The following is a 72,089-nucleotide window of genomic DNA, read 5'->3' as shown; positions in this document are numbered from 1 at the left end:
AAGAAAAGGTTTTATAAAAGATGATTGCGCTAAGCGGCAAATTAATACTTGCGAGGATTGATCTTCCGATTATAATCAGCTATAAGCTGCATAAGACGCTTATAATAAAATCTATAAAAAAAGACTTTTGTGTCTTTGTTTTTACGTAAATAGTATTTAGTCGAGCAAACGCAATAGATTTGCATTCGATTAATTAACGCAGTGAATTGATCGACCGTATTCTTAATTATATTAAAAAGTAAAGAGGTCGAGTTTTATAGATCGAGCAAACGAGTCGCATCAAAGTTATAAGCGGTAATATAATCTTCTTAAAAGCTAACGAAGTCTAAAATACGAAAGTAATCGTCTTTTTTAAAGTTTATATTAAGTTTAAGCTCACTTGCATCGTTCGGTCTATTTTTTAATCAAAATATACCGTAGATATAACTCGAACTACGATCTTGCTATTCTTATCGCGCTTAAAAATCAGTATACAGCAAATAATAACTTAAAATGTCTTATAAAAAAGCTTGCTAGCGGATATAAATGTAATAAGCAATGATAACCGAGTTCTTTTAAACATTTTCTTAAATTATCTTAACTCGCTCAACTTGATTAGCGGCTTTATATTCATTATACCGAAGAAGATAACGCTAAAAGTCCTTTTATTGCATGTCCGCAACACTTTAAGTAAGAAAAGCTGCTATAACATTTAGCTAAGACTTAGCTAACGCTTTTAACTAATAGCTTTGCTTCTTTTAAAAAGAACGAGTGCTATTAATAGCTTGCTTATAGCGCACGATCTGATTAAAAAGAATTAGCTGCTCTTTTAATTGATCTCGCAAACTATTAATACTTAAGTCTTTGATATCTTTCCGAAACTTAATAAAGTAAAAGGATACTTTTGCGACTTTAAAGCGCATTAAAATATTAAAAAAGTAGAACCGGAAACGAGAGTAAGTCGTAAAACGCTTATCGCGGTACTTTATTAAGTGTTTAACATAATCTTTTATATTAACTTTTCGGAGTCGTTAAGTATAAAAATCGCTTGCGCTAGTAAAAAAGAGTATAAGAAAGGCTAAACTAAAGAGCTTTTGATTAAGTTTTAGCTTAAAGATTAGCGTAGATCGCTAGTTTAAAGCAAAAGCAAAAACATGCTGCTTCGATGCGAGTTTATTAACTTAAGCAAAAAGCTGATTAAATTCCGTAGTATCTAGATTCAAATCGAGAATTATAGTTTTTAAAAGAAAACGCTTTTAATTATTAGATAAATCATCGTTAGCATTTAAGTGATCTTTTATATTAAGTAAAGCATCTTCATTAGCTGCAAGAGCTTTATCTTCGCTCGAATCTTCTTTAAGATTACCGCGGGCTTCTCGACGCAAGCGGCGGCGTTTTTATGCCGATAACTTTATACTTAGAGCCGCTATCCTTAATAAAAGCTGTTCAAGTGTTTCGTTTTTAATAGTTGTGACTCGTCTTTTTATATCTTTATCTACGAGTAAAGAATCTATTAAGTCTTAGTTTATATTAATATTAATATACTTAAGATTATTTGCTTTTAAAAAAGTAAGCTAGATATAAATCGCAAAGCGCCGAACTCGGTATTCTTTTTTAAACTGCTTGCTAATCCGAAGATCTTTATTAAAACCTTTAAGCTTAAAAATAATTACGTTAACCTTTTTAAAAAGCAAAAAAAGATTTTCAAAGAACTTAACGTTATTAAAAGCAAAGGTTATTACGTAGCTCGAGTACTTATATTAATAGCCGCGGTAGCGCTAAAGCGATATATTAATATATAACGGTAAGATCAACGCTTTTTTTAATGCCGAAAGCTTTAGCAAGTAATTTAGCACTTTACTTAAGTTTATATTATTACTAGCTGTCATAAGATAAAGCTGTCTAAAGAAATCCGGCTTTTTAATAAATTTATTACGGCGGTCACACTCGTAACAAATGATATCGCCGCGGACTTTTTTAAATCGCATTTCGAATTATCTTTCGTTATAGCAAGAGCAAAAGTCTATTTAAATAGCTTTTATAATCGAGTGAAAATCTTAAATCATTTGCTATTCTTTTCTACTTACCGCTGGCTTATACTCGGCTAAAGTAGCATACGGTTGTGATAAGTCTGAAAGAAAGATAGACCTTTAGAATTAAAAGTTGCGGCAGCGTTCTTCTTCGGCTTAAGCAGCATCTTTTGCAGCTTTACGAGCCTTTTTGCGTTGCATCCGGAAGTCTTTTTTAATATTAGCTTTAATCTTACGACTTTCTCGAGTCTCGCGGTCTTGCTTTAAGTTAAGCAAGAGAAAGCCGATAACTTTTAATTCGGATCCGAAATTAAAAAAGAACATTTGATAGTTAAAAAAGGCTTTCGAAACGCTAGACGATCGAAATAAAAAAAAACTTAATACTTGATTCTTAAGTCGCTTACAAGTCGGCGGCGATTCTTTTGATAAAAGTTGTCTAGCTTTCTTTTAGTTAAAAGAGTAACGAAAACGCTTTCTTTTTATTCGGATAAGTGATAAAGATGCGAAACCCGGTTCTTTATAACTTTCTTTTTTATCGTTGTTTTGTTCTAGCTAATAAGACGGTAGCAAAAAACTAGAAACCTTTTAAAAAGATAATGTGTTACTCGTATTAAGTATATTAAGTAGTAAAAAAGTATATAGAATTAAAATAACGGGCTTTAATCGCATATTATTATAATCAACCTTTTATAAAGTCCTATCAATAAAACTACTAATACACTGATTGATAAGGCTTCTTTAAAATGCTTTAGACTTTATAACAAATCTAATACGTCGATTTATAAAAAGTGAGCTTTAGCAGATTAATAACCTTAGTAATTCTAGTAACTTGACTAGAAGCACTTATTTATACCGCTTAAAGCAGCTTGCTTACGCATACCTTTATTGTATCTAAAAGTGTTTTTATTAAAAGTATTTCTATCGAAACCGGAATCTTAAAAGCGTTAGACCGTAAAATGAAAACTTTAATAACTTTAATAACTTTAATAACTTTAATAACTTTGATAACCTTAATAACCTTAGAAACTCTAATAACTTTAATAACTCTAGTAACTTGATTAAAAGCACTTACTTATACTACTTAAAGCAACCTGCTTACGCATACCTTTATTATATTTAAAAGTGTTTTTATTAAAAGTATTTTCATCGAAACCGGAATCTTAAAAGCGTTAGACCGTAAAATAAAGACCTTAATAACTTTAATAATTCTAGTAACTTTAATAACTCTAATAACTTAACTAAAAGCACTTACTTATGCTACTTAAAGCAGCTTGCTTACGCATACCTTTATTGTATTTAAAGGTATTTCTATTAAAAGTATTTTCATCGAAACCGGAATCTTAAAAGCGTTAAACCGTAGAATAAAAACCTTAGTAACTTTAATAACTCTAATAACTTTAATAACTTTAGTAACTTTAGCAATTCTAATAACCTTAGTAACTTTAATAACTTAACTAAAAGCATTTACTTATGCTATTTAAAGCCGCTTGCTCGCGTGTATTTTCATTATATCTAAAAGTATCTTTACTACTACTAGCACCTTATAAAAACCGTTTTATATAGCGTTATAACGAAAGTAATAAAAAGATATTAAAACGATCAGATCTTCGTAATAAAAAAAGCCGTAACGAAAAAGAAGATGCGAATTAAAGATATTTGCGTAAAGTAAATAAGTCAAGATATAGATAGCTAAGTTTCGACGAAGAATATCGAAGTAAAAGTAGTAGCTTTCGAAGAGAAGCGCGTAATAGCGAAGCTATAATAAAAGCACGGCGAAGTCGACTTCGAAGTCTTTTTGCTAGCTAATTATCGCTAAACGAAAGCAAATTGTGCTTTGCTTTAGTCGTAGACTTCTGCAACTTAGTCTTTAATCTATAAGTATTACAAGTAGCGAAAACTTTACTTTAATCTTCATTTTAAAAAAACGTAATAAGTTGATAGATATTTTTAAATATACACCGAGCTTAAGAGCAGATTCGAGTCTTTATGATACAAGTTAAGTGTTATTGCAACGATAGTTATAGCAATAATAATTATAGCAATAAAAGTAGTTGCAAAAATAATTATAAGTAACGAACGTAAAGTAAGTATTAATATAAAGCATTGATATAGCAGAATCGATAGCGGTAGCTAAATTAAGCTTAGCTATAAGACATATTTAATTCGAGCCGACCCTTTCCGAAATCTAAAATTATCTGCCGATATTTCTTTTAGCATTGCTTAGAAATCTTGCTAAATCGATATAAAATAGTCTCACGTGATTAGATGACTCATCATTACTACAACTACTAGATGACTCATTACTACTACGACGATTAAATGACTCATCACTATCACGACGATTAGATGACTTATCACTACCACAACTACTAGATAACTTATCATTACCACAACTACTAGATGACTCATCACTACTACAACTACTAGAATTTATCTTGGGTCACCGTTAATAACAATAAAAGAGCGAAACGTATAAGTTTCGCTTGCTCTCGAGAATAACAGACGGTACTTAAGAACGAGAGTTTTCGTTCTAATAAAGGTTATAACAAGAAAAAGCTTTAAAGATCTTTGCGTAGCCGTATTCTTTAATCCGTTTTATAATAATTTGTTTTTGCTTAATCAAGTCGCTAATTATAATATATATTATATTATACGTTTGCAAGTGATCCTCTTTAAGTTTAACGTTTTTTTAAGTCCGATTCTGCATCGATGATAATAAGCAACCGAAGAACTTCTACTTTAACTGCTTATCGGTAATATTTCTATTAGCGAAGCAAGCAAAGCTCGTAAAGTTGAACTAACGGGTGAATTATAAAAGCTCTGCTTTAAAAGCTTTTTCTTTTGCTATCTACTTATTGCTCAAGTCGTTTAAAAAGCTAATATTATCTTTCTACTTAACTAAGTCGAAAGCTTTGTACTCTTCTTTGACTACCGATTTAAAGTCGTTTTAAGTCACTTTCGGATCCGAAAAGCCGCCGAGGCTCTCGATATTATAACGTATATTATAACCGAGAAAGCTAAAAATATTATATTTAGCAAAGCATTGCTTCTTTTCCGAATCAATAACGATACTGTAATCTTTAAACGCTCGTTCGAGCTAGCGAATATAATCCGTAATGTTAGCTTTATCGAAAGCAAGCATTTTAAAAGCTTTAAGTCTAAAGAAAAGTCTACGGATACTTACGTAATTCGAAGCATTTACGAAAAGTAAAAAGGCTTAAATCTTTTTTACTTCGTTTTCGGTTATTTTGCGAGTAGTATCTTCGTTAAGTCCGAAATCTTTTTAAGTCGAAAAAGTCATAGCTCTTTTTGATTTCCGAAAGCTTTAACGTAAGCTCGTTAAGTTAAGTTAATAGATATCGATTAAAATATAAAAGTGTCTCGAAACGGATGCGAAGAAAGAACGAGAATGATATAAATGTAAATGAATAACAAAAATGAAATAAGTACAATTTGTAATAAATATTAAATACATAAAGAAATGTTATAAAGATATAAGATCTCGATGCGTCGAAAGTGATTTATTAAAAAGTCGAGTATCGATCGCTTCGAGCTAGATAATCGAAACCAAATCGATATAATAAATAATATTAGCGATACGTTTAACTCTTAAACGTAAGATCCGAATAAACGAAAGAGTAATTGCCGAAATTAAATGTATCGAAATAAAAACGAAGTCGAGTAATAGTCGAGCTTTCGTGCAAGCATATAGCCTGCTTTTAATATAATACGACACCGAAACGGTTCCGAATTGCAAACACTTATTTCCGCTCGTCGTATCTTTCACTTGCTAAAGCGAAAGATAATCGAAAGCAATTCGAAGTCTTTATGCGTAATCTCCGTTACGAAGTAAGTGTTGAATTTTTAACTTTTTAAGCTTAGCGTAGTATTTCCGGTACTTAGCTACTGCTTACTTTTCTAAAGAAAGAAAAGCAATAAACTCGTATTAGAATCGATATTAAATCGAAAGAGTAAAGTATACCAAACGAATAATACTTCGAGCGTATCGCCGTACAAAGTGGTCTAAGTGAATAATACTTTATAAATACCGAATTGAACTTTAGCTAACTCGATCCTCGAACTAAAGTAACGACTTCTTAAGTAGTACTTATCGAGTATACCGAATAGTATGCTCGACGGACATAAATCGAAAGAAGATCGCTTTTAAAGCAATAGCCTCGAAGCTTATATACAAAAGCACTTGACTATTGACTTAGCGTGTGTCGAATACTCCTCGAAGGAGTACCGCAAAAGCACATAATCAATAGCTTAGCGTATAACGTGAACTCCGAATATATAGCTTTTCGCAAAAGAAACAAGTCTAAAAAAAGTATAAAGACCAACCTTTAGTTCGATTCTTTGCGTAAGTCATTAAATATATATAAAAAGGAAGAGCTCCGATATATACTTAACGTTAAATCAAAAGATATATATGAATATAGCTATAATAGAATCGTAAATAAATAAGAAAGGAAAAAGAGGACGATCGAAAGACACTCGAATGTGTGCTATGAATACGTGTATTGTATTGTGTAGTGATGTAATGCTAGTTTAAAGAAGAACCAACTACTCGTTTATATAAGAGCTTACACGTGATCTAACCACGTGACCTAACCACGTGCCTAGCAAGGCCAAAGCATGCAGCGCACCTACGTGACAAAGGTGCTTAGCATCAGTACTATATATATGGACAAAACAAATACAAAGCCCCAACTCCACCACAATATTAAAATCTAAAACGTCGAAAGCGAGTTAAAAAGTCTTATTAGCGCAGCTACGAATCGATAGCATAAAAAAAATAACGGAAAGAGTTTTTTCGAAAGAGTCGGTATTTTTAATCGTTTTTAATTTAGCTTGCTTAATAGCTTTATCTTTACGCTTCTTTTCGATTTGTTTATCGAAAGCAGCTTTCAAATAAAAGTAAGCTATTACGCATTTCGGCTTAAAATAGTAAAGCTTTTTATAATGACTATAAACTATAATAGACTTATTTCTTTTTATAAGTTTGCCGAGTTTTTCGTATACGAAAAATGCTTTGCTCGAAAAGTATTATATTAATTGCTTTTCTTTGCGAGTAAAAGTTATAAAGTCGGCGAGAGTAGTTTTAGATTTATCGCCGTTAATATAATCGTTATTCGAGACTTAATTAGATTTGAAGTTTTCGTACGAAGATAGTAATTAATTAAAATAAACTTTAATTATTTATAAAGCGGAAAATTAAGTATTATTATCGAGAAGCTTAAGTTATCCGTTTAAGCGCATGAATTCGTTATTAAAAGAAGTGACGTCGTCGAACTTATTAATACGAAAAGCGAGCAACGCGGATTAAAAACGATAAAACGTCGCGACGCTTTTAAATCGAAATCGTTTTTTTAAATCTATTAATAATAGCTTCTTAAGATCGTGCTCTTTAAAGTCTTTAACGATTATAAGGCTTATTCTTTTTCTTTTAACAAAGTCTGCGGCGGTTAGCTCGAGTTTGTTATAGATAAAAAAATAGCTTTAAGTCTAGAGTTCGTTTTACGCGTCGAGTCTTTTCTTAAACGTAGACTCCGTTTCGCTTAAAGAACGAGTTGGTCGGACTTTTGTACTTTTAAAGATTTTTTCGTAAAAATAGTTTTTATTAACGAAAGCGAAATCGATACGTCGGAAGAATTCGATTTAGTTTTTTTCGTCGAAAAACGGAACGGCGAAAAGAGCGGAAAAAGAAGTGGATTAAGTGTTCGTAGCTATTTTTAGAAATCGAAGTCTTGATAAGCTTAATAGAATCTTTAACGTTAGCTAATAATATCAGAGTAATATTTATCGAGATATTTTTATAAATAGTAAAAAGGTTCTTTGACTCGGAAATCGAAGAGTAGAATAAGTGAAAAGAGACAAAAAGGCTCTTCGTCCGAAGCCGATAAAAAAAAAGTATTTAAGTTTAATTCGGTATTAAAAAGTTAAAAATCAAAATTAGAATCACGATCTTTAGTAAAGTCGAAAGATTAGAAAAAAGTGTTGATAAGTGTTTATATATAGTTTGTAAAGAGATTAAAGCGGTAAAAAAGAGTAAAGTTAAAAGGTTAAGAGATCTTGCGAGTTTTCGTATTCTTTAATAATACGAAAGTATTGTCCGTAAGAAAAGTTTTTTTTAAAGTTTTTCGAAGTTCTTAATTAGTTAAGCTATCTATAGCGTCTTGATCTATAATTAATTTGCGATAAAACAAATGAAGTTAAGAATAAGATAAAGAATTTATTAAAGTTATTCGAGTTCTATTTTATCGTAGAAGCTAAAGCGCGCTAACGTAATGCGGCTAAGTCGTTTGAAATATAATAGTTTCGATAAAAGAGTTTTCGATTGATGCTAGATATAAATAAAGTATATATACAAAATGGATTTATAAGAAATTAGATCTCGGAAGATTAAGGTTCATTTCGGCGTATTCCGTCGAAAAGTTTATAAATATATATATATATATATAAACTTTTAAAAAAACATTATTATTCGAGATAAGTTATTATTAAAGTGTTTTTAAAAACATAAAGTCGTATGTTTTTAAAAAGAGATATAAAAAGTTAGCGATAAACGCAAGCAATAAAAAGAAAGAGTTATATATATCGCTAGAAAATAGTTTTAAAAAAGAATATCGTGTTCCGTTCCGTTTTGATTCTGTTTTTGCGAAAGGTTCGATGCTAAAGAAGTCGCAAAGAGTATTAATTATAATATTTCGGCGCTAAAGAAGTCGCAACAAGGCTTATAACTTATTAAACGGTAACACGGGGAAGAAAATGAATAAAAAGATTCTTAATTGCTTATTTGATGAACTTAAAGAGTAGCCTTTTATTTATACATCTAAAGAAGTCTTGACACGTAATAAGTCTATCACCTGATCACATCCGACATATTTTAAAGCTCTTCTGATAGTAGTAGTAATAGTAGTATTCGTTTAACGTCTACGGGTCGCTTTCTACAGCGAGTCCTGTGACCTCCTTAAAGGTATACAGACGTATAGCTAGTCTTTATATATATAAAAGCACAAGACGCATATAGCGTAAAAGCAGATCTCGAGAGAATAGTATAAATATAGCGGTGTTTCCTTTTGTTAAAACGGTATATAAAAAATATATTAAGCAAGCATACAAGCGAGTTTTTATAAAAGACCGAAGTCAGTGTCGTTTGCTAAAGCGGGCTACGCGAGTAGCTGAGTTCTTGACGGAGCACTCAAGCTCGTTTAGTATAAAGAAAAAGAAAAAAGAAAAAAAGAAAAACCATTAAAAATAAATCAACAATTAAATAAGTATAAGCTTTCGTAATAGTGCTTCGATATGCAAGATCGACTCGCTATTAGTATCGAAAGCAGATTTTAAAGTAGAACTCCGTGACTTTTAAAAAGCTATAGAAGTCAGTTAATAAAGCTTTAAAAGAGCGTATATAAGCAGTCGCTTTTCGCGGAGTAAAAAGCGGAGTAAATAGTCGTGTCCTTTTAAGCTATCGATTATAAAAGCGTTACGCTTTTTTATAAAAGGCAATGTGTATCGAAGACTTGTCTTTTCGATAAAAGCAAGTGGTTTTCGCGTTTTCGTAACGATACTTTCGATAATATTACGCAAAGTCTCCGTATTAAGTGCGCAGCGCGAGTAGTCTATGCAAAACGTATTTAAGTAAGTGTAATTTTAACAAAGCTTTATTTACGTACTCGAGACTTTAATCGCGATATTAAATAAAAAGCTTCGCTTTGCTTACACTTTATTATTTATTTTATGCTTGATCGATTAAAGTCTTAATAATAAATTTGATCTCGGACGCCGTAAGCTTAAAAGTAAGATTTAATATAAGCTTAAGCTTTATTCTTTCGTCGGCGAGTCGATTTGCAGTTTTATTGCTCGTGATGCCGGTATATCTCGAAGCTTGTTTAACGTTAACTTTTAATTGTTTCATCACTTTTTAAATACGTAAAAACGCTTATTAAGAATAGCTGAAGCTGTGCTCCGTATATACTAGATCACGGACGTGCTATTTAAACACAATTATATACGATAATAAGTAAGGTCTAGTAAAGGCCGAATAGCGTGCTCGAATGCTTTTTAAGCTTTTATTGCTTTTGCGTTAAAGACGTGCGATAAGTTATTGATAGCTCTTTTGCTTATAGCTATTTTCTTTTATCTTTAATAGATAGCGTATCCGTACTCGACGTATTTATACCCGTTTTTATATTGCTTTAAGCCGTTTAAAAAAAAAGTGATGTCTCGGTCGATAAGTTAAGCTTATTACTTTTTGAAATCTTTAGCAGCTTGCTTTTTTTTAACGCTTTAAGTAAAGTCCGTGCGACACTTAGCTAAGAAGTAAAAGTGAGCTAGCTTTAATCGTAAGTAAAAAGAAAGTATAGTAGCTTTTAGTTTTTAAAGTTTTGTTTTAATCCGTTATCGAAAGCTTGCGGCAAGACTTTTAATAATTATAAAAAGAAAGATACGCTTTATTATCGGATAAGCTTCGTTAATTATTCGTAGCCGCAATGCTTATCGCACTTTAATCTTTTCGAATGCTATTTCTTCGGAAAAAAGTCCGGCGTCTTTAAAAAAAGTGATAGTTAAAGCCGTGCGCTAAATAAAAAAGACTTTTTTCGTTGCATAAGTAATAATCTTATTAAACGTATCGATATATCTTTTTAAGCTTGCGCTAACTTCTTTGTTTAAGTTATTTTTAGTTAAGTATCGTAAAAGCTTCGTTCGTCTTTCGTATTAAGCTTCGATGCCGTATAAGATCGATAATAATACGTAAGTAATCATTGCTTTGCGTAACGCGTAAGCGAAAAGACCGTTCGTTATGCGAGCGAAGCTTTTAATATAAAATGCTATTTGTCGTGCTTTTTTAATTCTTTCGAACAAGTAGCGTTTAAAAGTTATTTTCCGATCGAACTAAACTTTAAGCTATCGTAGCTTCGAAATAGCTTTTATCGTCGAAAGCTGCGCTTAAAAGCTTAAAGTGATATCGGTTTTATTTAGCTATAAAATAATTATATTTAAAGCAAAGTCTTCGTTCTTATAAAAGAAGTAGATCATTTTTATTTTTTTTAAAGCGAAAAAGATCTGATTTTTTGCTTCGTAAGTTAAGATGTTTTAGATATCCGTCGTTAAGAAAGTAATATTAGATATAAATAAATGTAATGCTTTATAAATGCAAATATCATTAGCGTATTTAAATTGTAGTATCGTGTTTTAATTAAGTAGTAATAGTAATAGTATTCGTTTAACGTCCACGGGTCGCTTTCTACAGCGAGTCTTGTGACTTCCTTAAAGGTATACAAACGTGCAGCTAGTCTTTATATATATAAGAGCATAAAACGCATATAGCGTAAAAGCAGATCTCGAAAGAATAATACAAATATAGCGGTGTTTCTTTTTATTAAAACGGTATGTAAAGAATATATCAAGCAAGTATACAAGCGGGTTTTTATAAAAGACCGAAGTTAATATCGTTTGCCGAAGCAAGCTACGCGGGTAGCTGAGTTTATAACGGAGCACTTAAGCTCGTCTAGTATAAAGTAAAGAAAAGAAGAAAAAAAGAAAAATTACTAATAATCTATTAAAAGCTAAATAAGTATAAGCTTTCGTAATAATGCTTCGATATACAAGATCGACTCGTTATTAATACCGAAAGCAGATTTTAAAGTAAAACTCCGTGACTTTTAAAAGACTATAAAAGTCAATTAGCGAAGCTTTAAAAAAGCGTATATAAGCTATCGCTTTTCGCGAGGTAAAAAGCGGAGTAAGTAATCGTATCTTTTTAAGCTATCGATTGAAAAAGCGTTAAGCCTTTTTATAAAAAGCAATATGTATCGAAGACTTGTCTTTCCGGCAAAAGCAAGTGGTTTTCGCGTCTTTGTAGCAATAGTTCCGGTGATACTACGTAAAGTCTTCGTATTAAATTCGCAACGGGAGTAATCTATACAACACGTATTTAAATAAGTATAATTCTAGCAAAGCTTTACTTGCGTACTTAAAACTTTAATCGCGATATTAAATAAAGAGCTTCGCTTTGCTCGCACTTTATTATTTATTTCGTGCTTGATCGATTAAAGTTTTAATAATAAACTTAATCTCGGACGCCGTAAGCTCGGAAGTGAGTCTTAATGCAAGCTTAAGCTTTGCTTTTTCGTCGGCGAGCCGATCCGCCGTTTTGTTGCTAATAATGCCGATGTGTTTTAAAGCTTATTTAACGTTAACTTTTAATTGTTTTATTACTTTTTAAATACGTAAGAACGCTTATTAAAAAGTAGCCGAAGCAATGCTTCGTATGCACTAGATTACGGACGTACTATTTATGCATAGCTATATGCGGCAATCAGTAAAGTTTAATAAAAGCCGAATCGCGTGCTCGAGCGCTTTTTAAGCTTTTATTGCTTTCGCGTTAAAAACGTGCGATAAGTTGTTAATAGTTCTTTTACTTATAATAATCTTCTTTTATTTTTAATAAATAACGTATTTGTATTCGACGTATCTATGCTCGTTTTTATATTGCTTTAAGCCGTTTAAAAAGAAAGTGATATTTCGGTCGGTGAATTGAGCTTACTACTTTTTGAAGTCTATAACGGCTTGCTCTTTCTTAACGGCGCTTTAAGTAAAGTCCGTACGGCACTTAATTAAAAAGTGAAAGTAGGCTAGCTTTAATCGTAAGCAAAAAGAAAGCATAGCTTTTAGTTTTTATAGTTTTATCTTGATCCGTTATTAAGAACTTATAATAAGACTTTTAATGATTATAAAAAGAAAGATACGCTTTATTATCGAATAAGCTTCGTTAACTATTCGTAGCCGCAATGTGTTGAACGGTAACACGGGGAAGAAGATGAGTAAAAAGATTCTTAATTATTTTCTGATGAACTTAAAGAGTAGCCCTTTACTTATATATTTAAAGAAGTCTTGATACGTGATAAGTCTATCACTTGATTATATCCGACACTTTTATTTAAGACTTATTCAAATGAAAAAGACTCTTACTGAAGTTCATAAATAAAGCTCTTATTAAAAGTAGATTCGAAAAGAAAAACAAAAGAAGATATAAGAGTATTTTATAAAGAAAAAATAATAAAGGCCGAAAAACTTGATTATAAAGAAAAATTAAAAGATTAATTTAATTGCTCGCTTGTTTTTAAGAAAAGAAGATCATCTCAATCTTTAATTCTCGTCTTTTCATTTAATTGCACTTAGAAAAGCTTTTTCTTTTTAAGTGAGCTATTTTCTTTTTTTGCTAACTGATCCGAAAAATAATTAGCAGCATTATTAATTGATAAAGAAAAGTGCTGCGTAATGCTTATCGAATTTTCGGCGTTATTTTTTATTCGAAAAATAAAAGATCTACGCGATAAAGCTTAAAAAGATCGAGTTTTGACTTTCGATAAAGATTTTTAACGTAAGATTTGTCGGATGTAATCAAGTGATAGACTTATTACGTGTCAAGACTTTTTTAGATATATAAGTAAAAGGCTACTCTTTAAGTTCATCAGACAAGAAATCAAGAATCTTTCTACTTATCTTTCTCTTCGTATTACCGTTCAACAAGTTATAAGCTTTCGTTGCGATTTTTTTAGCGCCGAAATACTATAACTAATACTCTTTGCGACTTCTTTAATATCGAACTCTTCGTAAAGATAGAATCAAAAACGAAACACGATATTCTTTTTTAAAACTATTTTCTAGCGATATACACAACTCTTTCTCTTTATTGCTTGCGTTCATCGCTAACTTTTTATATCTCTTTTTAAAAACATACGATTTTTTGTTTTTAAAAACACTTTAATAGTAACTTATCTCGAATAATAGTGTTTTTTTAAAAGTTTATATATATACATATATATTTATAAACTTTTCGACGGAATACGCCGAAATGAACTTTAATCTTTCGAGATCTAACTTTTTATAAATCTATTTTGCATATATACTTTATTTATATCTAGTATTAATCGAAAACTCTTTTACCGAGATTATTATATTTTAAACGATTCAGTTGCATTACGTTAGCGCGCTTTAGCTTTTACGATAAAATAAAATTCGAATAACTTTAATAGATTCTTTATCTTATTTTCAACTTCACTTGTCTTATCGCAAACTAATTATAAATTAAAACGTTACGGACAGCTTAATTAATTAAAAACTTCGAGAGACTTTAAAAAAGGCTTTTCTTACGGACGATACTTTCGTATTATTAAAAAATACGAAAACTCGTAAGATCTCTTAACTTTTTAACTTTACTTTTTTTTACCGCTTTAATCTTTTTATAAACTATATACAAACACTTATTAACACTTTTTTTTAATCTTTCGACTTTGCTAAAGATCGTGATTTTAATTTTGATTTCTAACTTTTTGATATCGAATCAAATTTAAACACTTCTTTTTTATCGGCTTCGAACGAAGAGCTCTTTTATCTTTTTTCACTTACTTTACTTTTCGGTTTCCGAATCAAAAAACCTTTTTATTATTTACAAGAATATTTCGATAAATATCACTCCGGTATTATTAGCTAACGTTAAAGATTCTATCAAGCTTATCAAGACTTCGATTTTTAAAAATAGTTATAAACACTTAATCTACTTTTTTTTCCGCTCTTTTTGCTGTTCTGTTTTTCGACGAAGAAAACTAAGTCGAGTTCTTTCGACGTATCGACTTCGCTTTCGTTAATAAAAACTACTTTTACGAAAAAATTTTTAAAAGTACAAGAGTCCGATCAATTCGTTTTTTAAGCGAGACGGAGTTTGCGTTTAAGAAAAGACTCGACGCGTAAAACGAACTTTAAACTTAAAGCTGCTCTTTTATCCGTAATAAACTCGGGTTAACCGCCGCAGACTTCGCTAAAAGAAAAGGAATAAGCTTTACAATCGTCGGAGACTTTAAAAAGCACGATCTTAAAAAGCTATTATTAATAAATTTAAAAGAACGATTTCGATTTAAAAGCGTTACGACGTTTTACCGTCTTTAATCCGCGTTGTTCGCTTTTCGCATTAACGAGTTCGACGACGTCATTTCTTTTAATAACGAATTTATACGCTTAAACGGACAACTTAAGCTTTTCGATAATAATACTTAACTTTTCGCTTTATAAATAATTAAGGTTTATCTTAATCAATTATCGTTCTCGTACGAAAACTTTAAATTTAATTAAGTCTCGAATAACGATTATATCGACGGCGATAAATCTAAAACTGCTCTCGCTGATTTTATAATTTTTACTCGTAAAGAAGAGCAATTGATGCAACACTCTTCGAGCAAAGCATTTCTCGCATATAAAAAACCCGGCAAACTTATAAGAAAAGATAAGTCTATTATAATTTATAATTATTGCAAAAAGCTTTATTACTTTAAGCCGGAATGCGTAATAGCTTACTTTTATTTAAAAGCTGCTTTCGATAAACGAATCGAAAAAAAGCGTAAAGACAAAGCTGCTAAGCAAGTTAAACTAAAGACGGTTAAAAATACTAACTCTTTCGAGAAGACTTTTTCCGTTGCTTTTTTTATGCTATCGATTCGTAACTGCGCTAATAAAACTTTTTAACTCGCTTTCGACGTTTAAGATTTTAATATAGATTAGCAATTAAAGTTTGCTTAAAATAGATTATCTTAATTAAAACTAGTCTAAAAGCATTGTTCTTTCTTTCGACTTGACTTTTTTCGTAATTTTCAATTAAAGCAGCGTCTTCGAAAGCTTCGGACTTTATTATCAAGTATTACTTTTACTTTTAAGTATTAAATAATTTTTATTTTTTTTATAATCTTTACTTTTTTACTTTATTTTTTACTTTTTTTTTTTACTTTTTAAAAAACACGACGGCTTACCGCCGTAGCAATGTTCTTTTATCTTTCTTCTCTTTTACTTTAGCACGCCGCACTTTTTATTAAAGCTTTCTTTAAGAATTCTTTTTTTTAATTCTTTTAAAAAACTTTATACGCTTTCGCTTTTTAATTTTTAAATACATTCGAAAACACTTTTATCTTTAATAATAATTGTATTAAGCATATGTTCTACCGTTAAGAGTTTTTCGAAAACATCTTTTCACTCGATTTAAGCGAAGCAATTACTGTTTTTAAAATAAGAAGTCATTTACTTTCATTTTAAAAGAAAAGCATAATTACTTTACTCGTTAAAACGAACGACGGCAGCTTCGGTTAAATTCGTTTATATAACGTTATTTATTATTTAAACTTTAATATTAACTTTCTTTTTTATTTAAATTTTATTCGAAGAAGTGTTAATATGACTTTAAGCGAAAAAAGCGCTTTGCTTTCTTTATTAAGCAAGAACTCTTTAGTTTTTACCGCTCGAATCGCTTAAGATTTGTTTTGCTTTAATATCGATTTGCGTTAGCTTATAGATCGAGTTTTTCGCTCGAGTTATATACATAAAGCTTTCGACTTTAGCTAACGACGCTACGCTTATTTCTTTTAATTAGCTTCGATTTTCGATGCTCTAAATCTTTTTTAATAACGATCTTAATATCGAGTTTTAGCCGCTTTTTTTATTAAAGAAGCTTAAGCTGTTTAACATAAGCGTTTTAAACATTTCGAATAAGAAAACTTATTAAAAATGCAAAAACTATCGGAAAATATAGACTTACGTATACTTTTTTTTTTATACGCTTGCGAAAGCTGCTTCGACGGTCGAATGATTAAAAGAGCATATAAAAGACATATCAATTTAAAACAGTATTTCGACGAGCTTATTTATATAAATACTATTAAACTTTTTCGTAAAAAGTACGACGGCTTTACTTATTTTATCTACTTTTATTACGATAAGATAAAAAAGGTCGAGTGCTATAGCATAAAGTATAAGTTTAAAGCATTAAATAAATTCAAACTTTTTTAAGCTTTTCGTCGAAAAAAGATCATGCGTCTTCACACCGATAATAAAAGCGAATACGTCTTTCGGCGTTTTTAAAAACACTTAACCGAGATAAGCGTTCGATTTAAACTTGCTGTTCCGTATAATCTACAAATAAATAAAGCTATCGAAAAGATTAAACGAATACTTTAAGATATTATAAAAACGCTTTTATAAAGTTTTAAGTTCGATGCGAAATAATAGCCGGAACTGCTTCGCATTGCCGTTTATTTTTACTTTCGTCGCTTTTATAGCTTTATTAACATGACTTTTTTTAAAGCTACGAACTTATGCAAACCGTTCGTTTCGCACTTACGTATTATAGGCTTTAAAGCTTAGTTTTTCGAAAGTAAAATTAAAAAGATAAAACCGTATATTAAACGAGTCTTTTACGAAAAGCTAATTAAATACGAAGATAATTACATTTATCGTATTTTAACGATCGACGGTCTTATTAAAAAGGCATATAGCGCGTATATAATTAAGCAACTTTTAGCTTTTGCCGCTATCGAACAAATAGATTTTATAAAAAGATTATTTATTCTTTCGCACTTTGACTCCGCTTTTTACTTTTTTAATTTTTACTTTTTAACGCTTTTAAAGCGCAAGATCGAAAGATCACTTAAAATAAAGCTAAAATGCTTACGCTTTTCGCTTACTATTAAAAACGAAGATTATTCGGCTCGAAAGCTTACCGCTTAAGATCTTCGACTTTTACTTTTTTAAAAGAACCTTCGTATCTTCGATACTTTTGATCGTTTTCTTTATCTTTCGACTCTTCTTTTTTTTTCTTTATCTTTCGAAAGTACGTTCGATTTTACTTTTCGAACTCTTTTTCTTTCGTTAACTTTTTTTAAGCTTTATCTTAAGCTTTACCGAGACTTTGATTTACTTGACTTAATCGCTTTTATAGCACTCTTAGCAAAGCAAACTTTAAAACCGAAAAAGAAACTTAAAGTTAAGCACGCTGAAGATAAAGACAACTTTTATATTTAAGCTTTATTCGGCTTTATAATAAAAATCACTTTCTTCGAAGCCAACTCTTTTAAACCTTTCGAACCGAAGACTTATAAACAAGTTATAGCTGATAATAATCGAACGGCTTAATTAAAAGCTATAGCCGAAAAACAAAAATCACTTTATAAGAATAATACTTAAGACTTTGTCGATTTACTTACGACTTAGCGCGTCTTTTTCGGTCGATAAGTATATAAACATAAGCGAAGACTTAACGGCTTTATAATCCGTTAAAAAACACGTTAAGTCGTTAAAAGAAATCAATAAAAAAAAAGTATTAATTATATCGAAACTTTTATTACGATCATTAAGCTTATAAGTTATAAAATGATTTTCGTTATCGCCGCTGCTTTAAATTAAAAGATCGATTAAATAAACGTTAAGACTGCGTTTTTATATAAAAAAGTTGCTAAATCCGTTTACGTAAAACAATTCATCGAGCTTAAAGACGAGATTAAAAAGGTTTGCAAACTAAACCGCGCACTTTACGAACTTAAATAAGCTTTTCGCGTTTAGTATAATATCTTATTCGAATTCTTTATCGAAATAAAATTTAAACTTTTCGGTATCGACGCAAGCGTTTTTTATAAAAAAAGAGTTATTATCGCTATTTACGTCGATAACTTATTTATCTCCGGCCGTAATCGCGCCGAAGTTAATAGACTTAAAGTTGTTTTATTTAAACGTTTTCAAATAATTAATCTCGGACTAATAGCTTATTATTTAAGCATAATAATTACTCGAGATCGCGCTAATCGAACGCTTAGTCTCGGACAACGAGCTTATATCGAAAAGATCATTTAAGACTTCGAGATAAAAGATTGCAATACTTATAATACACCGATGAAGGTTTTTTTTAAAGTTTTAATTTTACTTTTATTAAAGTATTAAGCTTTTCTCGAGCTTCGTTACGAATACTAACGATTTATCGGTTCGCTTATATACGTTATATTAAGTTTTAAGCTCGATATTGCTTTTTCAGTCTTTATAATTAATCGTTTTACTTAAAATCTAATTATAAAATATATAAAAGCAGCGAAACGCATCGTTCGCTATTTAAAAGAAACTATTCGCTACGAACTCGTTTACCGAAAAGACTTAAGCGACTTAACCGGCTTCTTCGACGCGGATTAAAATAGTTGTTAATTAATACGTAAATTTATAAAAAGCTTTGTTTTTAACGTCGAAAGCGAAGCAATCAGCTAGTCTTCGAAACGGCAACTTACCGTTGCTTTATCTTCGTGCGAATTTAAACTAATAGCCGAAACGAAAGCCGTTAAAAAAGCAATTTAGCTTTAACGCTTTTTAATCGAAATACTTTCGTAAGAAAAAACGGTTTTAGTCTTAATCTATTACGATAATTAAAAAGCGATCGCATTAGTTAAGAACACTTAATTTTATTATCGAATTAAGCATATCTACTTTCGTTATATGTTTATTTAAAAAGCCGTACGAGATAGCTTAATAAATTTAAAATAAGTCGCTATTGCAAATCAAGTCGCCGATAGTTTAATTAAGCTATTAGTTAAGCGATAGTTTAAAGAATTCAAAAAAGCGATTAAAGTGTTGAAAGTTTAATATTACGTGATTAAAGCACTTTTATTACCGACTTATTCAATTTAGTTTTTTTTAATTAAAAGTAGTTTTAAACGATAAAGATCGATTTTTTTTAATCATTTTATTCAATTATCAAAGTTTTAAAAGATTTGATCGTAGCGGCGCAAACTTAAATTAATATTCTTATAGACTTATAAAATCCTTTTTTTTTAAGATCTTTGCGATCGATAAGATATAAAAGACTAACTATATTCTACTTCTTTTCTTAATTATACACTTTATCATTTTACTTTCTTTAAATTATGCTTCGAATAAAAAAGATCGTTAAGCGAACTGTACGTTTTAGCGACTTAGATTCTTTTAAATCCGACCGCGATAATCTTTTTTTTTTCGAAATTAAGATTAATAAAGAACTTCGCACTCGTATTAAAGCTCGTACGAGAATAATTAAAGCTGATAGCTTAGCATTCGTTAAAGAAGCTCGAAAAGACGCTTGCTTTCGAAAACATAATTTATAATAAAGAAAACGAAGACTTTGGTTCTTGCTTTACGACTTTTTTTTATAAAATCTTTTTATCGGTGCCGACGAAGTCAGCAACGCTATTAAGCTAAATTAATAAATAATCTCGGACTTAAAAGAATTATAATTAAATGTTATTACCGACGAAATAGCGGGTTACTTAACTTTGCTAACGATAAATTTCGAATGTTATTAACTATATTATTTAATAAACAAAACTAGCACTTTATACTAGATTTTTTTTCTTCGATTATTTTTTTATATCGATTATAAAAAGCAAGCTAATAGCTATATTAAGATTAAAGATAATTATACTTTTTTTTAATTCGCTAAATTGCTTACGAGACGTGATAATAGACCGGCTACTTTTCGTTTCGGCTAGTTCATTATAAAAACGGAAAGATAAGTTAGTAATTAGCCGAAAAAAGAAGGCTTATAGCCGAACGATTACGCTTAAGCAGCTTAGCAATAGAAAAACGGTAAAAAATTTAATTTCGCGATTTATAATTACAATTACTTTAATACTAATTTTAACGAAGTCTATAAGTCCGCGCTTCTTTTTTTATAAAGAGAATTTATTAAAATATATTTTAGCTAATAGAAAAGCTTTAATAAAGAAGATCTTTAGATTTTCGGCTTAATTAACAGTAATCCAAACAATTAATACGTGACTTACACCGCTACTTAGCTACGTAATACGTTAAGCAATGAAAATTAAAAAAACTAGCTATTATCGGAAAACGAGCTTAAATAAAAAAGAGCAAAGAAAATCAATTGGTTTGACTTAAGACGGAAAATATAAACAAAAGCTGCTTTAATCTTACGTTAAGAATCTTTATTAGAAGTTAAGACTCGATCTTCTTAAGCTTTATCACGCAGATCTTTTATTTCTCGAATAAAAAACAACGCCGAAAATTCGACAAGTATTACGCAGCACTTTTCTTTATTAGCTAATAATGCTATTAATTACTTTTCGGATCAGTTAGCAAAAGAAAAGGATAGTTCACTTAAAGAAAGAAAGCTTTTTTAAGTGCAGTTAAGCGAAAAAACGAAAACTGAAGATAAAGATAATCTTCTTTTCTTAAAAATAAGCGAGCAATTAGATTAGTCTTTTAGTTTTTTCTTTTGTAATTAGGTTTTTCGGCTTTTGCTGTTTTTCTTTATAAAATACTTTTATATTTTCTTTTGTTTTTTTTTTTCGGATCCACTTTCAATAAAAGCTTTATTCATGAACTTTAATAAGAGTCTTTTTCATTTGAATAAGTCTTGAATAAGAATGTCGGATATGATCAAGTGATAGACTTATTACGTGTCAAGACCTTTTTAGATGTATAAGTAAAAGGCTATTCCTTAAGTTCATTAGACAAGAAATCAAGAATCTTTTTACTCATCTTTCTCCCCGTGTTACCGTTCAACAAGATTAAAGCAGCTTTTGTTTATATTTTCCGTCTTAAGTTAAACTAATTGATTTTCTTTGCTTTTTTTTGTTTAAGCTCGTTTTCCGATAATAACTAGTTTTTTTAATTCTTATTGCTTAACGTATCACGTAGTTAAATAACGGTGTAAGTTACGCATTAGTTGTTTAGATTGCCGTTAATTAAGCCGAAAATCTAAAAGTTTTCTTTATTAAAGCTTTTTTATTAGCTAAGATATATTTTAATAAATTCTTTTTATAAAAAAAGAAGCGCGAATTTATAGACTTCGTTAAGATCGGTATCAAAGTAATTGTAATTATAAATCGCGAAATTAAACTTCTTAACGTTTTTCTATTATTAAGCTGCTTAAGCGTAATCGTTCGGCTATAAGCCTTCTTTTTTCGGCTAATTATTAACTTATTTTTCTGTCTTTATAATAAACTAACCGAAACGAGAAGTAGCCGGTTTATTATTACGTTTCGTAAGCAGTTTAGCGAATTGAAAAAAAGTATAGTTATCTTTAATCTTAATATAGCTGTTAGCTTGCTTTTTGCAATCGATATAAAAAAATAATCGAGAAAAAAAAATCTAGTATAAAGTATTAGTTTTGTTTATTAAGTAATACGATTAATAACATTCGAAATTTATCGTTAGCAAAGTTAAGTAACTCGCTATCTCGTCGATAATAATATCTAATTATAATTCTTTTAAATCCGAGATCATTTATTAATCTAGCTTAATAACGTTGCCGACTTCGTCGGTACCGATAAAAAACTTACGGGCGCAACCCCTAGGTGTAGCAACCGAGTGCACTCGGTTGCAACACCTTACTTACACCTTACTTACACTTTACTTACACCTTAGCATTTTAGTGTAGCAACCGAGTGCACTCGGTTGTAAATCGAATACTTGGTGTATACTCGGTTATAGTTCGGATAACTCTAAAAACGTGTACTCGATTTACAACCGAGTGAACACCGAGTACTCGATTTACAACTGAGTGAACACCGAGTACTCGATTTACAACCGAGTGCACTCGGTTGCTACACTTTATAATTCGATTATTACACTTAATTAAATTACTATTAACTTTATTAATAATTATTATTAAAACTTTATTAACACTTTACTAACACCTTATTAGTGTTCACTTTATTATTATTTATACTACTACTAGTATTGCCTTGCTACCAGTATCGCCTCTAGCATTGCCTTGCCACCAGTATCGCCTCCAGTATCGCCTCCAGTATCGCCACCAGTATCGCCACCAGTATCGCCACCAGTATCGCCACCAGCGTTGCCACCAGTATTGCCTTGCCACCAGTATCGCCTCTAGCATTGCCTTGCCACCAGTATCGCCACCAGTATCGCCACCAGTATCGCCACCAGCGCTGCCACCAGTATTGCCTTGCCACCAGTATCGCCTCCAGCATTGCCTTGCCACCAGTATCGCCACCAGTATCGCCTCCAGCATTGCCTCCAGTATCGCCACCAGTATCGCCACCAGTATCGCCTCCAGCATTGCCTCCAGTATCGCCACCAGTATCGCCTCCAGTATCGCCTCCAACATCGCCTCCAGCATTGCCTTGCCACCAGTATCGCCTCCAGTATCGCTTCCAGTATCGCCACTAGTATCGCCACCAGCGCTGCCACCAGTATTGCCTTGCCACCAGTATCGCCTCTAGCATTGCCTTGCCACCAGTATCGCCTCCAGTATTGCCTTGCCACCAGTATCGCCTCTAGCATTGCCTTGCCACTAGTATCGCCACCAGTATCGCCACCAGTATCGCCACCAGTATCGCCTCCAGTATTGCCTTGCCACCAGTATTGCCTTGCTACTAGTATCGCCACCAGTATCGCCACTAGTATTGCCTTGCCTCTAGTATCGCTTCCAGCAAATAGTAGCGGCGGTAAGGTAGTGGCGGCGGTGAGGTAATAAAGGTAGGTGAAGTAGTGGCGCCGGTGAGGAAGTAGCGGCGTTAAGGTAGTAGCGACGGTGAGGTCGTGGCAGTAATGAGGTAGTGGCGGCGGTGAGGTCATGGCAGTAGTGAGGTAGTGGCGGCGGTGAGGTCGTGGCAGTAGTGAGGTAGTGGCGGCGGTGAGGTAATAAAGGTGGGTAAGGAAGTGGCGGCGGTAAGGTAGTAGCGACGGTGAGGTAGTGGCGGCGGTAAGGTAGTGGCGGCGGTGAGGTAGTAGCGGCGGTGAGGTAATAAGGTGGGTGAGGTAGTGGCGGCGGTGAGGTAATAAGAGAAGCAAAGAGAAATACGAGAAATATACAAGTTAAAAGTATAAGCTAGTAATAATGATGACGTAGAGTATTTTTTGCCTTTGGCACTTGCTTTTATTTATAAATTATTACGATAAAGTCGATATTAAAGTGTAAAGGTTGATATTAAAGTGTAAAGATTAATATTAGATTTTAAAGGTTGATATTAAAGTGTAAAGATCAATATTAGAGTTTAAAGGTTGATATTAAGGTGTAAAGATTAATATTAGAGTTGAAAGGTTGATTCAAATAATAATATATTAAAAAACTAGTCAACCTTAAGATCAACTTTAATATACACCGATTATAATCGGTGTATAATCGGTTGATTGGTGTTAACTCGGTGTTCACTCGGTATGCACACGGTTGCTAAACGTAGGGGGTGCGCCCGTAAGAAGCTTTATAAGAAAAAGTCGCAAAGCAAGAATTAAAGTCTTCGTTTTCTTTATTATAAATTATATTTCCGAGAGTAAGCGTCTTTTCGAGCTTCTTTAACGAGTGTTAAGCTATTAGCTTTAATGATTCTTGTACGAGCTTTAATACGAGTGCGAAGCTCTTTATCGATTTTGATTTCGGAAAAAAAGAAATTATCGCGGTCGGATTTAAAAGAGTTTAAGTCGTTAAGACGTGCAATTCGCTTAACGATCTTTTTTATTCGAAGTATAATTTAAAAAAAGTAAAGTGATAAAGTGTATAATTAAAAAGAAAAGTAAATTATAATTAATCTTTTATATCTTGTCGATCGCAAAGATCTTTAAAAGAAAAAAGATTTTATAAGTTTATAAGAATATTAATTTAAATTTGTGCTGTTACGGTTAAATCTTTTAAAACTTTAATAATTAAATAAAATGATTAAAAAGAATCGATCTTTATCGTTTAAAACCACTTTTAATTAAAAAAAGCTAAGTTGAATTAGTCGGTAATAAAAGTGCTTTGATTATGTAATATTAAACTTTTAGCACTTTAATCGCTTTTTTAAATTCTTTAAATTATCGCTTAGCTAATAGCTTAATCAAACCGTCGGCGACTTGATTTATAATAACGATTTATTTTAAATTTATTAAGCTATTTTGTACGGCTCTTTAAATAAACATATAACGAAAGTAAATATGCTTAATTCGATAATAAAATTAAGTGTTTTTAACTAATACGATCGCTTTTTAATTATTGTAATAAATCAAAATTAAAACTATCTTTTCTTACGAAAATACTTCGATTAAAAAGCGCTAAAATCAAATTGCTTTTTTAACGGCTTCCGTCTCAACTATTAGTTTAGATTCGCACGAAAATAAAGCAACGATAAGTTGCTATTTTAAAAACTAATTAATTGCTTTGCTTTCGACGTTAAAAACAAAACCTTTTATAAATTTACGTATTAATTAATAATTACTTTAATCCGCGTCGAAGAAGCCGGTTAAGTCGCTTAAATCTTTTCGGTAAACGAATTCGTAGCGAATAGTTTCTTTTAAGTAGCAAACGATGCGTTTTATTGCTTTTATATATTTTATAATTAAATTTAAAGCAAAACGATTAATTATAAAGATTGAAAAAGTAATATCGAGCTTAAAACTTAGCATAACGTATATAAGCGAACCGATAAGTCGTTAATATTCGTAACGAAGCTCGAGAAAAGCTTAATACTTTAATAAAAATAAGATTAAAACTTTAAAAGAAACTTTTATTAATATACCGTAAGTATTGCAATCTTTTATTTCGAAGTCTTAAATAATCTTTTCGACGTAAGCTCGTTATCCGAAATTAAGCGTTCGATTAACGCGATCTCGAGTAATTATTATGCTTAAGTAATAAGCTATTAATCCGAGATTAATCATTTGAAAACGTTAAGATAAAGCAGCTTTAAGTTTATTAACTTTAACGCGATTACGGTCGAAAACAAATAAATTATTAACGTAAATAGCGATAATAATTCTTTCTTTATAAAAAACGCTTGCGTCGATGCCGAAAGGTTTAAATTTTATTTCGATAAAGAATTCGAATAAAGTATTATATTAAACGCGAAAAGCTTATTTAAATCCGTAAAGTGCGCGGTTTAGTTTGCAAACCTTTTTAGTCTTGTTTTCGAGCTCGATAAGTTATTTTACGTAAACGGATTCGGCAACTTTTTTATATAAGAACGCGGTTTTAACGTTTATTTAATCGATCTTTTAATTTAAAGTAGCAACGATAACGAAAATCATTTTATAACTTATAAGCTTAACGATCGTAATAAAAGTTTCGATATAATTAATGCTTTTTTTTTATTAATCTTTTTTAACGACTTAGCGTGCTTTTTAACGGACTATAAAGCCGTTAAGTCTTCGCTTATATTTATATACTTATCGATTAAAAAAGACGCGTTAAGTCGTAAGTAAGTCGATAAAGTCTTAAGTATTATTTTCGTAAAGTAATTTTTGTTTTTTAATTATAGCTTTTAACTAAGCCGTTCGATTACTATCGGTTATAGCTTGTTTATAAGTCTTCGGTTCGAAAGGTTTAAAAAAGTTAGCTTTAAAGAAAGTGATTTTTATTATAAGACCGAGTAAAGCTTAAATATTAAAGCTGTTTTTATTCTCGGCGTGCTTGACTTTAAGTTTCTTTTTCGATTTTAAAGTCTACTTTGCTAAAAGTATTATAAAAGCGATTAAGTCAAGTGAGTTAAAATCTTAATAAAGCTTAAAGTGAAGTTTAAAAAAAGTTAGCGAAAGAAAAGGAATTCGAAAAGTAGAATCGAATATACTTTCGAAAAACGAAAAGAAAAAAAAAAGAATCGAAAGATAATAAAAGCGATTAAAAGTATCGAAGATATAAAAGTTTTTTTAAAAAAATGAAAGTCGAAGATCTTAAGCAATAAGCTTTCGAGTTAAATAGTTTTCGTTCTTAATAGTAAGCGAGAAGCGTAAGCATTTTAGCTTTATATTAAACGAACTTTCGGTCTTGCGCTTTAAAAGCGTTGAAAAGTAAAAATTAAAAAAATAAAAAGCAGAATCAAGATGCGGAAAAGTAAGTGATCTTTTTATAAAATCTATTTATTCGATAGCGGCAAAAGCTAAAAGCTATTTAATTATATACGCGCTATACGCTTTTTTAATAAGACCGTCGGTCGTTAAAATACGATAAATATAATTACTTTCGTATTTAATTAACTTTCCGTAAAAGACTCGTTTAATATATAGCTTTGTTTTTTTAATTTTACTTTCGAGAAATTAAGCTTTAAAGCCGATAATGCGTAAGTACGAAACGAATAGTTTGCATAAATTCGTAGCTTTAAAAAGAATTATGCTAATAAAGCTATAAGAATAACGAAAGTAAAGATAAACGGTAATGCAAAGCAGTTCCGGCTATTATTTCGTATCGAACTTAAAACTTTATAAAAGCGTTTTTATAATATCTTAAAATATTTGTTCGATCTTTTTAATAGCTTTATTCATTTATAAATTATACGAAATAGCAAGTTCAAATCGAACGCTTATCTCGATTAAGTGTTTTTAAAAACGCCGAAAGACGTATTCGCTTTCGTTATCGATGCGAAAACGTATAATCTTTTTTCGATGAAAAGCTTAAAAAAGTTTGAATTTATTTAATGCTTTAAACTTGTACTTTATGCTATAGCACTCGACTTTTTTTGTCTTATCGTAATAAAAGTAAATAAAATAAATAAAGCCGTCGTACTTTTTACGAAACGGTCTAATAGTATTTATATAAACAAGCTCGTCGTAATACCGTTTTAAATTAATATGTTTTTTATATGTTCTTTTAATTATTCGATCGTCGAAGCAGCTTTCGCAAGCGTACAAAAAAAAAAGTATACGTTAGTTTATATCTTTTAATAATTTTTGTATTTTTAATAAGTTTTCTTATTCGAGATATTTAAAACGCTTATGCTAAACAACTTAAGCCTTTTTAATAAAAAAAGCGGCTAGAGCTCGATATTAAGATCGTTATTAAAAAAAATTTAAAATATCGAAAATCGAAGCTAGTTAAAAGAAGTAAGCGTAGCGTCGTTAATTAAAATCGAAAGCTTTATATATATAACTTAAGCGAAGAACTCGATTTATAAGCTAATGCAAATCGATATTAAAGCAAAATAAGTCTTAATTAAGCGATTCGAGCGGTAAAAACTAAAAAGTTCTTGCTTAATAAAAAAAGCAAAGCACTTTTCTCGCTTAAAATCACACTTATACTTTTTCGAATAAGATTTAAACAAAAGAAAAAGTTAATATTAAGATTCGGATAGTAAATAACGTTATATAAACGAATTTAATTAAAGCTGCCGTCGTTCGTTTTAACGAGTAAAGCAATTATGCTTTTCTTTTAAAGTAAAAGTAAATAACCTTTTATTTTAAAGACGATAGTTGTTTCGCTTAAGTCGAATGAAAAGATGTTTTCGAAAAACTTTTAACGATAAAACATATGCTTAATACAGCTATTATTAAAGATAAAAGTGTTTTCGAATGTATTTAAAAACTAAAAAGCGAAAGCGTACAAAGTTTTTTAAAAGAATTAAAAAAAAGAGTCTTTAAAAAAAGCTTTAATAAAAGGTACGGCATGCTAAGATAAAAAAGAAAAGAAATAAAAAAACATTATTACGGCGGTAAGCCGTCGTGTTTTCTAAAAGATAAAAAAGAAAAGTAAAAAATAAAATAAAAAAGTAAAGATTATAAAAAAAAATAGAAATTATCTAGTATTTAAAAGTAAAAGTAATATTCGATAGCAAAGTCCGAAGCTTTCGAAAACGCTGCTTTAATTGAAAATTACGAGAAAGGTCAAATTAAAAAAGAAAATAATGCTTTGAAATTAATTTTAATTAAAATAATTTACTTCGAATAAATTTTAATTGCTAATTCATATTAAAATCTCGAACGTCGAAAGCGAGTTAAAAAGTCTTATTAACGCAGCTTCGAATCGATAGCATAAAGAGAGCAATAGAAAGAATCTTTTCGAAAAAGTCGGTATTTTTAACCGTCTTTAATTTAGCTTGCTTAGCAGCTTTGTCTTTACGTTTCTTTTCGATTCGTTTATCGAAAGTAGCTTTTAAATAAAGGTAAGCTATTACGCATTCTAGCTTAAAATAATAAAGTTTTTTATAATAACTATAAACTATAATAAACTTATCTTTTTTTGTAAGTTTATTAGGTTTTCCGTATGCGAAAAATGCTTTGCTCGAAAAGTGCTATATCAATTGCTTTTTTTTACGAATAGCGGCTATAAGATCGGCGAAAGCAGTTTTAGATTTATCGTTATCGATATAATCGTTATTCGAAATTTAATTAGATTTAAAGTTTTCGTACGAAAATAATAGCTAATTAAAATAAACCTTAATTATTTATAAAGCGGAAAGTTAAGTATTACTATCGAGAAGCTTAAGTTATTCGTTTAAGCGTATAAATTCGTTATTAAAAGAAGTGACGTCGTCGAATTCGTTAATATAAAAAGCGAGCAACGCAAATTAAAAACGATAAAACGTCGCGACGCTTTTAAATCGAAATCGTTCTTTTAAATCTATTAATAATAGTTTCTTAAAATCGTGCTTTTTAAAGTCTTTAACGATTATAAAGCTTATTCTTTTTCTTTTAGCGAAGTTTATAACGGTTAGCTCGAGTTTGCTACGAATAAAAAAGCAGTTTTAAGTCTAAAGTTCGTCTTACGCGTCGAGCCTTTTCTTAAACGCAAACTCCGTTTCGCTTAAAAAGCGAGTTAGTCGGACTCTTATACTTTTAAAGATTTTTTCGTAAAAGTAGTTTTTATTAATAAAAGCGAAGTCGATACGTCGAAAGAACTCGATTTAGTTTTCTTCGTCGAAGAACGGAACGGCGAAGAGAGCGGAAAAAAAAATAGATTAAGTATCCGCAGCTATTCTTAAAAATCGAAGTCTTAATAAGCTTAATAGAATACTTAACGTTAGCTAATAGTATTAAAGTAATATTTATCGAAATATTCTTATAAATAGCGAAAAGGTTTTTTAATTCGGAAACCGAAGAGTAAAGTAAATAAAAAAAGATAAAAAAGCTTTTTGTTTAAGGCCGATAAAAAGGAAGTGTTTAAGTCTAATTTAATATTAAAAAGTTAGAAATTAAAATTAAAGTCACGATCTTTAATAAAGTCGAAAGATTAAAAAAGAGTATTAATAAGTGTTTATATATAGTTTATAAAAAGATTAAAGCAGTAAAAGAGAATAAAGTTAAAAGGTTAAAAGATCTTGCGAGTTTTCGTATTTTTTAATAATACGAAAGTATCGTCCGTAAAAAAAGCTTTTTTTAAAGTCTTTCGAAGTTCTTGATTAATTAAGCTGTCCGCAGCGTCTTAATTTATAATTAGTTTGCGATAAGATAAATGAAATTAAAAATAAAATAAAGAATCTATTAAAATTGTTCGAGTTTTATTTTATCGTAAAAGCTAAAGCGCGTTAACGTAAAACGGTTAAGTCGTTTAAAACATAATAGTCTCGGTAAAAAAGTTTTCGGTTAATGCTAAATATAAATAAAGTATATATGCAAAGTAGATTTATAAGAAGTTAGATCTCGAAAGATTAAAGTTCATTTCGGCGTATTCCGTCGAAAAGTCTATAAATATATATATATATATATAAACTTTAAAAAAACAATATTATTTTAAGATAAGTTATTATTAAAGTGTTTTTAAAAACAAAAAAGGTCGTATGTTTTTAAGAAGAGATATAAAAAGTTAGCGATAAACGCAAGCAATAAAGAAAAAGAATTGTATATATCGTTAAAAAATAGTTTTAAAAAGGAATATCGTATTCTGTTCCGTTTTGATTCTGTTTTTACGAAAGGTTCGATATTAAAGAAGTCGCAAAAAGTATTAAGTGTAATATTTCGGCGCTAAAAAAGTCGCAGCGAAAGCTTATAACTTATTGAACGGTAACACGGAAAAGAAGATAAATAAAAGGATTCTTAATTATTTTCTAATAAACTTAAAGAGTAGCCCTTTACTTATACATTTAAAAAGGTCTTGACACGTAATAGGTCTATCACTTGATCATATCCGACATAATGCTTGCCGTACTTTAATCTTTTCGAGTGCTACTTTTTCGAAAAGAAGTCCGGCGTCTTTTAAAAAAATAGTAGTTAAAGCCGTGCGTTAAATAAGAAAAATACTTTTCGCTGCGTAAGCAATAATCTTATTAATCATATCGATATGTCTTTTTAAGCTCGCGTCAATTTCTTTATTTAAATTGTTTTTAATCAAATGTCGTAAAAGCTTCGTTCGTTTTTCGTATTAAGCTTCGATGCTATATAAAATCGATAATAATACGCAAGTGATTATTGCTTTGCGTAACGCGTAAGCGGAAGAACCGTTTATTATGCGAGCAAAGCTTTTAATATAAAATACTACTCGTCGTGCTTTTTTAGCTCTTTCGGATAAGTAGCGTTTAAAAGTTATCTTTCGATCGAATTATACTTTAAGCTATCGTAGCTTCGAAGTAGCTTTTATCGTCGAAAGCTGCGCTTAAAAGCTTAAAGTAATATCGGTCTCGTTTAGCTATAAAATAATTATATTTAAAGCAAAGTCTTCGTTTTTATAAAAAAAATAAATTATTTTTATCTTTTTTAAAACGAAAAAGATTTAATTTTTTACTTCGTAAGCTAAGATGTTTTAAATATCCGTCGCGAAGAAAATAATATTAAATGTAAGTGAATATAACGCTTTATAAATGCAAATGTTATTAGCGTATTTAAATCGTAATATCGTATCTTAATTAAAGAGTTCCGCGAAGTATAACATATATAAAACGAAAGATAACGATAATCTTTAAAGTATATCGCATTTTACGTCGTATCGGTTGGTAATTGCACTTTCGAAGCGCACTTAAACTTATCGGTCGTTAAGAAAAGAGTGAATGAGCTTTAAGAAAAGAAAAGGCTAGTCTTACTTATTTATACGCTTAAAAAGCCGGCGCTTAAATAAAGTGTCGAAGGCTTTTTAAACGGTTAATATTATTATTATAATAATTTTGCTTATTAAAAAAGCTGCTTTAATATCGTAAATAAAGCAAGTTACAAAGTCTATAACAAATCGCTTAAGTAGAGCTCCGCCGTATTAAAAGCTTAAAATACTTAAAGTCAAAGAAGTTTAAGCAATTCTTTTAACGATAATACGCTTTAGACTTTTAAATATATATAAAAAAAAAGGTTATTAAGCGTTACGAGCGCATCGAAGTCTTATCTTTCTTGCTTACTTTAAGCATTATAACTACTTCTGTTAGTTTTTAATAAATAAAAAAAAAACTATGCTAAAAGCAAGCGTTAAGCAAAGCGTAAATATAATATCGAATATGCTATTAAACCTTTTTTAAAAGCTTAATAATAATCCGGTCCGTACTTAACGAAGTGCTAATTACTTTTATAATGCTCCGTTTTACTTTTTTAAAAAAGACGGTCAAGTCTTATAGCAAGTGCTCCGTACCGTTATATTAAAGTTCTTTTAAAAAGTTATCTTTAGCGTTAAACCGGCCGAGTATAGTCCGTCGTAATAAGTCTGCTTTCTTTTTAATATTTTGCACGATAACCTTTTCGTATATAAAAAGAAAAGATTTAAAATTAATAATTAGCTTATGCTAATCGATTATTTTATATAAGTCTTTATCGTTTGCAATTCCGTTTAATACTTGCATTTAATAGTCTTTCTTAACCTTACGTATAGCGTTGCGGAAGTGCTTAATCTTATCCGTTAAAACACGATCGGTAAAGTTTCAACGCGCTTCGATATATTCGTAATAAGCTCGTTCAACTTTTAAGATCTATTAAAAAGCTGTTTTGCTTATGTCTCGATAAAGTATATTAACGGCTTTAATTACGTTTTTAAAGATTCTTACGAATGTTAAAGCATTTTGTTTAATTTATACGGAGTTATAAAAACTCGAAAAGTCCGAAAAAGTGTTTATATTGTTGCGTATAAAGTCTTATAACTTATTTATATCTTTGTTCGTTATTTTTTTATAAAATTAGTTTATCGGCACGCGCTTTCGTCTCGAGATCGTAATAATTAAAGTTTAATAATTTAAAGTGTTATGCAAGTCTTCTTTTATTACCGTAATAGCGTGCGGTATATTTAAGAAAGTAAAGTTTAAAACGTAGTTAAGCTAATATATAAGTTCTTTTAGTACGCCGATAAAGTCTATGCCGCTCGTTATAAACTAATTCGTAAGATCTTTTCTTTAATAAGCGGTCCGAACCTTTGATTCGAACATCTCGTATTATACGTTAAAGTCTTTTTCTATTAAGCACTTGTGATTAAAAGTTAAATATAAGACGTAGTTTATAACTTTATTAATAATCGGTTATTTATAAGCGTTAAAGATAATATATCTATTAACGTCGATCTAAAGCATCTTACGGGCGCGACCCTTAGGTGTAGCAACCGAGTGCACTCGGTTGCAACACCTTACTTACACCTTACTTACACCTTAAGGTTTTAGTATAGCAACCGAGTGTACTCGGTTGTAAATCGAATACTCGGTGTATACTCGGTTGTGGTTCGGATAACTCTAAAAACGTGTATTCGATTTACAACCGAGTGCACTTAATTATTACACCGAGTACTCGATTTACAACCGAGTGCACTTAGTTATTACACCGAGTACTCGATTTACAACCGAGTGCACTCGGTTGCTATACTTTATAATTCGATTATTACACTTAATTAAATTATTATTAACTTTATTAATTATTATTATTAAAACCTTATTCACACCTTATTAACACTTTATTAACACCTTATTAATTTTAACTTTATTATTATTTATACTACTACTAATATTGCCTTGCCACCAGTATCGCCACCAGTATCGCCACCAGTATCGCCACCAGTATCGCCACCAGTATCGCCACCGGTATCGCCACCAGTATTGCCTTGCCACCAGTATCGCTTCCAGCATTGCCTTGCCACCAGTATCGCCACCAGTATTGCCTTGCCACCAGTATTGCCTTGCCACCAGTATCGCCTCCAGCATTGCCTTGCCACCAGTATCGCCACCAGTATCGCCACCAGTATCGCCACCAGTATCGCCTCCAGTATTGCCTTGCTACCAGTATCGCCTCCAGCATTGCCTTGCCACCAGTATCGCCACCAGTATCGCCACCAGTATCGCCACCAGTATCGCCACCAGTATCGCCACCAGTATCGCCACCAGCGCTGCCACCAGTATTGCCTTGCCTCTAGTATCGCTTCTAGCAAATAATAGCGGCGGTGAGGTAATAAAGGTAAGTGAGGTAATAGCGGCGGTAAGGTAATAAAGGTGAGTGAAGAAATAGCGGCGGTAAAGTAGTAGCGACGGTGAAGTCGTGGCGGCGGTGAGATAATGGCGGCGGTAAGGTAGTAGCGGCGGTAAGGTAGTAGTAGTAGTATTCGTTTAACGTCCACGGGTCGCTTTCTACAGCGAGTCTTCTGACCTCCTTAAGGGTATACAAACGTGCAGCTAGTTCTTACGTATATAAGAGCACAAGACGCATATAGCGTAAAAGCAGATCTCGAAAGAATAATACAAGTATAGCAGTGTTTCTTTTTATTAAAACGGTATATAAAGAATATATCAAGCAAGCATATAAGCGGGTTTTTATAAAAGATCGAAGTTAATGTCGTGTGCCGGAGCAAGCTACGCGAGCAGCTAAGTTTATAACGGAGCACTTAAGCTCGTTTAATATAAAGTAAAAAAAAAAAAAAAGAAAGAAAAAAGAAAATTACTAGCAATTAATTAAAAGCTAAATAAGTATAAGCTTTCGTAATAGTGCTTCGATATGCAAGATCGACCCGCTATTAATACCGAAAGCAGATTTTAAAATAGAACTCCGTGACTTTTAAAAGATTATAAAAGTTAATTAGCGAAGCTTTAAAAGAGCGTATATAAGTTATCGCTTTTCGCGAAATAGAAAGCGGAGTGAATAGTCGTATCTTTTTAAGCTATCGGTTAAAAGAGCGTTAAGCCTTTTTATAAAAGACAATATATATCGAAGACTTGTTTTTTCGATAAAAGCAAGTGGTTTTCGCGTTTTCGTAGCGATACTTCCGGTGATACTACGCAAAATCTTTATGCTAAGTTCGTAACGCGAATAATTTATATAATACGTACTTAAGCAAGTGTAGTTCTAGCGAAGCTTTATTTGCGTACTCGAAGCTTTAATCGCGATATTAAATAAAGAGCTTCGCTTTGCTCCCTTTTTATTATTTATCTTATGCTTGATCGATTAAAGTCTTAGCGATAGACTTGATCTCGGACGTTATAAGCTCGGAAGTGAGTTTCGATACAAGTTGAAGCTTTGCTTTTTCGTCGGCGAGCCGATCTGCCGTTTCGTTGCTGATGATGCTAATATGTCTCGAAGCTTATTTAACGCTAACTTTTAATTGTTTTATTACTTTTTAAATGCGTAAAAACACTTATTAAAAAGTAATCGAAACAATGCTTTGTATATACTAAATCACGGACGTACTATTTATACATAGCTATATGCGGCAATAAATAAGGTCTAATAAAAGCCGAATCGCGTACTCGAGCGCTTTCTAAGCTTTTATTGCCTCCGCGTTAAAGACGTACGACAAGTTATTAATAGCTCTTTTACTTATAGCAATCTTTTTTTGTCTTTAATGAATAGCGTATCCGTATTCGATATACTTACGGGCGCAACCCCTAGGTGTAGCAACCGAGTGCACTCGGTTGTAAATCGAATACTCGGTGTATACTCAGTTGTAGCTCGGATAACTCTAAAAACGTTTTCTCGATTATCAACCGAGTTAACACCGAGTACTCGATTTACAACCGAGTGCACTCGGTTGTTACACCGAGTACTCGATTTACAACCGAGTGCACTCGGTTACTATACTTTATAATTCGATTATTACACTTAATTAAATTACTATTAATTTTATTCATTATTATTATTAAAACCTTATTAACACGTTATTAACACCTTATTAATTTTAATTTCATTGTTATTTATACTATTATTAATATTGCCTTGCCTTTAGTATCGCCACCAGTATCGCTACTAATATCGCCACCAGTATCGCCACTAGTATCGCCACCAGTATCGCTACCAGTATCGCCACCAGTATCGCCACCAATATCGCCACTAGTATTGCCACCAGTATTGCCTTGCCACCAGTATTGCCTTGCCACCAGTATTGCCTTGCCACCAGTATCGCCTCCAGTATTGCCTTGCTACCAGTATCGCCACCAGTATTGCCTTGCCACCAGTATTGCCTCTAGTATCGCTACCAGTATCGCCATCAGTATCGCCACTAGCGCTGCCACCAGTATTGCCTTGCTACTAGTATTGCCTTGCTACTAGTATCGCCTCTAGTATTGCCTTGCCACCAGTATCGCCTCTAGTATCGCCACCAGTATCGCCATTAGTATCGCCACCAGCGCTGCCACCAGTATTGCCTTGCCACCAGTATTGCCTTGCCACCAGTATCGCTTCCAGTATTGCCTTGCCACCAGTATCGCTACCAGTATCGCCACCAGTATCGCCACTAGTATCGCCACCAGTATCGCTACCAGTATCGCCACCAGTATCGCTACTAGCGCTGCCACCAGTATTGCCTTGCCACCAGTATTGCCTTGCCACCAGTATCGCCACCAGTATTGCCTTGCTACCAGTATTGCCTTGCCACCAGTATCGCCACCAGTATTGCCTTGCCACCAGTATTGCCTTGCCACCAGTATCGCCTCCAGTATTGCCTTGCCACCAGTATCGCCTCCAGTATCGCCACCAGTATCGCTATCAGTATCGCCACCAGTATCGCTATCAGTATCGCCACCAAGTATCGCCACCAGTATCGCCACCAGTATCGCCACCAATATCGCCACCAGTATTGCCACCAGTATTGCCTTGCCACCAGTATTGCCTTGCCACCAGTATTGCCTTGCCACCAGTATCGCCTCCAGTATTGCCTTGCCACCAGTATCGCCACCAGTATCGCCATCAGTATCGCCACCAGCGCTGCCACCAGTATTGCCTTGCCACCAGTATTGCCTTGCCACCAGTATCGCCACCAGTATTGCCTTGCCACCAGTATTGCCTTGCCACCAGTATCGCTACCAGTATTGCCTTGCCACCAGTATTGCCTTGCCACTAGTATCGCCACCAGTATCGCTACTAGTATCGCCACTAGTATCGCTACCAGTATCGCCACCAGTATCGCCACCAGCGCTGCCACTAGTATTGCCTTGCTACCAGTATCGCTATTAATATCGCCACTAATATCGCTACCACCGCTGCCTTTAGTATTGCCTTGCCTCTAGTATTGCCTTGCTACCAGTATATCTTTGCTACCAGTATCGCCTTTAGTATTGCCTTGCTACTAGTATCGCTACTAGTATCGCTACCAGTATTGCCTTGCCTTTAGTATCGCTTCCAGCAAATAGTAGCGGCGGTAAAGTAGTGCCGGCGGTGAGGTAATAAAGGTAGGTAAGGTAGTAGCGCCGGTAAGGTAGTAGCGGCGGTGAGGTAGTGGCGGCGGTGAGGTAGTGGCGGCGGTGAGGTAGTGGCGGCGGTAAGGTAGTAGCGACGGTGAAGTCGTAGCAGTAGTGAGGTAGTGGCGGCGGTGAAGTAGTGCCGACGGTGAGGTCGTAGCAATAGTAAGGTAATAGCGGCGGTAAAGTAGTGGCGGCGGTGAGGTAATAAGAGGAGTAAAAAGAAGTACGAGAAATATACAAGTTAAAAGTATAAGCTAGTAATAATGATGACGTAGAGTATTTTTTGCTTTTAATACTTGCTTTTATTTATTACGATAAAGTCGATATTAAGGTGTAAAGGTTGATATTAGAGTTTAAAGGTTGATATTAAAGTGTAAAGAGCAATATTAGAGTTTAAAGGTTGATATTAAGTTGTAAAGATTAATATTAGAGTTGAAAGGTTGATTTAAATAATAATATATTAAAAAACTCATTAACCTTAAGATCAACCTTAATAAACCGATTATAATCGGTGTATAATCGGTTGATTAGTGTTGACTCGGTGTTCACTCGGTGTGCACACGGTTGCTAAACGTAGGGGGTGCGCCCGTAAGTATTTATACTTATTTTTATATTGTTTTAAGCCGTTTAAGAAAAAAGTAATATCTCGGTCGATAAGTTAAGCTTATTATTCTTTGAAATTTTTAACGGCTTGCTTTTTCTTAACGCTTTAAGTAAGGTCCGTGCGACATTTAATTAAGAAGTAAAGATGAGCCAGCTTTAGTCGTAAGCAAAAAGAGAGCATAGCTCTTAGTTTTTAAAGTTTTGTCTTAATCCGCTATCGAAAGCTTGCGGCAAGACTTTTAATGATTATAAAAAGAAAGATACGCTTTATTATCGAGTAAGCTTCGTTTATTATTCGCAGCCGCAATGCTTATCGCACTTTAATCTCTTCGAATGCTACTTTTTCGAAAAAGAGTCCGGCGTCTTTTAAAAAAGTAAAGGTTAGAACCGTGCGCTAAGTAAAAAAAACCTTTTTCGCTGCGTAAGCAATAATCTTATTAATTATATCGATATATCTTTTTAAGCTTGCGCTAACTTTTTTATTTAAATTATCTTTAGTCAAGTGTCGTAAAAGCTTCGTTCGTCTTTTGTATTAAGCTTCGGTATTATATAAAATCGATAATAGTACGCAAGTGATTATTGCTTTGCGTAGCGCGTAAGCGAAGAAACCGTCCGCCGTACGAGCGAAGCCTTTAATATAAAATGCTATTCGTCGTGCTTTTTTAGCTTTCTCGAATAAGTAGCGTTTAAAAGTCATTTTCCGATCGAATTATACTTTAAGCTATCGTAGCTTCGAAATAGTTTTTGTTGTTGAAAGCTGCGTTTAAAAGCTTAAAGTAATATCGGTTTTATTTAGCTATAAGATAATTATATTTAAAGCAAAGTCGCCGTTTTTATAAAAGAAATAGATTATTTCTATCTTTTTTAAAGCGAAAAAGATTTGATTCTTTGCTTTATAAGCTAAGATATTTTAAATGTTCGTCGCGAAAAAACTTATGACGTTAAATATAAATAAGTATAACGCTTTATAAATGCAAATGTTATTAGCGTATTTAAATCGCAGTATCGTGTTTTAATTAAAGAGTTCCGTAAAGTATAGCATATATAAAACGAAAGATAACGGTGATCCTTAAAGTGTGCCGCATTCTACGTCGTATCGATCCGTAATTGCATTTTCGAAGCGTACTTAAACTTATCGGTCGCTTAGAAAAGAATAAATAAGTTTTAAAAAGAAAAAAAGCCAGCTTTGCTTATTTATGCGCTTAAAAAGCCGGCGCTTAAGCAAAACGTCGAAGGCCTTTTAAACGTTTAATATTATTATCGTGATAATCTTGCTTGCTAAGAAAGCTGCTTTAATATCGTAAGTGAAGCAAGCTACGAGATTTATAGCCGATCGCTTAAGTAGAGCCTCGCTATATTAAGAGCTTAGAATGCTTAAAGTCAAAAAGGTTTAAGCAATTCTTTTAGCGATAATGCGCTTTAAACTTTTAAACACATAAGAAAAAAAAGCTATTAAGCGTTACGAGCGCACCGAAGTTTTGTTTTTCTTGCTTACTTTAAGCATTATAGCCACTTTCGTTAGTTTCTAATAAATAAAGAAAAAGCTGTGCCGAAAGCAAGCGTTAAGCAAAGCGTAAATATAATATCGAATATATTACTAAACTTCTTTTAAAAGCTTAATAATGATCCGGTCCGTACTTAGCGAAGTGTTAATTATTTTTATAATGCTCCGTTTTACTTTTTTAAAAAAGACGGTTAAGTCTTACGGCAAGTGCTCCGTGCTGTCGTATTAAAGTTCTTCCGAAAGGTTATCTTTAGCGTTAAACCGGCTAAATATAATCCGTCGTAATAAATCTATTTTTTTTTTAATATTTTATACGATAACTTTTTCGTATATAAAAAAGAAGGATTTAAAGTTAGTAGTCAGCTTATGCTAGCCGATTACTTTATATAAGTCTTTATCGTTTGCAATTCCGTTTAATACTTGCATCTAATAGTCTTTCTTAGTTTTGCGTATAACGTTGCGAAAGTGTTTAATCTTATCTATTAAAATACGATCGATAAAGTTTTAGCGCGCTTCGATGTGTTCGTAATAAGCCCGTTTAACTTCCGGAGTTTATTAAAAAGCTATCTTGCTTATATCTCGACAAAGTATACCGACGGCTTTGATTACATCTTTAAAAATCTTTACGAATACTAAAGCATTTCGTTTAATTTATACGAAGTCGTAAAAACTCGAAGGGTCAAAGAAAGTATTTATGCTATAGCGTATAAAATCTTCGAATTTATTTATATTTTTGTCCGTTATTTTCTTATAAAATTAGTTTACCGGCACGCGCTTTCGTTTCGAGATCGTAATAATCAAGGTTTAGTGATTTAAAATGCTATGCAGATCTTTTTTTATTATCGTAATAGCGTGCGGTATATTTAAGAAAGTAAAGTCTAAGACGTAGCCGAGCTAATATATAAGTTCTTTTAATACGCCGATAAAGTCTATGCCGCTCGCTATAAATTAATTCGCAAGATCTTTTCTTCGATAAGCGGTTCGAACCTTTAGTTTAAATATCTCGTATTATATATTAAAGTCTTTTTTTATTAAGCATTTGTGATTAAAAGTAAAGTATAAGACGTAGTCGATGACTTTATTAATAGTCGGTTATTTATAAGCGTTAAAGATAATATATTTATTAACGTCGATCTAAAGTATGTTTTTACTTTAGACCGGTCGTCGTTGCTTTATATAGAATCCAGCTTTTTTGCGAATATATATAAAGACTTAAAGCTTTTCGGCCTCGAAGTTGTCTTTCGAAGTTTTTTATAAATCTATTAAAGAATAGATATTAAAAGCAAAGTGTGTTTATATCTTTATATTAAAGTAAGTGATTAGTTTTTGTACGCATATTATATTTATCTTATACTCGTGCGCTAAAAAGAGTATGATCTAGTAATTAAATATAAAGCGTTTTATATTAGCTTATCCGACGTGTATATCGAGCTTAAACCGTGTCGTATAGTCGTAACCGGTTCGTATCGGTATATTACTTATTAAATAAATTAAAAAGTAAGTTCGTCTTTTAAGTCCGCGTCCGCGTCCGTTAAAAGTAAGATCTTAAGCTTAACTTTAAGTTTTTGCTTGATTACTTTATAGCTTCTTTAAGCTTTTAAGCGATTGCTAAAAGTAAAGATAAGTATCGAGGTTATGCGTTCGTATTCCGTTACTTTTTATTTTACGACGCGCTTGCGCGTTATTAAAGTTTTCGCCGTATCGATATTTATAGCATTATTTGCTTTCGAGCTTTATGCTTAACGCAATAAATATACTAAAGTGTTTATATCAAGAGTGTTATTACTAATAATAATAATAATAGTAACGCTGCTTATAAAAGCTGCGGGTATAAAGCATAAAATGTTGTTACGTGCGTGCTTTTCTTTATAATTCTTAGCGTTAACTCGTCGAATAGCCGCGAGCTTTTTTTTTATAAGCCGTATCAGTTTGCCGTCTTTTTTATACGAAATAGCAAAGCAGTTTTAATACTCGGCTTCAAAAAGACTATAGCAGTTCGCGCACTTCGCCGGCGCTATGCAATCGCTATAAGCTAAGCCGTCGTGTTAATCGATTTTTTAACTGCATTTGTTATAACGAAAGTATCGAGTATATTTAACAAAGTTATAATATTTTTAGCATTTTAAGTCGTGTCTCGTAATCTTATATTTCTTTTTAATCAATTTAGCCGTATCTTTTATATTAAAGAGACGGAAAAGCTTTACTTCTTTTAAAAAAAAGACGACCAAAGTTATAATAACGTTAAAAGCCTTAAAGTCGACACTTTTATCGCCGATCTTGATTTCGATTAGCGTTTGTTTCGTTTGTGCAACTATCTTATCGAAAACGAAGTCTTTAATTAATATTAATTCTAGTTCGTTATTCTTATTAAAGACGTATATAAAATAAAGGATGTAGCAGACCGCGTAATTATATTAAAGCTATAATATTTCGACTTTAATCGCGAATAGAAAACGCTTAATTATTTCTTTTTTTTTTTAATTAATAAAAGTATTACGTGTTTATAAGTCTTTAATTAAAAGTAATTATTTAGTTTGAGTCGCGTGTATTTCGATGATAAAGTCTACCGTAAAATCGCGAAAAGAATCGATCAGCGCTTTACGCAAAGCATAAGAGTATTAAAGTCGATTACGCTTAACTTCGTTTATGATTATAACGAAGATTCGAAAGTCGGGTTTTTCCGAGTATATAAAAGCTAACGATAACGAAGCTTTACTCGAAGATAAAGTTTAACTAAGTCCGCTTTTTTTAACTAAAGCTTTAGCTTAAGGCTTAGCTTTTGTCTAAGTCAAATCGACTCTTTCGGCCGCTGCTTTCGTAAAGTTAATAAAAAGAGATAGTAATAGCGTCTTAATAAAAGGTAAATAAAAGGATTCGCTGCGAATGCGAATAAAAGCAAAGATCTTTCCGCCGGACTTAGCGTAAAAAGTAATAATAATAAAGTTCGTAGATTTCTTAGTAATTTTACGAATAATAACTTTGTCCGTTATGCTTTAAATCGATGCGATAAATTTATCGTTTATTTCGAAGTATTAAAAGATAATACGTTGCGTATCCGTTCTTTTTTTGTTTAAGGCTTTTACTTACGCTTTTACTTTAGCGTAATTAAAAGTATCAAGCTAGTTTTTAACATTTATAATAAGCTTCGAAGGTACTTGATTATCTATATCTCGTTGCTTATTTCGAAAACGTTTAATAAAGTTATAATAAAGTGTTATTGCTTCGTTTGGTCGAATAAAGTCGGCCGTAGTATTGCTTTAAGAACGGCGGTTTAATATCTTACTTATTATTTTTCGAGCTATCGAGACGAAGACAATTCGAGAAGAATAAAAGAGGTCTGAAACGTTAGAAAATGAAGTTGTTTATAAGCTTGGACGGCAAGAAAGGGCCTTATCAAAGGATCCTTCAAATTCAAAAGATGATGTAAAGGTGAGCGGCGGTAAGGTAATAGCGGCGGTAAAGTAGTAGCGGCGGTAAAGTAATAGCGGCGGTGAGGTATTAGCGGCGGTGAGGTAATAAAAGAAGCAAAGAGAAGTACGAGAAATATACAAGTTAAAAGTATAAGCTAGTTATAATAATGACGTAAAGTATTTTCTGCTCTTAGCACGTGCTTTCATTTATTACGATCAAGTTGACATTAAGTGTAAAAGAAGTTGATATTAAAATGTAGGTTGATATTGAGGTGTAAAGATTGATATTAAAGTGTAAAGATTAATATTAAAGTTTAAAAGTTGATATTCAAGTGTAAAGATTAATATTAGAATTTAAAAGTTGATATTAAAGTGTAAAGATTAATATTAGAGTTTAAAGGTTGATATTAAGGGTAAAGATTAATATTAGAGTTTAAAGGTTGATTTTAATAATAATATATTAAAAAACTCGTCAACCTTGAGATCAACCTTAATATACACCGATTATAATCGGTGTATAATCGGTTGATTAGTGTTAACTCGGTGTTCACTCGGTGTGCACACGGTTGCTAAACGTAAGGGGTGCGCCCGTAAGATATCTTTACTTTAAATCGATCGTCGCTGCTTTATATAAAGTCTAGCTCTTTTGCGAATGTATATAAAGACTTAAGGTTTTTCGGCTTCGAAATTATCTTTCGAAGTTTTTTATAAATTTATTAAAAAGTAGATATTAAAAGCGAAGTGTGTTTATATCTTTATATTAAGATATATAATTGATTCTTGCACGCACATTATATCTATCTTATGCTTATGCGTTAAAAAGAGTATAATTTAATAATTAAGTATAAAGCGTTTTATATTAGCTTATCCGACGTATATATTAAGCTTAAACCGTATCGTATAGCCGTAGCCGATTCGTATCGGTGTATTACTTATTAAATAAATTAAAAAGTAAATTCGTCTTTCGAGTCCGCGTCCGCGTCCGTTAAAAGTAAGATCTTAAGCTTAATTTTGAGTTTTTGTTTAATTATTTTATAGCTTCTTTAAGCTTTTAAGCGATTGCTAAAAGTAGAAATAAAGATCGGGGTTATGCGTTCGTGTTCTGTTACTTTTTATTTTACGACGCGCTTGCGCGTTGCAAAAGCTTTCGCCGTATCGATATTTATAGCATCAATTGCTTCCGAGCTTTATATTTAACGCAATAGATATGCTAAAGTGTTTATATTAAAAGTGCTATTGCTAATAATAATAATAATAATAACGCTGCTTATAAAAGCTGCAAAAGTAAAGCATAAAGTATCGTTACGTACGTGCTTCTTTTTATAATTCTTAACGTTAACTCGTCGAATAGCCGCGAGCTCTTTCTTTATAAGCCGTATTAGTTTGCCGTCCTTTTTATACGAAATAGCAAAGCAGTTTTAATACTTAGCTTCGAAAAAGCTATAATAATTCGCGCACTTCGCTAGCGCTATGCAATCGCTATAATTTAAGCCGTCGTATTAATCGATTCTTTAGCTGCATTTGCTGCAACGAAAGTATCGAATATATTTAATAAAGTTGTAATAGCTTTAGCATTTTAAGTTATGTTTCGTAATCTTATATTTCTTTTTAATCAATTTAGCTGTATCTTTTGTATTAAAAAAGCGAAAAAGCTTTACTTTTTTTAAAAAAAAGACGATTAAAGTTATAATAACGTTAAAAGCTTTAAGGTCGACGCTTTTATCGTCGATTTTGATTTCGATTAGCGTTTGTTTCGTTTATGCAATTACTTTATCGAAAACGAAATCTTTAATTAATATTAGTTTTAGCTCGCCGTTCTTATTAAAGACGTACATAAAATAAAAGATATAATAGACCGCGTAATTATATTAAAGCTATAGTATTTCGACTTTAATCGCGGATAAAAAACGCTTAACCGTTTCTTTTTTTTCTTAGCTAATAAAAGTATTACGTATTTATAAGTCTTTAATTAAAAGTGATTATCTAGTTTAAGTCGCGTGTATTTTAATAATAAGGTCTATTATAAAATCGCGAAAAGAGTCGATTAGCGCTTTGCGCAAAGCATAAAGATGTTAAAGTCGATTGCGCTTAGCTTCGTTTGTAATTATAACGAAGATTCGAAAGTCGAGTTTTTCCGAGTATATAAAAGCTAACGATAATAAAGCTTTACTCGAAGATAAGGTTTAATTAAGTCCGCTTTTCTTAGCTCAAGCTTTAGCTTAAAGCTTAGCTTTTATTAAAGTTAAATCGATTCTTTCGGCCGCTACTTTCGTAAAGTTAATAAAAAAAGGTAGTAGAAGCGTTTTAATAAAAAGTAAATAAAAGGATTCGTTACGAATACGAATAAAAGCAAAGATCTTTTCGCCGGACTTAGCGTAAAAAGCAGTGATAATAAAGTTCGTAGATTTCTCGGCAATTTTACGAGCAATAGCTTTATTCGCTATACTTTAAATCGATACGATAAATTTATCGTTCATTTCGAAATATTAAAAGATAATACGTTGCGTATCCGCTTTTTTTTTGTTTAAAGCTTTTACTTGCGCTTTTACTTTAACGTAATTAAAGTTATCGAGCTAGTCTTTAACACTTATAATGAGCTTCGAAAGTACTTAATTGTTTATATTTCGTTGCTCGTTTCGAAAACTTTTAATAAAGTTGTAATAAAGTATTATTGCTTCGTTTGGTCGAGTGAAGTCGGCCGTAATATTGCTTCGAAAGCGGCGGTTTAATGTCTTACTTATTATTTTTCGAGCTATCGAGACGAAAGCAATTCGAAAAGAATAAGAGAAGTCTGAAACGTTAACAAATAAAGTTGTTTGCAAGCTTAGACGATAAGAAAAGGCCTTATCGAAGGATCCTTTAAATTCAAAAGATAATATAAAGGTGTGTTTTAATTAAAGAGTTCCGCGAAGTATAATATATATAAAACGAAAGATAGCGGTGATCTTTAAAGTATACTGCATTTTACGTCGTAGCGGTCCGTAATTGCACTTTCGAAGCGTATTTAAACTTGTCGGTCGTTAAAAAAAAAGTGAATAAGCTTTAATAAAAAAAAAACCAACCTTGCTTATTTATACGCTTAAAAAGCCGACGCTTAAGCAAAGCGTCGAAAGCCTTTTAAACGTTTAATATTATTATCGTAATAATCTTGCTTATTAAAAACGCTGCTTCAATATCGTAAGTGAAGCAAGCTACGAAGTTTATAACAGATCGCTTAAGTAAAGCTTCGCCGTGCTAAAAGCTTAAAATGCTTAAAGTTAAAGAAGTTTAAGCAATTCGCTTAGCGATAATACGCTTTAAGCTTTTAAATATATAAAAGAGAAAGGTTATAAAGCGCTACGAGCGTATTAAAGTCTTGTCTTTTTTGCTTACTTTAAGCATTATAACTATTTCCGCTAGTTTCTAGTAAGTCGAAAAAAAGCTATACCGGAAGCAAGCATTAAATAAAGCGTAAATATAATATCGAATATACTATTAAACCTTTTTTAAAAGCTTAATAGTAATCCGGTTTATACTAAACGAAGTGCTAATTACTTTTATAATACTCCGCTTTACTTTTTCGAAAAAGACTATCAAGCCTTATAGCAAATGCTTCGTGCCGTCGTATTAAAGTTCTTTCGAAAGGTCGTCTTTTACGCTAAACCGGCCGAGTATAATCCGTCGTAATAAGTTTGCTTTCTTTTTAATATTTTATACGATAATCTTTTTATATACAAAAAAAAAAGATTTAAAGTTAATAATCAGCTTATGCTAGCCGATTACTTTATACAAATCTTTATCGTTCGCAACTTTGTTTAGTATTTGCATTTAATAATTTTTTTTAACTTTGCGTATAGCGTTGCGAAAGTGCTTGATTTCGTTCGTTAAAACACAATCGATAAAATCTTAACGTACTTTAATATGTTCGTAATAAGTTCGTTTAACTTTTAAAGTTTATTAAAAAGCTGTCTTGCTTATATTTCGACAAAGTATACCGACGGCTTTAATTACATCTTTAAAAATCTTTATAAAAGCTAAAGCACCTTTTTTAATTTATGCAAAATCGTAAAAGCTCGAAAGATTAAAAAAAATGTTTATACCGTTGCGTATAAAGTCTTCGAATCTATTTATATTTTTATCCGCTATTTTCTTATAAAACTAGTCCACCGGCACGCGCTTTCGTTTTAAAATCGTAATAACTAAAGTCTAATAGTTTAAAGTGCTATACAAGTCCTTTTTTATTATTATAATAGCGTACGGTATATTTAAGAAAGTAAAGTTTAAAACGTAGCCGAGCTAATATATAAGTTTTTCTAATACGCCGATAAAGTCTATGCCGCTCGTTATAAACTAGTCCGTAAGATCTTTTCTTCGATAAGCGATCCGAACTTTTAATTTAAACATCTCGTATTATATATTAAAGTCTTTTTTTATTAAGCACTTATAATTAAAAGTAAAGTGTAAGACGTAGTCGATAACTTTATTAATAATCGATTATTTATAAGCGTTAAAGATAATATATTTATTAACGTTAATCTATAACATATCTTTACTTTAAACCGATCGTCGCTGCTTTATATAAAATCCAGCTCTTTTACGAATATATATAAAGACTTAAAGCCTTTTAGCTTTAAAATTGTTCTTCGAAGTTCTTTATAAATTTATTAAAAAGTAGATATTAAAAGCGGAGTATATTTATATCTTTATATTAAAGTAAGTGATTAGTTCTTGCACGTATATTATATTTATTTTATGCTTATGCGTTAAAAAGAGTATAATCTAATAATTAAATATAAAGCGTCTTATATTAGCTTATCCGACGTATATATCGAGCTTAAACCGTATCGTATAATTATAGCTGGTTCGTATCGATATACTATTTATTAAATAGATTAAGAAGTAAGTTCGTCTTCCGAATCCGTATCCTCGTCCGTTAAAAGTAAGATCTTAAGCTTAACTTTAAGTTTCTGCTTAACTACTTTATAGCTTTTTTAAGCTTTTAAGCGATTGTTAAAAGTAAAAATAAAGATCGAAATCATACGTTCGTATTCCGTTACTTTTTGTTTTGCGACGCGCTTGCGCGTTGCAAAAGCTTTCGCCGTATCGATATCTATAATATCAATTGCTTTCGAGCTGTTGAACGGTAACACGGGGAAGAAGATGAGTAGAAAGATTCTTGATTATTGTCTGATGAACTTAAGGAGTAGCCCTCTACTTATACATCTGGAAAGGTCTTGACACGTGATAAGTCTATCACTTAATCATATCCGACAACGTAATAAGTTTATCACTTGATCACATCCGACATTCTTATTCAAGACTTATTCAAATGAAAAAGATTCTTATTGAAGTTCATGAATATGCTTCTTACTAAAAGTAGATCCGAAAAGAAAAATAAAAGAAGATATAAAAGTATTTTATAAAGAAAAAACACCAAAGGCCGAAAAACTTGATTATAAAGAAAAACGAAAAGACTAATTTAATTGCTCGCTTGTTTTTAAGAAAAGAAAATCATCTTAATCTTTAGTTTTCGTTTTTTTATTTAATTGCACTTAAAAGAGCTTTTTCTTTTCAAGTGAATTATCTTTTTCTTTTGCTAACTGATCCGAAAGGTGATTAGCAGTATTATCAGCTGATAAAGAAAGGTGTTGCTGTGATGGCCTGAGGCTGTCAGGCCTGTTAGGAGCACGTGCACGCTAAGGGAGGTACATAGACTTCTCCTACCATAAAGAACTTAGAAATATCATCTTCTTTACACAACACGGCCCCCCTTCTATCACTGAAGTGATGACCCACGCAACGACCGACTTGACAATCCTTTAATTCGCAAATAAAAAGCTTAAAACAATACATTAAGAACACAACTATTAGAAAAACAACTTTAGCTCTACCCTCTTCCTTCGAAGAGTTTATCGACAAATCACCGCTTTACTAGCACCTTAATCAAACCACCTCAACTAAAACTTACGGACTCATAAAAGAAACTACGACTTACAACCAGATAAATAAATAAAAAAGGAACAAAAGAACTCTACCCCGGCTCACTTTCTTTAATAGACTCGGAAAAAAAATACGAAAAGAACTTGTCTATCACTTTCAGCACTTATTACTAATGTAAACACCTTGCCTGATGGGGTACCTGCTATGGCCACTAGGGCCATACTAGACGGACCCATCTTCTATAAGAGGGCACACATCTCTTAGCTAGAACAATCAACGAGCTTTCCACCTATCTTTTCTGATACTTCTTTTTGTGAGACTATAAGGTCTAGCCTTAAAGCTAGGCTTTTATACAGCATATCTTTTTAAGTGCTTTTACATTAATGACTTACGCAAGGATTCAAACCTTTAGTCTTTGTCTTTATATAACTTATTACAATCGCTTGATTCGCAATCAAGTTGATCTTCGTTTATCATTTAGCACTTCACTTTATAACTACAACTTCAAAACAATTAAAACCTTATTCTCGATAGGTTCGGACACCGAAACGCCGAAATAGCCGAAATGCAATATTTCGGCTCCCCGGCAAAAACTCTTTTTTATTATCAATAAGAAAGAATTTTCACTTATTAATGAAAATATCTTTTTATACTTTAGCTCTTATCTTGAATTAAAGCAATTGATATAGTCCGGAGTTGTCAGCGAGGCTAATCAATTAATTTTTAAGTTTTTTATAGTTTTGATCTTGTCTATTAATTTACTTTTGCAAAAGGTTTACTTTTTCTAATCTCGGATCGAGAATACTTTGCGAAAATCGCTTATTTTACTCGTGAACCCGGTTCACGAATCAAAATCAAACAATTCAAAAACTTTTTATCAACCCGATCATTCTTAACACATACACATATCTAATCCTCGGAATACCGAAAACTTTCTTAAGATTTTTAATATCGAAGTCAGCGTAAAATCACTTCTTCTTTCGTCAGAATCTTTTAAATTTATTAAATCTTTTAGTCGTATTCTTATAAGCTTCGAACTATCCTTATCTTACTTCGACCTTCAACTTGAAACCTTACCGCTACTTTTATTAAAAACACTTGCTTCGGAAATGCTTCTTAAGATAAACACCGGTCTTAAGATCTACACTACTCTTCTTTTTCTTGCTTTTTTTGCTTCTTCACCAGGCCTTGCGCTAGTTATAATCGACCTTGCTATCTTTTACGCTTTTATAACTACTCGCATGCTATTGCTAAGTGCTTTAAGAGCTTCTTGCTTTAGTAATGCTAATATCACTGACTTTATCGAGAAGTACGAAGAAACTTATAATAACTTTAATATCTTTAAAGACGATCGGTTTATTAAGCTTCTTTATTACTACGATAACTTTCGCAAAAAGGTTATTAAAAGCTTGCCCGAATAAAAAGCTAAAAAAGATTAAACTGCTTTCGTTAAAGCCTTAAGAGCCGAGTTTCGTAAAAACGATACTTAATAAATTAAAGACTCGATCGCTTTCTTGCGGGAATTTGCTATGTAAAAACGAGATATTAATAACTTGAAAAACTATTATCGCACTTTCTCTCGAGTCTCCGAAAAGCTTACTTTAATGCACTTCTTAAGCAAGACCGAACAAAGCCGCTTTTTCTTTTTTAAATTGCTCGTCAGAATCCGAAACAAAACGATCAAGTATTATAAAGTCGACGAACTCGACCCGGACTTTTATGCCGCTTTCGATAACTTCGCTGCATTCGCTTTTAAAATCGACTAAAGTGCTAAAACTATCGAAGCTATAAATCGAAAAAAGTCTCTTTCAATTAACTTTATTAAAGATATTCGAACTTTAATTAAAAAACACACCGAGCTAGTTAGCGTTCTTAAGTCTATTAAGAAAGCTTTAATAATAATGCCGTTCACTCGTGAACTACGATTCACAAGTAAAAAAAAAGAAATTAATAAAATAAGTTTTATGATTAAAAAGTTTTCTAACTTATAAATTAATACGATCTATAATCGAATTGATTATTTCGAAGATTAAGTCGTTAACTTAACTTCTCGACGCTTTATCTAATCTTAATCTTAAGTTCGATTCGAAAACCGCGACGAAGCTTTTATTAAGTATACCGCTTAAAATGCTCGAAGTAAAGTCAGCTTCGGAAATAAAGTTTAAATTACGGTTATCGGCTACGAACTACAAAGACGAAAAAGAAAAAAAAGTAAAAGATACGAAAGCTAAATGCAAGATTATAACTTTTGCGAGAACTCCGAAAACATAACTTAAGTTCTTTATTAATACCGAGATAAATGTGAAACCTTTAAAGACATAGTTAATAAAAGATGTATTCATATTAGTGATTACGAACGCTTTTGCTTAAGACTTAAAAAGATCGGTGCTTTTATTATTTAAAAGAAGCAAAGAAAAACTTAATTCAAATTTATCGTGCTAAACGTTCGTAAAACGGAATATAATAACATCTTAAAGAATCGGCTTACTAGCGGACTTAAGACTTATAAACACTTACTCTTTTATTAACAACTAATCTAATAGCTAGCTTAATATCAGCCCGATCAAAATGCTTAGCAATTAACTAATTAGCTAAAAGAGCTTACTACTATTCTTAAAAGACTAATCGATACTAAAAATATCAATGCTATAAAATAGATCAACACGCTTAGCCACTTATCTAGCATAAAAGTTGCTTCGGTCGAGATTAACGCCGCCGCGAAAGACAAAGCTAAAAAGCTTTTCTCGCTTTCGAAAAGATCTAAGCTTATTAAGATCAAAAAGAATATCCGACAACAAAAAGAAAAGAACTACGGCACTTTTAAAGCCCGTGCTTTTTAAGAATCGAATACCGCTATAAAGATAAACTCGAAGGATAAGCTGTTCGATAGTATAATTAAAGAAGAGTCTTTTAGACTTTTTAAACCAATTAAAGCCGACGAAACTATAAAAGATGTAAAAAGAGAAGTTGAGATCACTTAGCGAGTGCTAAGAAGAAAGAAGAAAAAGACTTATAAACGAAAGAAGTTCATTAACCCTTACGTTATTATTAAAGCTTAAAAAAAAGCAATAGCGGCGATTATAAAATCGAGAATCGAAGTCCAAATTAAAGACCTGTTCGGACTTAGCTCTCGCTTTGACAAGCTATTAAGCTATTATATTTTAATAATCCTCGATGCTAAAGAAAATATAGAGGTCCTTTAAAGTAAGCTTATTCTTATAAACGCTTTAACTATTAAACGTTTAAGTCGGAATAAAGAAAGCAAGCTAAACCTTTTAACGATACAAATCCGCAAACAACTTATCGCTCGCAATTGCTTCGAAGTAACGATAAAAACCTTAAAGGTTTTCATTAATATCGACGGTATAATTAAAAGCAGATCCTTTTTCGATAATAGATCTAAAGTCAACGTAATAAACAAAGAAGTAATTAAGATAGCTAAACTACTTATTATAACGGATCGAGCTTTAATTTACATTACTATGTCCGAGGATCTTTACAACTTCGATAAGTAAATAAACGACGTCGAGGTTACTATTAGCGGAATTATTAATTACGCTGATTTTTTTATTATTAATAATAGCAGTCACGAAGTTATTTTAAGCATGCTTTTCTTTTTAAAATCTTAATTCTCTTTTTCTTACTTCGATAATAGCACGATAAAAGCTTTTTTTTAAAACTACAATCGATCTACTTAAAGACAGATTACTATTGCAAAAGACAAGTCGGATTTAGTCGAAGACTTGAAAAACTAATAGCTAGCATACAAGCTAAGATAAATGCTAAGCTAAAAAAAAGCTTAAAAAGAAATTCCGCCCGTAAACTATAATTCACGAGTAGATTAGCATAAAAACAACAAAATCACAAAAAAACAATTCAATTTAATATTAAGCAAAGCTTATTAAAATTAAAAATACTAAAAATATTTGCAATCAAACTCGACAAATCGGAAAATTTTATATTTATTATCGATAACGATAAAGACCTTTTAAAAAAGAATATAATAAAGGTTAATACGATATATAAAAAGAAAGCGGAAAAGGTTAAACCGGTGGATTTAAAAGTATCGGATAAAGAGATACTTAAAAAGATCGACGATTAGTTCGAGCAAGATAAGAAAGCGAAATCCTTTAAGCTTAAAAGACCTTTTTCGGAATACTTTATTAGCAGGTTTTCAGACTTAAAAGTTAGATCAAGATTAACGAAAGAACGATTCGAAGCATTTACGATTAGCTCTCAAATCACTCCGGAAAAGAGAGAGCTACTTTATTAATGCCTTTTGAATCGAAAAGAAGCGATAGCTTAAGATTTTACTTATCTTAGCTAAGTCCGAAAAGAAGTTATACTACTTTAAAAGATCAAGACGATGCTTTACGAAGCTTAACAAAAAAAGACGTTTACGATACCGAAAGCTTTGCAAGAAATAATTATCTTTATACTAAAAGAACGATTAAAGCAAAAGGTCTTCGAGCTATATTAAAGTCCTTACCGGAACAAGTAGTTCATTATAATAAAGAAAAAGAAAAAGAAATATAAGCTGATCACTGCTATAATTAAGATAAACCGTATAACGGTCAAAGACGCTAATATTACTTCGAACGTAGACTAGTTCTCGAACGAATTTGCCGGTTTTACGATAGCTATACTTTTAGACTTTTTCTTTAAATACGATCAATTCTTCTTCGACGTTAAGTCTAAAGATATAATAGCTATTCAAACGCTTATCGGACTGCTTCGGATAATTCGGATATTTATAAAAGCTATTAATTCGATCGCTTAATTCGTTAAGATCATTTATAAGATCTTTATAGATTGCATTCTTAACGTTTGCTTGCTTTATATAAATAACGTAAGAGTCAAAAGATCGCGATCTTTTTACAATTACGAAAAAGTTTTGCTCGGAATTCGACGATTCGTTTTAAAACACATTTAAAATATCGATAAAGTGCTCGTAAAGTTTAAAAGAGCTAAGACGATCGTCGAAACGAAATCTTAATATTGCATGCTTAGTTTTAACATCGTTAGATTCGTCACGGATAACGAAAGACGCTACTTTTAAACCGCTAAAATTAAGAAAATACTAAAATAAACTAAGTGCGAAGACGTATTAGAAGCTCGAGTTTTTATTAGCATCGTAGTTTACTACAGAATCTAAATCAAAAACTTCTTTACGATTGCTGCTTTAATTTACGCGACGATAAAAAAAGAAGTCGAATTCGAATAGTTAGAGCCTTAACAAGAAGCGATAAAGCTGCTTAAAGAAGCCTTGCTCTTTGCTCTCGCTCTTATTAAGATCGATTATAACAAAGACGAAAAGAAAATTTATTTAACGATAGACGCTAATCTTAAAGGATAAAAAGCAGTATTACAACAAAAGGATTCCGATAAAAAGCGATATTTTATTAAGTTCGAAAGTGGTCTTTAAAACCTTGCGAAGAACAAGTACGACGCGACTAAGCGAGAATGCCGCGGTGCTTTAAAAGCTATAAAAAAGATAAAAAGCGAATTATACGAAGTTCACTTCATCTTAAAAACCGACGCTAAAGTACTAATTGATCAACTCAACGGATTAGCAAGCGACTTGCTTAAAGCCTTCGTTACGAACTAGATTGCGTAGATAAGATTAATAGACTTTAAAGTTAAGCATATCTTTAAGACTAAAAACACAACGGCGGACGATCTTTTTAAAAAAAGAAAAGAGCATTTTTCAAACATCAAAGAAAAAGAAGAAAAAGATATTAACGATTAAGTCACTAACGAGCTAAGCATTGTTTTAATATTTTCGGTTAAACGACTCGTAAACTATAATTCACGAATCAAAAAAAGAGTTTTAAAGCACGATTACTCGCTCGACTTCGAGCTTATTGCTTAATTTTTCACTACTTTCAAACGCTCTTTTTCGATTAAGACTTACGACTTTTAAAAGTTTAAGAACAAAGCACTCAACTACTTGATTAAAAATAGTTATTTTTATAAGCGAGCAGACAATTTTTACTCGATCAAGCTAGTTGTCGACGGAACTTAAAGACGCTATACTATTATTTCCGACGCTTATCAAGAATCCGGACATAAAAGAGCTGAATCAACTTATTACCGCACATTAAAACTCTTCTTTTAAAATAGATGCTACGAAGATTGTAAAGCCTTCGTCTAGAGCTATAAGCCTTGTTAAAAGCGCAAAGCTAAACGAACAGAAAACCTTTTATACTCGACTTAGCTTACTTAAATATAATTAAAAGTCAGCTTAAACGTATTACGAGTTTTTACTACCGACAAAAAAATGACTTGCTTCGTACTAGTTAAAGAAGATCTATTTAAATAGCTAAAAAAGCGATTACTTCGATCGGCCAACGCCGAATCTATTATTAAGTTCTTTTAAAAAGATATCGTTTGCCGTTATAAACTATTCGAAAGACTGATTATCGATAAAAGACTTAAGAACAAAGCAATTGCTAAAGCTTTCGCTATTAAATACGAAATTAAAAAGGTCTAAATCTCAAGCTATAATTCAAAAGCAAATAAAATAATCGAGAAAAGACATAAAGACATCTTAAATAGCTTATCGAAAGTCACAAACGAAAGATTTAAAGATTAAGTTCGTAAATTCAATAAGATGCTTTTTACAATTCGGACATCGATATACGCATTTACTAAAGTTACTTTTTTCTTTTTGAATTACAAACGAAAAGCTGAGCTGCCTTTAGAATCACGATAGTTAGTCTAGAAGCTACTGCTATAGCAAGAGGTTCGATCTCGCGCTGACTTGCTTGCTATAAAGTTCAGATAATTAGAACTCCGAAACAAAGATATCGACGAAATCATCTTAAAAAAAAAACGCTATCGACTTGCCGCTAAAGCTACTTAAGAACGAGTTAAGGTTTTGAAGTCGGAACCTATTAAAGAAAAAGACTTAATACTTTTTTACGACGTTAAACGAAGCATCGACATGTCCGCGGATATTAAACTAAACTACAAGTGATTAAGACTTTATATCGTTTCTAAAGCTTATAACAAAAGATATTATAAACTCTAAGAAACCGATAAGACTAAGCTTAAAAGCACCTTTATAACTAATCGCTTTAAGCGATTTTACCGCCGCGACCAAACCCTTTTCCTTTTTAATAAAGACGACGAAAAAGAAAAAGAAGAAGATTTAGATTCTTCGGACAACTTAAACCTTAGCGAATACGAGCCTTCCGACGACGGCAAAAGTAAATCACTTAACTTAAAAGTGATCTTTAAACTTAAGTCTATTAACTTTTAAATCATTCTTTTAATATTCTCGAAAGAACAAAAATTAGCTTACAAAACTATTTCTTAATCTGTTTCTTTTACTTTGTTTTTCTTACTTTCTTATTCTTTCTTTGTTCTACACTTATTTTATAAAAGGACGTGCTCTAATGATCACTCTCTTTGTTTTAGTAAAGAAAGGTATTTCTTACGTTTGTTCTTTCACTTTTAAACTTACCTTTTATTATATTCTTTATTCTTTCTTTGTCTTTCTTACTTTACTAGCTATTTACTTATCTTACACAGATTGTTCTTATTATTTAATTGTTTTTTACTTGTTTAAGCTTACACGGCTATTTCTTATTTCTTATTTAAAACTATTCTTTTGTTTTAAGCGTGCTTAACTACGTGTATTCGAAAGTGAACTATTATTAAAAAGAATAAGTCTTCTTTATAAATATACTTATATAAAAAAGCTCTTTTCTTTTTCTTCTTAACATTTTCTCTCTTTATACAATAACAATTACAACAATACTATTACTACTTTTTCTTTATAATTATATAATACTATACTAATACTAACGACTTTAATCATTATTCAATCAATTACTATTATTATTAGCTTTATTCCGTTATCTTATATTTAGCTCGTGAACCGTAGTTTACGAATTAAATATGCTTCTTAAGTTAGCCGCCGCTAAAAGAAAAGCTTTTATTCGTAATGCACTTTCTAACTTACTAATAAGCGAAGAGCAAGCTATTTTAGCTCGACAATTAAGTTTCGAGCTGAAGTTCGAAAGACGAGTTATCAAGACCTTCGATAAGTTCTTTTAGACTTACCGTTAAATAAGCAATTCTAGTCAATTAGCTATGCTTAAAGTAACAACTTCCGACTTTAATAACAAATTAAGTAAAAAAGACGACTTGATCTTATAGTACGATTAGTTTTTGCGAGCCGAATGCGCAAAAAAGAATATAAACGCCGAAGACTTCTTTTCGGCTTACGACTAGTTTATTACTAGAGTCACCGCTATCTACTTTTTATGCAACAAAAACGCTAAAGAACACAAACGAATCAAGAGAGCCTTCGACGACGCTCGAAGCTAATTGCTATATAACGACTATTTTAAAGCTATATACACTTTAATCCGCAGCGCTCGCTAATTAAGCGTCATTTTAAAAAACTGCACCTTTAACGCTTACGCTATCTAAGTTATCAACTATTATATTATTGCTTACGTCGCTTTTTAAAAGACTACAGTTAATATAGCTCGAAGACGCAAGTTCATTAAGCTTAATACTACAGTAATCAACTTTACTTATTAAACCGTAAAAGACAAGAACAATATTAAATAGAAAGATAAGATCGCTATTCTTAACGAAAGATTCTTAAAGAAGCTAAGATTAAAAGTCTTATCATATAGCTTATTGATTTTAGCTTTCGATAATATTAAAAGCGAATACAACGAGCTTAAAGAACGTATAGAATTTGCCGACGAAAATCAAACTTAAAATTTCGTTTTGCAAAAAGAACTCGAATTCGAGATTCTATTCGTAAATTATAGTTCACGAGTAAAAGATGACTTAACAACCGAAGCAAGACTAAGTCAACCTTTTGCTTTTAAAACCCTTTTACTTAAATCACTTATTGCGCGCCTTTCGTTATTATTAGCTTTATCTTAAAGATCGACGTTATCTTTTGTTAATAAAGCTTCGAACGCTAAACTAATTGCTTCGATCATGTCTACTCTACGTAAGTTTATCGACGCGAGCTCTTTTACAACTTTTAAACTTAAAGTGCAACGCGACTTTCTCGAGAACCAGCTGCTACTAACACTACTCGTTGAAAAAGAAGACAGCTTCGAATACGAACTAGCTAAAACCGTATTAAACCGCTGCTTAAGACTTGTTAAGATTAATAACTTTATAAGTATAGACGTAACTCTTATCAACTTTTGTTAAAACTTCTATTAATCAGCTCTCGACCGCTTGAACTTAAACGAAAACATTAATAATACTTTTCAAGTTGCCGCGAAATCAATTAAGAAAGCTATTAGCTAGATTCGCAAGCTTTTAAAAGACGAATTTTCTAATAACGCAATCTTACGACTCTTCGACCGTCGTAATTAAATAAAAGTAAATGAAAAAAAAAGCAAAGTAATAAACTACTTTTTGCTATCCGAGATCTTTAACTTAAGCTTTAATAACGACGATTGCGATTGTATAAAAGTCTTTTAAAAGGTAAAGAACGTATTAGAATTTAAAGATAGATTCAAAGAACTCTTTAACTTAGACGTTTAAACGAAGCTCCGCTTTAGCCGCAAAGTCTTACCGTTCGCGATCGACTTATTAAAAAGAGTCTTTTGCGAAGTCTATACTTTCGAATACGCTAAATACTTTAAGCTAGCTACGAAAAGCTTTATAACAATAATGATCCGTTCTAACTTGTGTCGATTCATTAAAGCTTTTTAAACCAACGCTTTTAACAACTTTATACTTTATTCGAGCAACTAATCGATGTTCGCTATTAAGACTAAAAGCAATACTCTAGCTAAAAGAATATTTAGCTTAAGCTCTTTTAAGTTCAAAGCTAAGCCGATGTCCTTTAACAAGCTGAACTAAAGCACTAGCTTAATAAGCACCGCTTAAAAAAACAGCTTTCTTAACATTTTAAATGCGAGTAGCTATACGAAAGTTTAGCTTATATTAAAAGCTTCCTTTTTAAACAATAAGCATAGCAACTAAACCTTCTTCACTATTATAAACAAAGAGATCTAAATGTACTTTTACTACTTCCGGACTAGTGATTTAAAAAAAGCCTCGACTAATACACTTTCTAATATAATACACTTTTTAATTTAGCAAGTCCTCCGAAGCTATTATAAGCTGTACCTTGCCGCTTTACTTAATCGCCGAGACGGAAATTATAAGCTTATCGCTTACTCGGAACCTCTTTAGCTCTTTAAATATAATAATAATGCTCGAGTGATTGCGATTAAGCACGACGCTAACATTAAACGATTCGTGAACCGTAGTTCACGAATAAAAAACAGAGTTTTAAATTACTACTTAATGCTTTACAGCGTAAAGAATTAGATCGAAAGCTTAAGTATTTAACTTAAAAGCTATACTTACGACACCACCTTTAAAAAGACCGCTAAATAAGAAGCTTTTAGACTTAAGTCGAAGACTTTAAATGCTTTTAAAAACATTGCGCTACGCTAACCTTTCGCTATAATCATAGATCTCGCTACTTTTATATCCGTTATTACGAAACAAAGTGTTTTCTTAAATATAAACGCTTTTTAAAATTCCTCTTACGGATAAGCTATCTTTTTTAACAATTACACCGCTTTGCTAAACGATAGCATTTTAAAGAATAAAGTCAGCTTTATAAAGCACGCTTGCATTATCGTCTTAAGACGTATACCGTTAACTTTTCGGTAAAGAGTTATCAATAAATCAAGCTAGCCTTTCGCCGCTATAATCTAGCTAGATTACGTTAGTTTCGTATTAAAAGCCTTAATCGAAAGAATAGATTAAAACGAGCTTCGAGTAGTAAAAGAATTGACCGTTATCTTTGCTATATCTCGGATTTAGTTTTAAGAACACTTTATCAAGCATAAGAAGAAGTTGTTTTCAGTATTTAAAAAAGGATTTGCTATTGTCTTAAACGCTAAAGCTAAGACCTACGAAGCTAAGTCTTTTTTTAAAAGCAAAAGCCGTCGAGCTAACGATTTTATAAACGCCGATAAGTTAAAGGATTTTAAAGAAAGCTTGCGACCGATTGAGTTGTCTTTTAACGACTTTAATTCAAGTATAAAGATCATTCTAGAAAGTGCGAATTCTACTCGTGAATTACAATTCACGGGCCAAATCAACGAATCTAAAGCATCATCTTCTTAATCGGAATCTTTAAATCGCGCTTTCGATAAAGCTATAAAAGCCTTAAGTGACTTGCTCGAAAACGAAAACGACTTAATTAATAGCTTCGGACTTTATTTTAGCTTCGTTGACTTTTCGTCGGCCAAGTTCACACTTATCAACGATGCTATTAATAAGCGTAAAAACGACACGCGCTCTTTTACTTTTAAAGATGCTATTGCTAGCACGTCATCGTTTAATGCTAGCCTTACTAAAAGAAGAAGACCTTCTTAGCTTAAAGAAAACGAAAGAGTTAAAGACGTAAGCACGGAAAGAGACTATAAAGAAGCTGCTAAAGCGTAGTTTAATAGTTTAAATGTTTAAAGTTTAAAGATAAGATACCCTTCCTTTTTTTTATATATTAGATTTTTTCTTTCTTTTACACCTTCTTTTTTTCTTTTTTGCTTGATAGTAAGCGAAAGCGCTTACTTATTCTATAAGAAGACGGATGTAAACACCTTGCTTAATAAGGTACTTGCTATAGCTATTAAGGCCACACTAGACGGACTTATCTTCTATAAAAGGGCACACATCTTTTAACTAGAACAATCAACGAGCTTTCCACCCACCTTTTCTGACACTTCTTTTTGTAAGACTATAAGGTCTAGCCTCAAAGCCAAGCTTCTATACAGCACATCTTTTTAAGTGCTTCTACACTAATACTTTTATCAAGAAAAAAGAGTTCACTTTCAACAGCTTCGATACTTTCTACTTCCGAATAATAAGCATAGCATAAGCTGATCACTGACCTTCCTTTACGAATATATTTATAATTAACAAGATCAATAACTTTACTATTATAATTATTAGATACTAAGACTTAATTACCGCTTTCTAACTTTTAAGACCGACCAAGTGTTAGGTTCGTGCTTAAGATCGATACAAAAATTTATAATACGGATGCTTTTATAAAGACCGGGCAATAATAAGATACTCAAGCAACTAACTAATTGCAAAACTATTGTTTCACCCCTTTTCTTATTACTATTACACTACGACTTAAAGCAACGGACAAGATGTTAAACTTAAAGATGCCGAGGTTCGACCGTTATAAAGACTACGATAAAAAGATACCGGTTAAGCTATAATTAGACCGGCTAAACTACGATTTCGAAGTCGATAACTCCGACAACCCTTCTTTTTTAACGTACTTTAAAGCAATCTCAATCTTGTTAATAAAAAAAGCTAGCAAAAAGTTCAGATCTAATATAAGAATAAGATATATTATAACTAACTACATTATAGTAATAGAAAAAGAAAAAGCCGAAATAATAGACTAGCTAAAGACGCAATTTCTTAATAATAAAGAATTGATAAAAGAGTAAAACGTGATCGCCGAAGTCTTTAACTTATAATAAAGACTATAAGAAAGTCTTGTATCTTATTATTTACGAACGGTCGCGCTATTAAAAAAGACTAAAAGAAGAGATTTAGAAAAAAACGAAGCATTATTAATAATAACGAATCAATTTGATTCGGACAAGTATATACTTAAGTTTATTATATCGGCTTTTATTAAAAGAGTTATAAACGATAAGCTTCGAACATTAGCCTTAACTAATAATGCTTTGCTTTTGCTTTGCTTGTAAAAGGCATACGAAACTTTCGTTCTCTTTTAAAGTATACTTAAAGCATAAGAAAAAATTGAATCGGATATAAAAAAGATTAAGATATACGAAAGAATGCAAAAGTATATCGAGCATTATGCCGGAGTCTTAGTATAAGTAGCTTTAGCATCTTTTCAAAACACTTTATACGTCGCCGCTTTATTAAGCTTTAACTTAAGACTGCTCGCTTAACTTGTAAAGCTAACTTAACGCATCTTAAAACCAAGATAAAATAAGAACTTAATAACTCTATAATAGAATGCTTTTTTTTTAAGCATAAAGATAGAATAGATATTAAAGAAACAATTAAAGACCGAACTATTAAAGCGGGTATACAAACTCTTAGACTTAAAGCAACTCAACTATTAACAAATAAATTAAATAGCAATTGCTTTCGCGCTCATTACTTTTAAACGACTCGCTTTTTACACTACTTCGATTAGCATTTAAATTTAGAAACCAATTCATTAATAAGTCGAAGATTTATAATAGATCGAAAAATAGACTTTTATATATAAGCTATAAATAAATTAGCTACTTAAAAATAGCTTGCTTTAATACTCAACTTTAAGACTAAGAAAAGGCTTATCTTAAAAGAATCTGCTACTTAAAGAAAACGGTCATAACACATTATCTTAAGATTATTAACGAAAAGCTATTTTTATTTAGCTTAAGCTTTAATGCTTTTACTTTAAAGATAAACATACTAATAAGCATTATAAATATGTTTTTTTAATAATATACGAATAGTTATAAAATAGCTTCGGTAAAAAAGATACCCGACGAAACTATTAAGATTAACATCGAGTGCAAGATAAGAAGCGTCGGAGATCTTAAATACAAAGTGGCTATTTTAAATAAAAAAAACGCTATAAATATCAATATGAAGATAACAGATAATAAATCGAAAAAGAGACAAAGAATAATAAAAGCATTAAATAATATAAATACTATCGAGGTCGTTAAGCAAAACGCTAAAAAGCTAGCTTCGAAGAAAGCTCTTACGAAAGACAAAGTAAAGACAAAAAGCAAAAAATTAAAACAATTAAAAGAGATCGTGAGCCGTAAAAAGAAAAGACTAATAGATTACGGCGATTTAGCGGCGAAATTCGAAATGACCATTAACTTTTTAAAGCTCTTTTAATTATCATTAAAAGTATTTAAACAATTCCGAAAGTTATTTATATAAAAAAATATAAAAAAAAAGAAATCGCAAACGATATTAACGGCCGAGAGCTAAGCAAACTTTAAATCGATATTATTTTAAATCTGCTTGTATATATACTTCGACGAAAAGGCTTAAAAAGTAGTATCATGCATACGTATAAAAACAAAAAAGAAGATAATTAAAATAAAGTTGCTTATAAAAATGATTGCGATAGATCAAGGTTTTAATATCGTATTAATGTCTTTTAGCTTTACGAAAAAGCTGAATTTGAAATCTAAATCATTAGCATTAGCAAATTACGAAAGAGTTAGCTTTAGCATAGCAGACGGAAAAGTCTACGACTTAATAAAATTCGTTACGATCGAAATAAAAATAAAAAGAATATAAAAACAAGTCGACGTCTTCGTTAAAAAGGACGCAAGAATAAAAGACATAGAATTGAGCTTGCTATTAAGTTTGACGTAAATGCATATAATAAATGCTAAGTTAAAGATTCGAGCTAAAAAGCTTACAATTAATAGCAACGTATTAAAAAAGAAGCAGGTGGTGATTTAATGCCTTTTCTTTAGACTATTAAAAAGGATCAATCTAGTCTTATAGCTTAAAGAAGAATCTAAAAAGTCTTTCGATAACTTGATAATAAAGTTCGAATTATTAAAGTCAAATCTTTTTACGATAAACACAAAACATAAGTTAGACTTAAACAACTTAATAAACTCGAAAAACTAAGTTACTTAAGCCGCTTTAGCGATAGCGTAAAACTCATCTAACGAAAAGAAGTTCACTTTCGAGTTAAAAGAACTTTTATTAAGCAACCTTTCTAACTTGAACAATATAATAATAGTCTTATAATATAAAGAACTTCAACTTTAGCTTTAACACAATGTTATTAAACACTACTTAAGGAATTCACTTTTATATAGATCGATAAAAGAAGCTTGTAAACATTACTCTTAAAGACTAAAGCCTTAAGACTTATTAAGACTACGAAGAACAACATATTAAAAATCTAGTCGAGATTATATAAAATCTATTTAAAAATAAAAAGCTTCCCGATAAAGAAAAGAGTCATTAGATTATTACGTAAAGACTTAAGATCTTTCGTATTAAAAGAGTAAGCAATAAAATGCGGACTCACTTTTAAAGATAGAATCTTATTAAACAAGTTAAAAGATATTCAAGTTTTGATATACATATACCGAAGAATAAATAGCGCAAGACTCGATGATTTCTTTTATACAGACCTTATTACTTATCGATATAAGGTTCTTAAAAGAGCTATTTTAATAACAGACAACGTTTTGAAACGATATTTACTTATAAAACTAGCATAGCTATATAAGACGATTAAAGAAAGAATAAAGAATAATATATTTAAAAGTATAATGCTTGCAAATAAGAAGCTGAATAACTAGAACAGTTACTCGAACTTGATTTAAAAGTCGAAAGAATTAAAACTCGAGAAAAATGAGTTCCGAGTCACGTTCGACTACTTAAAAGTAAAAGAAAAGATCTTAAGATGCATATTAATTAAGCTAAGAGAATGCTACGAGTACTTGAACTATTTTTAATATAAAGTGTTTTTTTAAATAAATCTTAAACACAAGTACTAGTCGGTGTTTATCTACTCTGACGACCGTTATATTTACGCTTTTTCTATACTAAGTTATCTTTAATTATAATTAACTCGGATGACTTAAAAAAAAGGAAGCTCGGCTTTTATATTTAATAAATTAATAAAGATTATACTCGAAGAGATACTAAAGTCTTAGAAAGCAATAGACGAAGGATTTAATAACTCGGAACCTTTACTTTTCTTCTTTATATTCGACGAAAACGAAGCATCTTTACTAAAGTTAAAGTACTATATAAACGACGTTTTTTTAAAAGCAAGGAACTTTGAAGAGGCATTTACTTTTCTAGAATAATATTGGCTACCGCGCTTATTATAATCGTAATTAAAGCTCACTTTTAAGAAATGTTTCTTGTTTATAATTAAGGTTATAATACTAAGAGTAATATATAAATCAAATAAAAGAGCAATGATAAAAAAAGAGAAAGCATAAAGCATTAAGGATTAGCTTACTTTTTATAATGCTTAAAAGACAAAACGCTTTTTAAGATCGATTTAGATTATTAGAAATTAAGTTAAAAATTTCGCAAAGATTGCTCGCCCTTTTAATCGGCTTATAAGCGAGGTAGACTAAACGTAAAAAAAAGCAGAATGTATATCTTTTAACATTTTAAAAGACTTTTGTAATAGAGCTTTAAAACGATTCGGCTATATACTTAATAAACCGATATTAATATACATAAATACGAGTGCTTATGCTAAAAGATGCTATATCACTTAAACACAAGATAACGGAAACGAAGTACCTTTGTTATTTAATAGCTTCACTTTAACGAAAACACAACGCTAATATAAGACATATAAGAAAGAGCTGCTAATAATAGTCGAATTCTACTATAAATATAATTATATATTAAAATGCGATAAAGCAAGCATAGTATTCACCGACTATAGATTACTAATATACTTTTTAAACTTTAAATCAATATAAAAAAAGATTTACGCAAAATGAGCTTGCGAGCTAAAGAACTTTAATATAACGATATAATACATCGAAGGCTATAAAAACTAAATTACCGACGCTTTATCTAAAACGATTTTTTTAAAAGATGACTATCGAAGTTTAAAATTCGAAAGATTCGAAACGATTTCGGAAATAAATAAAAATAAAGTTTAGATTTAAAAAGACGAGAAAAAAAAGTATAAGCAGCTGCTAGAAGAAGTAAAGAACTTATTAAAAGACTTAGAACTAAAGAAGGTTAACGCAATAAGATATATATTAAAACTTAAGTCTACTTTATAACTATCCGGAAAAGCTTAAAAAGACGTCAAGTTCGTATTAGCTCTTTATCGAGCAAAAGGACCGAGATACGTTGCTAAGTTAAAACCGATATTAAAAAAAGAGATCTCGATATCAAACTATTTGCAATCGATGCTCACTTAAACTAATACTATGCTTACTTATCTTTTAAAGATATTAAACATAATTCTTTCTCGAGAAAAAGCTTATCGACAATGCTTTTAATATATAGATATCTTTAACTTAATTGCTTACGGCATCTTTCTTATAAACTCGGACAAAGTCAAGCAAAAGAGATTGCAAACGAAAGCGAGCTTTTATAAATAAGAAAAAAAAATATTATAGTATTATTAAAAAGAAGTGTAAAGAACATGTTTAACGCTTAAAGACATTAAGAAAGCGCTTCGGACGGCTTATAACCAAAGAGGTTACTTCGCTATTACTATTATTATAAATAAGTTAAGAAACGTATAATAGTTTATTATAACTAAAGACGTGTATTTATATATCTTAAGATGTTTAGATTGCGCAAAGCACGGCACCGTTATAAGATCTTAACTATTATTTAGCGTAATAATCTCGAGACCGATAAAACTTTTTAAAACAGACTTTTACGGACTTTTCTTAAGAGTATTAAAAACATTTCGGTTCTTCTTAATCATCATAAATTATTTTTCGAGATTCATTTAAGCGTTTTTTTATATCGCACCCGATTTAAAAAACGTTATACGCTGTTTTATAAAACTATTCGATTAAGATAAAACGCTAATCGGGTTTTATATCGACCTCGATAGCTACTTTAGCGATATAATTCGGAATTTTATAAGCAAGAAAGGAATCTTATAGACTAATTCTTTATTAGCATCGAAGAAATCAATAAGCATAGCGGAGAAGGCGGTCGATATAATGCAAAAAGCGATAGCGAAGATTAAAAAAGTATTCGAAGACAAGTTCAAAGAGGTAATATTCGAAACGAACGCGAAAAAGATCTTTTATTTAAAGTACTTATTATTCAAGATCTACCGAAAACATACCTTTAAAGCAGTAATAGACTTAGCTTTCTTAGCGTACTATGCGAAGATCATCTACGAGACACTTTTAAACAAAGGGTTCTTAAACGAATTATAAAGAGCAGACTTTATAAAAACAAAAGATTAAAAGAATGCTATCTTAAAATATATCGCGGAGCACGAAGTTATTAAGCAAAACGTTCGAGAAAGCTTTAAAAAGAAAGAACCATTCTCTTAAAAAGTTAAGAGCTTATTACTAAGATCTTTCGTAATGCTATACGACTAGAAAGCAGCTAGACAAAAACTTAAACCATTTTAAAAAAGCTTATTTAAAATATTAAGCTTAAAAAAGGAACATAAAAGATCTTATACGTTAAAACAAATCAATAAGAAAGCGATATTACGACACTTTTATATAGACTAACTCAAGCTGTTTTACTTGCGGACTTTTTATTTAATAACAAAAGAAAAAAAAAGACTGCTAACGTACTAAAATCTAAAAGCTAAGACTTCGGAACACTCGCTGTTATCGGAGCTCAAAAAGAAAAAGAAAGAGAAAGAAAAGTTAATTAAGACGATCGCAAGATATTAAAAAAAATAAAAAGATAAAAAGAAAATAGAGTTTAAAGATTTTAATAAAAGTTATTAAAGAATATTGATATTAGCGTAAAGAAAACTAAAAAGCGAGTAAAGAAAAGAACTATAAGAGTTAAGCAACGATACTTTAGCGGAGTTTAAAATTCTTTTAAAAAGAATAATGAGCATTGAGCACTTAGTTAAGAAAGAAGGTCTTCGGGTCGAGAACCTCGTAAGATAAGGTTATATAATAGCCTAAAGCTATCAAGCTTGTTAAGAGCACGTGCACGCTAAAAGAAGTACATAGACTTTTCTTACCATAAAGAACTTAGAAATATCATTCTCTCCACACAACACGGCCCCCCCCCCACCACTGAAGTGCTGCGTAATGCTTGTCGAATTTTCTGTCGGATATGATCAGGTGATAGACCTATCACGTGTCAAGACCTTTCCAGATATATAAGTAAAAGGCTACTCTTTAAGTTCATTAAACAATCAATCAAGAATCTTTCTATTCATCTTCTTTTTTATATTATCGTTCAATAAGTTATAAGCTTCCGTTGCGACTTCTTTAGCGCTGAAATACTACAATTAATACTTTTTGCGACTTCTTTAATATCGAACCTTTCGCAAAGACAAAATCAAAACGGAACGGAACACGATATTCTTTTTCAAAACTATTTTTTAACGATATACACAACTCTCTTTCTTTACTGCTTGCGTTTATCGCTAACTTTTTATATATCTTTTTTTAAAAACATACGACTTTTTGTTTTTAAAAACACTTTAGTAATAACTCATCTCGGACAATAGTGTTTCTTTAAAGGTTTATATATATATATATATATTTATAAACTTTTCGACGGAATACGTCGAAATAAACCTTAATTTTCCGAGATCTAACTTTTTATAAATCCACTTTGCATATATACTTTATTTATATCTAACATCAATCGAAAACTCTTTTACCGAGATTATTATGTTTCAAACGACTTAGTTGTATTACGTTAACGCGCTTTAGCTTTTACGACAAAATAAAACTCGGACAACTTTAATAAATTCTTTATTTTATTTTTAACTTTATTTATCTTATCGCAAATTAATTATAAATTAAAACGCTGCGGATAGCTTAATTAATTAAGAACTTCGAGAGACTTTAAAAAAAGCTTTTCTTACGGACGATACTTTCGTACTATTAAAGAATACGAAAACTCGTAAGATCTCTTAACCTTTTAACTTTACTTTCTTTTACCGCTTTAATCTTTTTATAAATTATATACAAACACTTATTAATACCTTTTTCTAATCTTTCGACTTTATTAAAGATCGTGACTTTGATTTTAATTTTTAACTTTTTAATATTAAATCAAACTCAAACACTTCTTTTTTATTAGCTTCGAACGAAAAGCTTTTTTGTTTTTTTTCACTTACTTTATTTTTCGGTTTTCGAATTAAAGAACTCTTTTATTATTTATAAGAATATCTCGATAAATATCACTCCGATATTATTAGCTAACGTTAAGGATTTTATTAAGCTTATCAAGACTTCGATTTTTAAAAATAACTGCGGATACTTAATCTATTTCTTTTTTCGCTCTTTCCGCCGTTCCGTTCTTCGACGAAGAAAACTAAATCGAGTTCCTTCGATATATCGACTTCGCTTTCGTTAATAAAAACTACTTTTACGAAAAAATCTTTAAAAGTATAAAAGTCCGATTAACTCGTTCTTTAAGCGAGACGGAGTTTGCGTTTAAAAAAAGATTCGATGCGTAAAACGAACTTTAAACTTAAAGCTGCTCTTTTATCCGCAATAGACTCGAGCTAATCGCCGCAGACTTCGCTAAAAGAAAAAGAATAAACTTTATATTCGTTAAAGACTTTAAAAAGCACGATCTTAAAAAGCTATTATTAATAGATTTAAAAAAACGATTTCGACTTAAAAGCGTCGCGACGTTTCACCGTTTTTAATCCGCGTTACTCGCTCTTCGCATTAACGAGTTCGACGACGTCACTTCTTTTAATAACGAATTCATACGCTTAAATAAATAACTTAAGCTTTTCGATAATAATACTCAACTTTCCGCTTTATAAATAATCGAGGTTTATTTTAATTAACTATCGTCTTTATACGAAAACTTCAAATCTAATTAAGTCTCGAATAACGATTATATCGACGGCGATAAATTTAAAACTGCTTTTGTTAATTTTATAACTTTTACTCGTAAAAAAAAACAATTAATATAGCATTCTTCAAGCAAAGCATTCTTTGCATATAAAAAACCTAGCAAACTTGCAAAAAAAGATAAGTCTATTATAATCTATAGTTATTGCAAGAAGCCTTATTACTTTAAGCCGGAATGCGTAATAGCTTACTTTTATTTAAAAGCTGCTTTCGATAAACGAATCGAAAAAAAGCGTAAAGACAAAGCTATTAAGCAAGCTAAACTAAAAACGATTAAAAATACCGACTCTTTCGAAAAGACTTTTTCCGCTGCTTTCTTTATGCTATCGATTCGTAGCTGCGCTAATAAGACTTTTCAACTCGCTTTCGACGTTTAAGATTCTAATATAAATTAGCAATTAAAGTTTGCTCGAAGTAGATTATCTTAATTAAAATTAATTTAAAAGCATTATTCTTTTTTTCGACTTGATCTTTCTTGCAATTTTCAATCAAAGCAACGTCTTCGAAAGCTTCGGACTTTATTATCGAATACTACTTTTATTCTTAAGTATTAAATAATTTCTATTCTTTTTATAATCTTTACTTTTTTATTTTATTTTTTACTTTTTTTTTTTACTTTTTAAAAAACACAACGACTTATCGCCGTAATAATATTCTTTTATCTTTCTTCTTTCTTACTTTAGCACGCCGCACTTTTTATTAAAGCTTTCCTTAAGAATTCTTCTTTTTAATTCTCTTAAGAAACTTTATACGCTTTCGCTTCTTAATCTTTAAATACATTCGAAAACACTTTTATCTTTAATAATAGTTATATTAAGCATATATTTTATTATTAAAAGTTTTTCGAAAACATCTTTTCACTCGACTTAAGCGAAGTAACTACCGTCTTTAAAATAAAAAGTCATTTACTTTTACTTTAAAAGAAAAGCATAATTGCTTTACTCGTTAAAACGAACGACGGCAGCTTCGATTAGATTCGTTTATATAACGTTATTTATTATCCGAACTTTAATATTAACTTTCTTTTTTATTTAAATTTTATTCGAAAAGGTATAAGTATAACTTTAAGCGAAAAAAGTATTTTGCTTTCTTTATTAAGCAAAAACTCTTTAGTTTTTATTGTTCGAATCGCTTAAAACTTGTTTTACTTTAATATCGATCTGCGTTAGCTTATAGACCGAGTCTTTTGTCGGATGTGATCAGGTGATAGACCTATCACGTGTCAAGACCTCTCCAGATGTATAAGTAGAAGGCTACTCCCTAAGTTCATCAGAGAAGCAATCAAGAATCTTTCTACTTATCTTCTTCCCCGTGTTACCGTTCAACATCTTTCGCTTAAGTCATATATATAAAGCTTTCGACTTTAATTAACGACGCTACGCTTACTTCTTTTAGCTAGCTTCGACTTTCGATACTTTAAATCTTTTTTAATAACGATTTTAATATCGAGCTTTAGCCGCTTTTTTTATTAAAAAAGCTTAAGCTGTTTAATATAAGCGTTTTAAACATCTCGGATAAGAAAACCTATTAAAAATATAAAAACTATTAAAAGATATAAACTTACGCATACTTCTTTTTTTATGCGCTTGCGAGAACTGCTTCAACGGTCGAATGATTAAAAGAATATATAAAAGATATATTAATTTAAAACGGTATCTCGACGAGCTTATTTATATAAATACTATTAAACTCTTTCGCAAAAGGTACGACGGCTTTACTTATTTTATTTACTTTTATTACGATAAAACAAAAGAAGTCGAGTGTTATAGCATAAAGTACAAGTTTAAAGCATTAGATAAATTTAAACTCTTTTAAGCTTTTCGTCGAAGAAGAATCATGCGTTTTTGCACCGATAATAAAAGCGAATACGTCTTTTAACGTTTTTAAAAACACTTAACCGAGATAAGCGTTCGTTTTAAACTTGCCGTTCCGCACAATCTATAAATGAATAAAGCTATCGAAAAGATCGAACGAATACTTTAAAATATTATAAAAACGCTTTTGCAAAGTTTTAAGTTCGATACGAAATAATAGCTAGAACTGCTTTGCATTACCGTTTATCTTTACTTTCGTCGCTTTTATAGCTTTATTAGCATAATTCTTTTTAAAGCTACGAACTTATGCAAACCGTTCGTTTCGCACTTACGTATTATTAGCTTTAAAGCTTAGTTTCTCGAAAGCAAAATTAAAAAGACAAAACCGTATATTAAACGAGTCTTTTATAAAAAGCTAATTAAATACGAAAGTGATTATATTTATTATATTTTAACGACCGACGGTTTTATTAAAAAAGCATATAGCGCGCATATAATTAAGCAGCTTTTAGCTTTTGCCGCTATCGAACAAATAGATTTTATAAAAAGATCATTTACTCTTCCGCACTTTAATTCCGCTTCTTACTTTTTTAATTCTTACTTTTTAACGCTTTTAAAGCGCAAGACTAAAAGTTCGCTTAATACAAAGCTAAAATGCTTACGCTTTTCGTTTACCGTTAAGAACGAAAACTATTCGGCTCGAAAGCTTACCGCTTAAAATCTCCGTCTTTTACTTTTTTAAAAAGACTTTTATGTTTTCGATACTCTTAATCGCTTTTATTATCTTTCGACTCTTTCTTTTTTCTTTTCGTCTTTCGAGAATACGTTCGATTTTATTTTTCGAACTCTTTCTTTTTCGTTAACTCTTTTTATACTTTATCTTAAGCTTTACCGAGACCTTGACTTACTTGATTTAATCGCTTTTATAACATTCTTAATAAAGCAAACTTTAAAACCGAAAAAGAAACTTAAAGTTAAACACGCCGGAGATAAAAACAGCTTTTATATTTAAGCTTTACTCGGTCTTATAGCAAAAATCACTTTTTCCGAAGCTAATTCTTTTAAACTTTTCGAACCGAAAACTTATAAACAAGCTATAACCGATAATAATCGAACGGCTTAATTAAAAGCTATAACCGAAAAACAAAAATCACTTTACGAAAACAATACTTAAGATTTTATCGAACTACTTACGACTTA

The sequence above is a fragment of the Drepanopeziza brunnea genome (assembly GCF_022702325.1).
Source record: "Drepanopeziza brunnea f. sp. 'multigermtubi' strain 214-2 chromosome Unknown ctg12, whole genome shotgun sequence".
Lineage (NCBI taxonomy): Eukaryota > Fungi > Ascomycota > Leotiomycetes > Helotiales > Drepanopezizaceae > Drepanopeziza > Drepanopeziza brunnea.
Note: the sequence above shows the minus strand (reverse complement) of the source record.